This window comes from Macaca fascicularis, chromosome X, assembly GCF_037993035.2.
Source record: "Macaca fascicularis isolate 582-1 chromosome X, T2T-MFA8v1.1".
NCBI classification, from domain to species: domain Eukaryota; kingdom Metazoa; phylum Chordata; class Mammalia; order Primates; family Cercopithecidae; genus Macaca; species Macaca fascicularis.
In genome coordinates this window covers 151,197,371-151,269,459 of record NC_088395.1, presented here as the reverse complement: position 1 = coordinate 151,269,459, position 72,089 = coordinate 151,197,371, and the positions used below count along the sequence as shown (strand labels likewise).

The 72,089-nt window shown below is 39.9% G+C and overlaps 2 protein-coding genes across 3 annotated transcripts; both read right to left on the bottom strand.

The window, feature by feature from the left end:
- Window positions 1-36,413: 36,413 nt before the first annotated feature.
- LOC102127506 (sperm protein associated with the nucleus on the X chromosome N1) lies at window positions 36,414-37,361 on the bottom strand. Its single transcript, XM_005594747.4, has 2 exons — window positions 37,281-37,361; window positions 36,414-36,644 (listed from the first exon to the last, which is right to left on the bottom strand). The coding sequence occupies exons 1-2, from the start codon at window positions 37,359-37,361 to the stop codon at window positions 36,414-36,416; spliced, it is 312 nt and encodes a 103-aa protein (XP_005594804.2).
- Window positions 37,362-49,570: 12,209 nt separating this feature from the next.
- Window positions 49,571-59,746, bottom strand: LOC102127123 (sperm protein associated with the nucleus on the X chromosome N1). Of its 2 annotated transcripts, none has more exons than XM_045383917.2 (4): window positions 58,710-59,746; window positions 57,150-57,155; window positions 50,103-50,302; window positions 49,571-49,712 (listed from the first exon to the last, which is right to left on the bottom strand). In XM_045383917.2, exons 1-4 carry the CDS (start codon window positions 58,782-58,784, stop codon window positions 49,571-49,573), a joined length of 423 nt encoding a protein of 140 aa, XP_045239852.1. In that variant the 5' UTR covers window positions 58,785-59,746. The 2 variants fall into 2 exon arrangements, with proteins under 2 accessions (XP_045239852.1, XP_045239853.1); XM_045383918.2 differs by having other exon boundaries at window positions 49,571-49,734; window positions 50,125-50,302.
- Between the last annotated feature and the right edge of the window lie 12,343 nt (window positions 59,747-72,089).

The following is a 72,089-nucleotide window of genomic DNA, read 5'->3' as shown; positions in this document are numbered from 1 at the left end:
AAGTGGAGATGTAGAATAGGTAGATGGATATATTAATTAGTTCAGAATTGGAGAAAGTGATCTGAGCAAGATATATACATTTGAAAGTTGTCAACTTACAGATGGTATTTTAAAGTCATGCATTTGGATGAAGTAATCAAGAAAGAGAGAATAAAGAAGAGACCATAGCCTTAGGATATTCATAACTTAGAAGTTAGAAAGAAGAGGACCTAGCTAAAGAAACTTAGAAGAAATGTCCAGTGAGGTAGGAAAAAAAAAACAAGAGTATAGAATGAAATGCACAATAACTGAATCCGTGAATACTTGTATATTCAACTCTATGAGGAGCCCTAGTACTGCAAAAAATTCATTGTTTTCCCCAAATGTGTTACATTTTTAAGGCAAGAAAATTGGGAGACTAAAAATCCTATTGGTGCATATTCCCTAACTTTTTAGTTTGAAAAATTCCAAAATATTCCAATGCATACCTGACTTCACCTGGACCTACCACAAATTGTTTACATTTTGCCACATTTTGCTTTTCTTTTTTCTGAACCACTTGAAAGTAAATTACAGACACCTTAACACCTCACCCCTAAGTACTTTAGTCTGAATTTCATAACAATAAGAATAGTTATCATTAATTTACCATCATCTAATATATATTTTATATTCAAATTTTCTTGATTACTGCTCCAATCATTTTTATAGCTGTTTAAATTTTTAGTCCAGTGTCCAACCAAGGTTCATATTTTGCATTTAGTTATGATGACTCTTATTCTTTCAATCTGAAAATAATGCCAAGGACTTGTATGCCTGACATTATTTTTTCTATGTTTGTGATAATTTTTTAAAACTCAGGTCAGTTGTCCCTTAGAATGTTCTATATCTTGAATTTGTTTGTTTCCACATTATTAGCTTTAGGTTAAATATGTTAACAAGAACTTTACATCACTTAAAAGGCTCAGGTACTGTTTTATGAAGTTATGTAGATTGTCTAATTTGTATGTTCCCCCCAATATGTAATAGAAACCACTGTTATTATACTATAGAATTGTCACAAAGGTAAATGCACATATATATATATATATATATATATATATATATATACACATAATCTTGTAATATGTGTAGTATATGAAAATATTGAATCTATATTTATATTAGTGTAAACTGGTAATCAGAATATAAATTAAGGGCACGCAGTATCACAAAAATGGTTTATAGCAGAACATTACAATATTTCCTCATTTCCTGCTTCAGAGATTGTGGCTCCAAAAGAGACCCCTTCCTTCCACATGAGGAGAGAAGATAAAAGAGTGCGGAGGACTTTGTTTTCATTTTGGATACCAGCTCAGCCATAGCAGGATAGGGTACTGGTCAGAGTTGTAAGGCCCCCATTCCAGGCTCTAGCTCCCAGATGATATGTCTAGGTACACACTGGGCCAGAAGGGAACCCACTGCCTGGAAGGGAAGGTCTGAGGCCCGATAGCATTTAGTTCTTGGGCCCTGAATAGTCATCAGTGATACCCAGGTACTATTTTGAGGGCCTTGGGAGAGACCATGAGACTTACTGCATCCAGTTGTGACTCAGCACATTCCCAGATGTCGTGGCTTTAGGGTAAGACCACTTCTGCTTGAGAAAAGCAGAGGAAAACATAAAGGGGACTTTGTCTTGCACTTTAGGTACCAGCACAATTACAGGGGGTAGAGTACCAAGCGGGCTCTTGGGATACCTGATTCTAGGATGTGACTTGTGGGCAGCATTTCTGGACCTACCCTGGCCAGAGGGGAGCCCACTGTCCTGGTGGGCGAGTTCCAGGTCAGGTCGCATTCAACATAAGCTGATTTAATAGACCTTGGCCTTAAGGGAAGATCGGTGGTAGTGTGCCAGTACTTCTCCTGGCCTGGGTTGGCACTGGCTTCTCAGTGGAGGTCCTCTGCCTTAGGAAAGGGGAAGGAAGAATGAAAGGACTGTGTCTTGTGCTTTGAGTGCCAGGTCAGCTGCAATACGATACAATACAACGTACACTTCTAGGGTTTTTGGCTCTAGTCTCTGACTCCCAGGTGGCACTTCTAGACACACCTGGGGCCTTAGGGAACTTGCCATAATGAAGCGAAGTACGTAAGCATGGCTAGTATTGCCACCTGATGAAAGTAGAGTCCCAAAGCCTTGAGCAAACATTTTAAGATCTAGAAAAATGTCTCAGAGACTACGTTGAGATAGAAGGACAAGTAAGAGACCCACTAGTGAGCAAACAGAGAGAATAGTCTTGCATACAGACATATGTGAAGAAAAACAATTTGTCTTAGAGAATTAGAGAAGAAATAGGCAATCCTTATTTTCCCCTCTTGCCTTGCTCAGAGTTAAGAAGATTATAAATTTGCTTTCATCACTTTGAGACTTGAAATGAAATATCGTAATAGAGGATTACTGGTATGAGTGCATTAGCTTAAGGTCATTTATCTTCCTTCTCCTCTTGGAGTACACAAGGAGCACATGGCAACAGAAATGCACACATCTTTTTTTTTTTATTATTATACTTTAAACTCTGGGATACACAGGCAGAACGTGCAGGTTTGTTAAATAGGTATACACATGCCATGGTGGTTTGCTGCACCCGTCAACCCGTCATCTTCATTAGGTATTTCTCCTAATGCTATCCCACCCCTAGCCCCCCACCCCGCAACAGGCCCTGGTGTGTGATGTTCCCCTCCCCTTGTCCATGTGTTCTCATTGTTCAACTCACACTTATGAGTGAGAACATGCGGTGTTTGGTTTTCTGTTCTTGGGTTAGTTTGCTGAGAATGACGGTTTCCAGCTTCGTCCATGTCCCTGCAAAAGACATGAACTCAGCCTTTTTTATGGCTGCATAGCAGAAATGCACACTTCTTATAGGAAACTAGGAGCCGCTGAAACCTCCAATAATGAAAAGGGGTAAGGGTTGCCAAATGCAAGAGACATTGGACAGTAGTATGATCTGGAGTAAGTGAAGAGGTTATGTAACATATTCCAGAGGCAGCTAACAACATACAATCCTAAGTTGAAATGAGCAAATTCCTATGTGTAGTATTCGGAATAGTGTACAAAGGCTGGAGATGTGAGTCTAAGAAGCATAGAACAATCACACGAATAAGAAATATTTCACTATGTATATCGAAACGTCATGCTGTAAACTTAAATATACACAATTTTATTTAAAGAAAAACAACACATTTAAAATGAAATACCAGTTTATTAGTTTGGGGAAATGTTTCTTCTTTCAAGAAGAAATGAAAAAACATAAAAACAGCTAAGCTATATGAATCAATGTATTACTATCTGGACAACAAGAGCCCCAGAAAGAGAAGTGAAAATGAAGAGAATAAAGTATTTCAAAACCTGACGGAGATAAATTTCTCAGACTAAATGAAACATAAAGGTAACAAAATAAAAGAGATTCGAAGTATACTGGAAAAGGAGAACCAAATTGCCAAAGATATACACGCACACCAAGACACATCAGAGTGAATTTTTGTAGTATTAAAGTAAAGAAGCAAATTCTGGAAGCTTATAGAGACAGAGCAAACACAGGAGTCATCCTGATAACCAGACTTTTCGATAGCAAAATATGATTCAAGAAAATAAAGGATAAATTTTTCATATATATTTATCTAATCTGTCATTCCAAAAAAAAAAAAAAAAGAACCCGGCAAGATGAAATTATTCTTGGGCATACATACCCTAGAAGTTTTGTTCCACAGATATTTACAGTCAAAACAGTTATAAATGAAGTGCTTGAATAAGAGAATATGTATTCCAGAAGTTGCTTAGAGCATGGAGTAGAAAAGGTAATAAATTACCATGATAAAGTTTGTTGTGGTGAAATGAAATGTGTGTGTGTGTATGAGAGAGAGAGAGAGTGAGCGAGAGAGAGAGAGATGAGACAGAGTAGCTGTAATTACATTAAAATAAAAGTCTATCAACTATCAACATGAAGGAAATTGAAGAAAGGATTTCGACTGAGTGATTTGAAGTTGTGACATTGAAGTAATAAAATAAATCCCAGAATTGGGATTCATGTTATTTACAAGAAACATATATTAAATATAAGAACACATGGCAGTTGAAAGTAAAAGCATGAAAAAAGACATATGAAGCAAAAAGCAGCCAAAAGAAAGCTGGTGTAACCAAGTTAACAGGAGATGAAATAGTGTTTAGTTCACAAGGATAGGGATAGAAAGGGTCATTGTGTAACATTAACAAATACAATTCACCAAAAGAAAAATAGCAATTTTAAATATGCATGCAAAAAATAGTATGTCATCAAAATATTTGATCACACAGTGAAAGAACTGAAAGAAGCAATGGAAAATCCCCTAATGATATATAGCTATATATCTATCTTGAATATTAAGTGTCACTACATGTTAAAAATCAGCAAAGGTAAAGGAAATCTGAATAATAAATACTATTAATTTATTGTTTGACTTCTGGGCCATATATAGATTTCTGCATTCAATAATTAAAAAGCATGCAGTTTTAAAACTAAATAGTAAACAAAATACTGATTATGGCCTAGGCTATACAGAAGATCAATAAATTTTAAAGGTAAGCATCATGTTGAGCCTAATATCTAATGAAAATACAATGAGTTGTATAAATATCTTAGGAGTTAAACAGTGAATCATAATGGAAATTTTAAAAATAATTAGACATGAAATATAATGAAAATACTAAATACCAATACTTCCCATGGTGCTTTCAGAAAACTCTATAGTGTTTCATATTTATATTGGAAGAAAAATAGGCCAATAATTTTTATATGTATTCATTTTGAAGGAATAAACAAAAAGCCCCAAAAGTTGAAGACATAAAATAGTAGCATACATTTATATAATGCAAAATAAAAATAGAAACAGAGAATATAAAAACTTAAACTGTTGAATATTTCAAAAAACTAACAATACAGGCAAATGGCAAGATTTATTGAGATAAGTAGAAGCCACAAAAAAACAATGTTATGACTATTAAGGAGACATAAATACAATTAAGGTAGAAATTAGAAATACAGTACTAGTGAAAATGACATGCTAACGACTTTGAAAACATAACTTGCTGACCGGGTGCTGTGGCTCACGCCTGTAATCCCAGCACTTTGGGGGATCACGAGGTCAGGAGTTCAAGACCAGCCCAGCCAAGATAGTGAAACCCCATCTCTACTAAAAATACAAAAATTAGTCAGGCATGGTGGTGCATGCCTGTAATCCCAGCTACCAGGGAGGCTGAGGCAGGAGAATCACTTGAACCCCGAGGGCAGAGGTTGCAGTGAGCTAGCGTCGCACCACTACACTCCAACTGGGCAACAGAGTGAGACTCTGTCTCAAGTCTCAAAAAAAAAAAAAAAAAAAAAAAAAGATAACAGAACTTACTGAAGAAGAATTTAGAAGTTTCGATTCTTATATACTTGTTAAAGAAAACAACATATTTTTAAAGATATTTTCCAAAGAAAATATCAGGCCTGATAGTTTTATAAGGAGGTTTAGGTTACCCAAATTTTATAGAAATCCTTGTAGAATGCAAATTTTTCCCATATGCTTTCACATGTAAGATTACTAAAACAAGACAAAGGCATGAAAGGAAAGGAAAATCACATGGTTAAATCATCTGTGAATACAAATTCAAACTACAACCAAAATAATAGCAAAGTACATCTGATAGTATTCAAAGTGATACTAGTGAAAACATTTTGTTTATCCAAGTTATGTAAATATGGAATAATATTAGAAAATAAATGACTTACAAATAAATATTATGAATCATAATTATCTCAACTGGTACAGACAATGCATTTCATAGAACTTATTTTATATTTATGGTAAAAACTGTCACAAAATACAAAGTTGTATCCTGGACTGGGCCCTGGGGGGAAAACAAAGCACTGATAAAAAGCTGGTCTCAGTGGGGTGGCTCACACCTGTAATTCCAGCACTTTGTGAGGACAAGGCAGGCAGATCCCCTGAGGTCAGAAGTTCAAGACCAGCCTGGCCAACAAGGTGAAACCCTGTCTTTACTAAAAATACAAAAATTCTCTGGGCATGGTGGCATGTGCCTGTAGTCCCAGCTACATGGGAGGCTGAGGAACGAGAATTGCTTGAGCCCCAGAGGCAGATGTTGCAGTGAGCCAAGATCCTGCCACTGCACTCCAGCATGAACGATGGAGTGAGACTCTGTCAAAAAAAAAAAAATGCTGGTGATATACAAATAAAATTGGAGTTTAGTCGTTTAGTTAATAGTCATTCATAAGTGAGTACCAATGTTAATTTCTCAGTACTGACAAATGTACTGTGGCACTGAAAACTGTTCACATTAATAGAAACTAGGCAAAACTGAACTATATTTGCAACTTTTCTGTAAATATCAAATTATTCCAAAATAAAAAGTGTATTAAGACCTCAAAAATGACTCGAAATGGATCATAGATTTAAATGCAAAACATAAAACTATAAAACTTTTTAAAAAATAAAATAGGAGAAAAACATCAGGACCTGGAGTTGGTCAAAGTAAAATATGATCCATAATAGAAAAAAAATGACAAATTTGACTTGGTCAAAATTTAAAACTGTCATTGTGTGAAAAACCTTGTTAAGAGGATAAAATGACAAAGTTCAGACTTAGAGGAGATATTTGACAACCACACAGGTGAAAAAGGACACATTCTATAATACATAAAGAACTCTTAAAAGTCAACAGTAAAGAGAATAACAGTCCAGCTAGAAAATAGGAAAAGACATGAGACATTTCACTGAAGAGGGCATATTGGTGGCATAAAAGCTCATGAAAAGATGTTCTACATAACTAGCCATTAGGGAAATGTACATTAAGGCCACACTTAGATACATTACTACACATCTATTAGAAGAACTAAATTTAATTTTATATATATATATACACACACACACACACACACATACACACACACACACATACACACACACACACACACATATAGTGACAACACTAAATGCTGGCAAGCATACAGATAAATTAGATCTCTTATGTATTGCTGGTGGGAATATAAAATGGTCCAGCCACCCTAGACAGTAGTTTGGTAATTTCTTAAATATTAAATATATGCTTACCACACCTAGTAATTGCACTCCTGGGTGCATATCAAGGTGGAATGGAAATATACATTTACACAAAATCCTGCACATGTTTGTTCATAGCAGTTCCAATTGTAACAACCAAACCTGGGCACATCCAAAATTTTCCTCAATAGTTAAAAAGCTAAATAGACTATGGTGCATCCAAACTATGGAATTCAATTACACAACTTAGACCACTCCTAAGCGCATTATACTAAGAGAAAAAAAGCCAGTCTCCAAGGTCACATACTGAATGATTCCATTTATATACTATTCTCCAAAAGATAAAACCATAATGCTGGTTAAAACAGGATAAAACAGATTAGGGGTTTCCAGGGGTTAGATATGGTATGGGAGATGGGATGATTGCGACTAAAAAGCATGAGGGAGATATTTTTGCTTATGGGTTAATTCTCTGTCTTGATCGTAGTGGTGAGTGCATAAATCAACACATTGGATAAAATAACATAGAGGGATACACACACATCATGCCAGTATCAAATCCTGATTTCGATGTTTTACTATAACTGTATAAGATGTAACCATTGAAGGAAACTGAGTGGGTCTACATGCTACCTTTCTGTGATATCGTTGCTAACTCCTGTGAATCTATAACAATTTCAAAGTGAAAAGCAAAATTGTTAGAGGAAAATTATGATACACGTGGACACACAAAATTATTGAACTTCTTTTATGGGTCATGATATAGATTTGTTTGTCCAATAAAATAATTTGTATTTTATTGTAAGGGACTAAAGGGTTGAAAATGGCTAAGAAAGAAGTATGGAGCAAATAACTTTTTCATATACTTGTACAGGTTCCTAATTGTGGCAACGTCATAGTATATCATTTAAAACGAAGACAGTTCGTAAATCTTTCCACTGTCACCAATGTTCTTTGTAAATGGGTAATAGAATTGTTCAATTTTATTAATGAAGACAATGAGAATATTTATCATCATTAATATTTACTCAGTGTTTACTCAGCATCACTTGCTATGCTTAGTATACATTTAGAAGTCATTGTATGTAATCTCGACATTGCCAACAATATAAAATTCCGATTTCATATCAGAAGATCTCAGTGAGGTTTTAATGGAACAGCTTGTATAAAATATTTTTGTAACCTAAAATATACAATAGGCACATCACAGAATAATGTATCACAATGTTCATTTCTACAGTTATCAAGTTAAATAAATTAATGCCGCAGTGATGTGCAATTTAGATCTGCTCTTAAACACAGAAGTGTGTTTCTCTCTTAAAAGTAATGTTTGTCCATCATGATTAGATTGCCCATGTTTGTGTTCTCTCATGTTTATGTCTCCTAGTTATCGGGGTCCAAGGGGCTGCCACCGCCTAACTATATCAATGATGCAACACTGCTATTCCAGCCAATGCAAATACATTTTATGCTGACAATTTTGGATTAGGCCTCTCACTGCAGGGCTAACCCAGTCAGTATCTAGAAGAAGCACAAAGTAGGGAATTCATAAAGAGCAATGGTGATGGCACTCAACAAAATATATGCTCAGTCAGCGATACCATCACTTAGTGTGGTGTTTTAAACAGTGTGGTTTTGGTTAAAATTGTGGTAAATATTGGAATGCAACAGAATAACAACATAAGTATCTAAAGTTTAAAATCAAAACTTAGATGGAAAAATCAAGAAAGCCTATAAGTCACAATCAATGACACTCACCCCAGCACATTCTCTCTGATTTTAAGGTTAAATTGAATATAAATAAATACCTATTTTTTTTGCATGGATATCCAGTGTATATTCTAAAACATACATAAATGTGCAGTAATAAGTAGCATATGTTCCACATTTTATATGAAAAACCAAATAAGTCCTACACAATGGGCACTTCAACTTAGCGTGGATGTGTGTGTGTATGTTTTACATGATTAATATTGTTGAAAGATGCTGATTAGTTATATAGCACTGTTTAAAAACTGGAGAATCTATATAGTGAGAAAATTATTAAATTTGTCTTTATGAATAATTTCCCCATTTCCGTAGTTATATAAAAACTGAAAATTGTATTTAGCAATAAATACATCCTGTATCTATGGATTTACTATGAATATTTAATGTCAATGGAATCATACAGTATACATCCTATTTGTGATTGGCTTTTTTCATTTCAAATAAAAAGGCTAAATTAGTTGTAAAAAACTTCCCAGAAAATATAAGGCAGGCTTCACTGATAAATCCAACCAAACATTTGAAAAATTAACACCAATCTTTCTCAAAATCTTCCAAAAAGTAAAAGAGAAAGAAACTGATACTTGTTCTAAGAGTCCAGCATTACCCTGATACCAGAACCAGCCAAAGTGCTTAGAGGAATGTAGCGAGCAATATCCCTTATAAATATAGATGTAAAAATATTTTTAAAATGCTAGGAAATGATATCCAAGAAAACATTAAAAGGACAATACAGCATGGCAAAGTGGGATTTATTCCTGGAATGCATAAATGGTCCAACATACAAACTTTGATCAAGAAGGAGATAATCCACATGATCATTTCAATTGATGCAGAAAAGGCTTCTGACAAAATCTAACATCTTTTCATTGTAAAACACTCAGCAAACTAAAAATAGAAGAAAATGTCCTCCACACAATAAAGGGCATTTCTGAAAAACAGACAGCTAACATCACATTTTACTTTTTATGACCAAAGCCTCCACCAGCCTTATTGCTGGTAATTAGGCCCCATGAGACTTTCAGTTGCAGCCATTATGCAAGGTCCACTATATTCTTCTCTGTTTGATCTTCCTCGGGTTTCTGCCCTCCAAGCCAGTGGGTCATCATCAATGGCCCATCTTACAAGTATCAAAGTCCAAAGCAAGATCCAAGGATCAAAGGCACTATGTCTAGGTGTTTCCCTGTCTTCAGAGTGCTAGGGCATTGCTGGTAGAAGGACGCCAGTTGCTGGGCCTCAACTTGGCCGTGAAGCAACTCAACTCAAAGACAGAGTCTCAATGCACTTGAGGAGATTTGAAGACTTTGGGCTAAAATCTCAGTCCCAGCCCACAATCTCGCTGATTATCTCGTAAACAAACCGTTCTGGAGATTTCTGATGCCCAGACCTCCAAGCAGAGAAGCTCAAACCCAGTCCATGCAACCAGATGGCAGAGAGTCTTAGAGTGGGTTCCCTGGAACCAGACTCTGGGATGGAGAGTTGCTTGTAGGAAGTTGACTGGAAAAAGCTCTTGAGATTAACAGTGTGGAACTGTACCTGAATCATGAGTTCCAGAGAGCAGTGGCAGATAGGAACTATTAACACTGTGGCTGTAACAATAAAGAGCTGCTAACACTACAGAGCTGTAACACTAACCAAAGTCACTTTTAAGAGCCATCGTCTTTCCCTGGCAAGCATTGGAGCTGAACAGATGGGCAAGTGGCCGTTGTGTTGCTGCCTTGTGTAGGACCGACTGCTCCAACTGGCGGGCTAGTGGGTTACTGGTCCCTTTGTTGACATCCTCCTGCCCCACATGGCATCTGAGCCCATCCAAGATGAGGGAACCTATAGAAATCTACACCCAGGTCCCATGTGGAGGATGGGTTGGCACCATTTTGACACCAGTAGGTGGGTGAGTGTCCACTCTGTCCCCCCCAGTAGTATGAGGTAATCTAGGAATGGTGTCCTGAATCATGTCCTTGCCACCTCTTCCCTTTGTCCTTTCTCCTCTAACTCCAATTTATTGCTCCATCAATCTTTTTTTAAATTTTTCCAGTACTAGTATCTGTGTTTTGTTTGCAGTCTTTTGTTTGCTTTCAAATTTCTGTTAACTGTGTTTGGGCAATTATTTGTGGCAGGACACTTGGCTGTGATAGGTAGCCCATTGTCAGAGTCATGTTGTTCTGTGACCTGAACTTGGTATTGGGTTCGCTGTTGGCCACTTCCTAGGTTTTCCAGGATTTTCAGCATTTGGTGAGGCAATGTTTATTGGCTGGAACTTGGGTACTCTGAGTTTTAAGCATTGATATTATAAGCTGCTCCCCCAGATGCTCTGGGTTTTTGGCGTTGACATTCTCTCTATGATTGAGGGTTATATAGACCCTCCCCATAGGGGAATATTGGTCTTGAATTTTTCTGCCCTAAAATTAGAAGTATTATTTTCCTAATAGCCAGTTTCAAGCCTGTTTCTGTGCGCTGTCTTGTAACAGCCTTGCTCAAGAGCCTCCTGGTCGAAGGAATTGCGAGTTCCCTGGCTCCTGGACTAATGGACAGCCACCAACAGCAGTAGACAAGTGGCCACCTGAATATTTTTTTTGGTGTCTCTGCTACTGGGTAGGGTCTCCAGAAATTCAGAACAAGTCTCCCCTTGGGTAATGTTTACCCCTTTCTCTTCCTTCATTTGTTTAGTGCTTCGTTGCACCCAACTCTCACACTTTGTGGAATTTAGGCTTAACATCTAACTGCCCATTTGTAGCTCATAATCCACTTTTATAACACCTTGCTATCTATATTTACACCCTTATAGAAGGAGGGAATTTAAAAGGGAAAAGTAAGTAGGCTTTTGCTAAACTTACGTTAACTAAAACCCCCTGTGAAGATCCCTGCTAGACATGGAGACAACTGTGAGCATCCCAGAGGACTCACCACTAGAGGGCATCTTTTAGGCCATTGGAGCAAATTCAAATTTGGCATAAAGAAGAATAAACATTTTCTATTGCAACACAATTTGGATTCAATACAAATTATGAAAGCCAAGAGATTTGACCTAAACGTGGTTCTGTGCGTTATAATGGTATTTTATAATTAGGCTTACTTTGTAATAAAGAAGAAAAATGGGAAGAGGTCCCTCATGTACAGGATGTATGGCCTTTTACAAGCTCGCATTACTTCTAGGCACCAGAAAGCCATGCCTAAGTGATCCCCTCCTAGCTGTTCCCCCTTGAAGGCTTATGCCCTCCCCAGAGCGCCCTTCATCCCTCAGTTATGAGGGGATTGCCACCAGCCCTCTCATGAAGGATTCCGCTCTGAGGTCATCAGGAACCTCTTCCCCTTATCCAACCAGCCCCAGCCTATACACCCTGCTGCCCAAGAAAGTAAACCCAACCACTACCACCAGGAGTGGGGTCCCATATCAGCCTCTAAAGTCACACCTGTGCTCACTGCAAGAGTTAGTAAATGGAAATGAGGGAATACTTAGGGAGTATAGGTGCCATTTTCTATGTCTAATTTGGTTTTTTAAAAGAAAAATTATGGCCAGTTTTCAGAGAATCCAGAAAAGTTTATAGAGGAGCTTAAGTTGACCAGGCTATTTGATTTAACAAATATTTGTCATAACTTTCAAATATTGTCCTCCGCTTGCTGTGCTGTGGGAAAAATATGGAAGAAAAAGTGTGTGATTAAGCCAGTACATTATGACAGGGTTAGAAAAGTATCTCAGGGAAACAATCAAATCCTCGCTCTGTCTCTGGGACATTGAGTTGAGGCACTCAGGAAATATACTAATGTAGACGCAGACCCCCAGAAGCGCAAGCTTTCCTTGGTATACATTTTATTACTCAATTGCCCTGATATTAGGAGGAAGCAACAAAAAGCAGTAATGGGACCTCATACCCCTATATGCCAACCCTTAAACCTACCCTTTAAAGTTTACAACAATAAGAAGAGGGCAAAAGAGGGAAAAATAAAGTCAAAAAGCCAAAAAGTACAATTACCAACATTTACTTTAATCCCCATACCCCTGCAGGGTAGTCGTCCTGAGAAAATGTTGCCAAATAAGCATCTGGGATGCCTAGACAAGAACCCTCAACTCGCCAGCACCTAGGGCAGAATCAGTGTGCCTACTATAAGCAAAAGGGCCACTAGCAATGAGAATGTCCTAACTGTCCCTGGTGAGAGGAAAACAAAAGCTCCCTATCAATATTAGAGCTAACCTTATTCCACCAGCCTCAATAAGCTGCCTTGCTGAAGTAAGTTTGCTGGGAGTCTTGGACCCTGGACCCATCAGAAAGCTTCCTGCAGTGGCAGACAAGCAGCTGCCCAAACATTTTTCTTCAGTGTCTCCACTATTGTGTGAGTTCTCTGGCGGCTCAGGGACTCCAGGTTTTCCCCTGAGCAATGCAGTTTGCACCCTCCCTTCCGTATTTGATGCTATAGGATTCACTTTCCCGCATCTTCCTGTTTTCCACACCTATTGTGGCAAACAAAATTTGGCCAGGTAGATTGGTCACAGTTTTGTAAATGACTTGAATCCAGCTATCTTGTATAGGTTGTTTTCTTTACTGTGCTTGTTTAGGTATATATACAGGTATTGTGATGTGTGTTGTGTCTAGCATGTTATCAAATTGGTTTATAAATAAAAGAGCACTCATAAGTAAGACTAGTCAAAGCTTATTAGTTTCAAGAGAATGTTCTCTCTTCTAAAATTTAACTTGAAGATATTTGCATAGGTAAATTACTGATGTTTACAGGCTTTGAAATGATTAAGATGCTTCAAGTGATGACTAACTTTTTGTAGTATCTTGGATCTTGGAGGAAGTCTAGATAAAACTGTTAAAAGTGAAAGAGCTAAATCCATGTGAATTAAATAGGTGATTAAATTGTGAGCTTATTGATTGTGTGGTTAAAATCTTAAAATGGTAGAATGGTTCTCATCTATAGAATACCAATGTAAAATGAGTAGTTCAGGACTTCTTCCTTCCTAGGCTTACATAAAATGTGCCAAAAAAGTATATTCCTTTTTTTTTTTTTTTAACATGGTGTCTTGCTTTGTCGCGCAGGCTGGTGTATAATGGCGCTATCTCGGCTCACTGCAACCTCTGCCTCCTGGGTTCAAGGGATTCTCCTGCCTCAGCCTTCTGAGTAGCTGGGATTACAGGAGCATGCCACCACACCTGGCTAATTTTTGTATTTTTAGTAGAGATGGGGTTTTACCATGATGGTCAGGCGGATCTCAAACTCCTGAGCTCATGATCCACCCACCTCGGCCTTCCAAAGTGCTGGGATTACAGGTGTGAGCCACCGCAACCGGCCAGGAAAAAGAAAAAAAAGGTGTATTATTTATTGAGAAAAAAATAAAAATATTTTTTGTTTAACTTTGAAGTTATCAAAAGGGATAACTTTTGATGACTTCAAAAGTTCAAAATACAAGAGGTTCAAAATACAAGGGAATCTGAATAGAAAAGAGAGATACAAAGAAAGTTATGGATAGAAAATGTGTTTGTTTTTTTGCAAAGAAGGATATAAAAAAAGAGTAATTTTGTATGAGGAGAGATCTTTTATAGTGCATTCTTGCCCTAGAGTACAATGACTGGTTTTATTTAGCAAAGAGGTAGTATAGGACAACTCAGAAATTTCAAGCACATTATAGATCGTCTTTGTTAGTTGTTCAGAAAGGGGAATTTATAAAAGAAAATTTGTGGATGATTAAACTTGCTTTGATTAAAGAAAATTGTTTGTGATAGACTTTCTAGAAAATGGTCTATACAGCAGAGCCAAATCTAGTTTTGATATTAATTCACAAAATTACCAGAAATTTTGCTTTTCGACTTTGTAATCTATTTATTTGGAAATCTTCTGAGATTCTTGTAACTCTTTCCTTTGGCTTTTATGCCCGCTCCTGTGAGCTTTCTCCTTTGCTTATGACTACTATTGTGGCCCGATGCTAAAATGTTTTGTCTTAAAGGTTCTTGGCAGCAGCGTTTTCTCCCATTATAGCTTAATTCTATTCTCTTGTTTTTCTCAATGTGTAATCTTATTTTGACTTTTGCTTTTGATTAATATTGCTTAGGAGGGTTTTGGGGTCTGGTGGGTGCCTACCAAACTTCATTCCCTTTGGCCAGGAAGTGGGCATTGCTTCATTGTGTTGGGGGCTATGGATTTTAATTTTAAATTTCATTTTATTCCTTTGTGTCAGTGTGTGCTGGAGGCAGTGTCAGTGGCCACGCTTTTATTTTGTCCTGTGCCAAGGCTGGGGTGGCGTGCTGCCTGCCCTGGGTCTATCATATCCCTTAGTGGAACCCCTATGACTGGGGGGGACTTGGAGTCAGAGGACTTACAGACAGTTATATGTTGTGGGCTGGATGAGGGTGGATTTGGGCGGGAACCCATTGGTCCCTGAAACCCTTTTGAGCAGTATGGGAGCCAGGAACTGGGAGTCAGGGACTAGAAGCAGGAAAATATGGTTGTAAAATGGACTTGTCTATTGATTCTGTGTGTTCACCTGCTGCGGTCTTGGCTTGTAGTAATTATCTATACAAACCTTCCCCTCCCCATTAGAATTTAGGCTGAGTTCAAAAGGCACTCCGATATGAAAATATCACCCTTCCCCACAAAGGAAGAAAATAGCTTCCCTATTCAACCAGCCGATTTCATCTCACTAAAAAACTTTAAAAGAAGGATCCCCCAAGAATCAATTACAACCAAAATGAAAGGGCCCTTATCAGATATTAAGCACCCCAACTGCTGTTAAATTTCAAGAAATAACTACTTCTGTACACCTACACAGGAGTCACTGTGAGTCATAAACACAAAGAAAGGACATTGCAACAGACTTCTGTAAACCTTTGGAAGACCCCCTTTACCTAGGAAGTGGTAATATGATGGTGTAGATGGAAACAGGAATAATCTTCCTCTTCTTCCTGTCTGTAATACTTCTTTTCTATTACTTTAACCAGCTGCGTCCTCTGGGGAAACAGCTCTTTTATGCTTGTTGGGGAAACAGCTCTTTTATGCTTGTTGGGTGTACAGACCACTCTAAGGCCCACCTGGACACCATGCTGCCACTGTTAATCCTATTTGCTCTCCCAGTTAACGTAATCCAGTGTGTGTGGGGGCGGGGAACAAAGTTCTATAGTACATATTTCAAAAATTATAGCATCGAGAAATCATCTTTATGGTTGCTACATTTGTCATCAACATCCCCAGGAGAGAGTTCTATCTTCTGGCCTATCTTGAAAATCTCTCAATCATCCCTGAGACTCCCTTACTAATCATAGTGACCCCAAAATACCCAAACCTCTACTTGTTAAGTGGAACTTCCCACCACTTAGCAGATTCCACCTGAAACCCCCTGCCACTATTACCTAGACCTTGGAAGTTGGGTATCTATATCTTCAGTGCACCAGTGATTCTATTTTTTGCACCCACTGTTGTGTTAATGACACAGAAGCTCTGATTGAACTTTAGTTGCCAAGTTCCCAAGGCTGCAACAAGGTAAATGGGATTCCATTTGTAAGCAAGGAGAACATATATGGTGCCTTTTCCCAGATCAGAACATACAAGGGAAAAACAACTGCCTAGTCTGAGAAGTTGGGACTACTCCCCCGTTCTGGAAAACAAAGATGGTTCAAGCCACCCCATTCGAAAAGAGGAAAATATCTCTACAGACCCAACTTGGCAGCAAAGGATAAACATCACACCTCGTTGGGCCTCAGTCTGTGCCCCAACTAGGCTCATTTTTGTTTGTGGCCATGAAAGGAAAGAATTCACACCCCGTAACTGCTCTCATCTTACTAGGAAATCAGTTGTTCTTTTAGGAGTAGTTTCCCTGATGTATCAAAAACTCGGAACTGAGGTGAATGTAGGTTGGCTACCCTTGCCCCTCCAGGGATCACTGTCTATAACCCCATAAGACCCATGGATACCATAAGTAAGCAAGCAATAGGATTAATTCAGGCAGGAATCAGGGCAGCAATGGGACTGGCAGCAGCCTGGGGCTGCTTTGCCTAATGACTTAATCCTAAAGAACTTTACTGAAACCCTATAATCCTTAGCCACCGACAGAAGTCAAGCATTAAAGGGAATTCAAGAGTCCTTAGACTCTTTGGCAAATGTAGTTCTCGATAACAGAGTAGCATTAGATTATTTACTGGCTGAAAAAGGTGGAGTCTGTGCGAGTATTAATACAACCTGCTGCCCATATGGACAAGTTGAGATTAACGTTCAAAAGATCTATGAGCAAGCTACCTGGTTAAATAGATAAAACTGTTACCAGCAGAGGGTGTCTGAGTTCTTGGCATTCAGAGCAAAGAATTGGACAAAATGCACAAAGCAAGGAAAGAATGAAGCAACAAAAGTAGAGATTTATTAAAAGCAAAAGTACACTCCACAGGGTGGGAGCAGACCATAGCAAGTCGTTCAAGGGTCCTGTTACAGACTTTTCTGGGGTTTAAATACCCTCTAGAGGTTTCCCATTGGTTACTTGGTGTACACCGTATGTAAATGAAGTAGTGGCACACATCAGCCTGATTGATTGCAGTCAGAGACTGAAGCAAAGTTATGATGTTACCCCCTATGCAGACGTGTGATTGGTTGCAGAAAGTGACCAATCAGAGGCTGAAGTGAAGTTGCAAAGTTATACTCCTATGCCAGTGAAGACTTGGCCCATGGCCAGGCTGATGATTGGTTGTGGAAGGGGATCAATCAGAGGTACTCTCAATATTTCATCTGCCATACAGAAAAAGGTGGCGGTTTACAAAGGGAGTAGCCTCTGGTCCTTTTGTTACTTGGGCATGGAAAGTTGGGTTTTCCTTCTGATTCAGTTCTCCGAAGCAAGTATGAATTGGCCTTAGGTTCCCTGCCTAGAGACCCTATTCTCCTGCATCATAACCAGGTCAATGACCCCAACTATATCTGGTCAACTATCAAAAGTGCCTTGACTTGAAAGTCTCACCTTGTTTTTACCTACCTTTTCCACAAACTTTGGTAGTGTCTTGTCACTAATATTTGGCCCTTGCTTGTTTAACCTCTTAGTAAAGTTTGTGTCTTGTAGATTACAACAGTTCCAGGTAAAGACAGTGCTGCCACAAGGCTTCCAACCCATCTGTATACTGACCTGGAGAATGGAAGCATCCTGTTTCTGGGCCACTTAGATACAGTATCCAGAGATTTTTGCTCCTCTGCTGCTAGGCAGGGCCTATACCAACAACCTTAACAGGAAGCAAGTGGTTACAGAGGATGAACATTCACCCCTCTGAAGGCCCCTTAAGTTTAAGGAAGGGGCAATGGGGTAGGAGATGGGACTTGACTCTAGAGGCAGGACTCAGAAAATGAACCAAATTTGGGATTAGCTAATACAGATCTTGGGTGGAAGCAGCTTTTCATAAGACACACTCACCAGTGTGCCATGTCAGTTTATCATGCCATAGCAACACCCGGAAGTTTCAACAACTTTCCACAGCAACAAACTCATGACCTGAAAGTTACCACCCTCATCCAAGAAATTTCTGCATAAATTGCCCCTTACTTTGCATATAAATTAGTACTGGGCATAAACATGAGTGCAGAACTGCCTCTGAGCTGCTATTCTGGTGACACTGCCCACGGGGTAGCCCTGCTGCGCAAGGAGCAGTAGGTCTGTTGCCGCCGTACACTGCCACTTTAAAAAATATTGCTGTTTAACACCACCAGTTTGCCTTTGAATTCCTTCCTGAGTGAAGCCAAGAATCCTCCTGGGCTAATCTCCAATTCTGGGGGTTGTCTGTCCTGTATCACCATCACCACCCTTTTCTGTTCTGGAAATGGCTGGCCACAAAGGCCCACACTACCCTCACATGTTTACATATTGGATACTTCCACTTGCCCCTACAGGACTCTTGAATGATGCAGATGACTCTCTTGTATCTTACCTCCATAAAACACCAGTCCCCCTTTATTTCCTTTGAAAACCTTCTCATTAATGCACAGTCCCTTGTTACCTTGAACTAAGTTTCACCTAAAGCTGCTTCCTTATTTTAAGTTTGACCTAATGAGTTTGACCTAAAGGTTTCACCATACGGAGTGAAGTGCAACCTAACATGATGTGTAAACAGACTGTAACCTAAATTGAAAGTACAGTGGTACAACACGTAGCCAAGTCTCAGTCAATCATAGAAGCTGAATGGCCAGCCAATGAGGCCGAAAGCTGCCAAAATATTACCATATAAGGCAATCGCAGAGTGCAGCCAGTCAGGTTATTTTTGTCTGTCACTTAATTTACTCTGGGTATATATATGAACTGCATTTGTGTAGGGTGGAACATTTTGAGTCATTTTCAATAGGTTCTGATTCTAGACTCAGAGTTAAAGCCAAACTATATTTGTTGTAATATAGTTGTAGTATAGTCTGCAAAACTATATTGGTTATAATTTTGTCTTTTCACTCTCCTTATTTCGATAGCCTGAATAAAACCATCTTCTTAATTGCTGGTTGCATTATGTCATTGACCAAAAACAGACCTATGAGGGGTGAAGAAGGCAGAGATAGTAATGGGAGATACTAACCTGGAATCAGGTTGCAAATGGGGCCTCATCTGATTCACTGGGGGATCCAGGGCTGGGATGATCCTTTGAAGTTGTTCTAAGTTGAAGTAAAAATGCCAGCCTTTGTGTCATACTGCCTGGCCTTTGTCTTTCAGATGTAGTCAATCGTCCAGTCCCTGAAAGGGATGTATCCCAGGGCAAAGCATGTCTGGGAGGCTTATGGGAATTCCCAGCCAGGAGAGGCAGCTGGGAGCTCCAGCAGCCAAATTCCCAGGAGCTGGGGTGGCACCTGCACAGGGGATCAGAGCCCAGGTATCCTCTCCAGGAATAGATGGATGAATACTCACGAATGTCAGTGAGTAAAAAGCATGCAAGCAAATCTGGGAAAGGGGGCAAGAAAGAGAAGACAGAGAGGAATAATTGGGGAAAGAGGATGGCACATCCTCTACATAATTTTGGAGTGTGTTTTAAACTGTAGTTCACAAACTTTTCTGAGTTGGCCTCTTAATGCATTCAACTTAATAACAAGCCACTATTTATACTTCAATTTCTAAATGAATTAGCAGTTTACTCATGAATATTTAATGAATATAAAATTAAAAAGCCAACTGCCACAATTTGTTGCTATCTAACCAACATCAGCTTCAGTCTCCTCATTCTTTTCCCACTTACTGTAGTGCATTTAGTTTAGAAAACTTGTAAGTTCTTTCTCCAAATACACTGAAGATTGTAAATATATGTAAAAGCAAAATAAGCATTTTCCAGCTTTGCAACACAAGTATATATTTTTTTAAAGACCTGGAAAGTATCTCTTTGAAATGTAATCATCAGATAAATTAGCACCCTTGTCTCTTAATTTCTGAGGGGAGGGTAGGAAGGTAACTTTATCAGGAGCCTTGCTCATATTTGCAAAACTAATTCCTATCATAAAGGCATGAGGAGTTTATTTTTATCTGGATATAGACAATTATCTAAGCTAGACGCTCCCCTAAATTACCAAGCAAATTGAGGATAAACTGTGTGACAAAGGCTAGTGTCAACTTTCTGGAGGACTAGTTACTGTTTATGTTGAGGACAGGCGTGTGATGTATCCATTTGGCTATATAAAAGGGTATTATTTTTTTTCATTTTTTTCAATTTTTAATTGTTGTGGGTACACATTAGGTGTATATATTTATAAGGTGCATTAGATATTTTGATACAGGCATGCAATGTGAAATAAGTATTTCATAGACAATGGACTATCCATCTGCTCAAACATTTATCCTCTGAGTTACAAACAATCCAATTGCACTCTTTCAGTTATTTAAAAATGTACAGTGAAGTTATTATTGGTAATAGTCATCCTGTTGGTCTATCAAATAGTAGGTCTTATTTATTCTTTCTATTTTTTGTTCCAATTAACCATTCCCACCCATCCCCAAGACCACCGTTACAATTCTCAGACTCTGATAGCCATCCTTCTACTCTCTATGTATGTAAATTCAATTGGTTTGATTTTTAAATCCCACAAATAAGTGAGAACATTCGATGTTTGTCTTTCTGTGCCTGGATTATTTCATTTAACATAACGATCTCCAGCTACATCCATGTGGTTGCAAATGACAGGATCTCATTGTTTTTTGTGGCTGAGTAGTACTCCATTGGGTATATGTATCACATTTTCTTTATCCATTCATCTGTTGATGGACACTTAGGTTGCTTCCAAATCTTTGCCATTGTAAACAGTGCTGTGACAAACATAGGAGTGCAGAAATACCTTCGATATACCTTTTTCTTTCTATTGGGTGTGTATCCAGCAGTGGGACTGATGAATCATATGGTGGCTCAATATTTAGTTTTTGGAGGAAGTTCCAAATTATTCTCCATAGTGATTGTACTAATTTAGATTCCCACCAACAGTGCATGAGGGTTCCCTATTTTCCACATTCTCTATGGCATTTGTTATTGCCTGTCTTTTGGAGAGAAGCCATTTTAAGTGAGGTGAGAGGGTAGCACATTGTAGCTTTGATTTGCATTTGTCTCATGATCCATAATGTGAAGCACTTTTTCATATGCTTGTTTGCCATTTGTGTGTCTCCTTTAGAAAAATGTCAAATCAAATATTTTGCCCATTTTTTATCAGATTATACTTTACAGTATAGTATTATAGTATACAATTTATACCACTCCCTGGCTACAGCCTATGTTCACTCAAGGACCTCTGGCTCTCCTATTAGACAGTGGCAAAGTCAGCAATGCCTGTGTCCTTAAATTTAAGGTGGTGAGGTGCCCCAGGCCCCAGGTGGGTCCACAGGTACCATTTAGGAGTCAGGGACTAGAGTCCAAAACCCTAGAAGTCTACCTAGCGTTCTATTATATTGAGGATAAACTGGGACTCAAACCACAAGACACAGTCCTTCACACTCTTCCCTCCCCTTTCTAAGGGCAGAGGAGCCTCACCCTGTATCCACTGACAGCCCAAGCCAGAAGGAGTACTGCTAAACTTCCGCTGATGTTCCCTTAAGGGGCTCTTAAGTCAGCTTGTGCTGAATGCTGCCTGGCCTGGGACTAACCTTTCAGGGCACTAGCGCCCCCCGTGGCCCAGGGCAGATCCAGAAATGCTATCCAAGACTAAAGTCCTGGAATCAGGGATCCTCAGAGGCCACCTGGTGCTCTACTCCCCTTTGATCATGTTTGTACTTGAAGAGAGCCACTCTCAGAGGCTCATCCTGAATGTAGCACCTGGCTGGATATTGTTGCTGGTTCTTCAGGGCCCTAGGGTCCTTTAGTTAGCAGGTAATAAATGCTACTGAGACTGGATCCTTTCCATCATGGCAGCAGATTTCCTCCTGGCCCAAGGTGTATCTAGAAATGTTATCTGGAAGCTGGGACCTGGAACGGGGGCCTAATGATTCTGACTCGTCCCCTATCGTGCCGTCGCTGAACTGATATCCAAGGTGCAAGACACAGTCCTTCTCTTCTCTCTTCTCTCCTCAAGCAGAGTCCTACTCTTCTCTCTTCTCTCCCCAAGCACTCCCCAAGAGCCCCACTCTTCTCTCTTTTCTCCCACTCCCACTCCCCAGGAGTCCCACTCTTCTCCCTTCTCTCCCCAAGCAGAAGAAAGGGGTGTCTCCTGGACCCCAAGCTGTGTAGCCTGGGGCTGGGGGAGGGTGATGTCAGCACTTCCCTGATTGCTCTAGCTGGCATCTCAGTATGCTGCATGCTCTGCCAGTCCACTATCTCTGGGCCTAGTTCAGCAGTAGGACTCACCTAAGAGTGGCAGTCCTTATGGCCTAGATTGCCTTTTGAGTTTACTTGGAGGCACAGCACTCTGGTCCTCAGTGGTAAGGTTTGTGAGATTTCAAGTTTAGACCCCTGGGATTTGCGATTCTCCTCTGGCTAGGGCTGGTTTAAATGCTCCCTCCATGGGCAGGTGTCAGCTTAGTTTGGTCTGGTTTTCCTTTCTGCTCTAACAGGAAAGCACTGAGTTTAATGCCTCACACTTGCTGTATTCGCCCTTTCCCAGTGCTCAGTGATGCTCTCCATACTTTGCTACTGCTGCTGCTAGGAGTGTGAGAGGGGTGGTATCAGCAATTTATGACTATTTTTTCTCTCTTCAGTGCCTCTTTCCGGGATATGAAATTAAAACGAGGTACAAGGAGGGCTCACTTGATTTTTGGTTCTTATGAAATTAGTGGATTGCTTGTGATGTGCACCACATTTTGATTTAATGTTTATCCAGTAATAAAACTGTTTTCTTTCTCTTCTGTCTTCGTAGAAAGGCTTTCTGGGTTGAGAGGAGATTTGTTTAAAATTTGATTTGTTTCCCAACAGTACCTCTTCTTTCCTTCCTTCCTAAAGTTTTTACTGAGCCAGTCTGTATCAGGTATCATCCCTAACTTTTGCGAAACACAGAACTTTCTTCCATACCTTTCTAACCTCAATTACTGTCCCCACAAAACACAGATAGCCTTGCTAGGAACATGTCATTGATAAGGGAGAGGCAAAATGTTGACTACAGTTAACTGTGGAAGTAATGTTAATTGAGTATTAGAAGACAACATTGTATAAACTACTCTTCCTAGATTCTAGACATCTCCAACTAGAATCTACAAGTGCTGCTGTACGGAGAAGTAAATTAGTACCTAGTGGGAGACACCGGGTGGTGGGAAGGTGTTTCTGCTTTACTTGTTTTGCATTTTGTTCAATAGTGGGAGTGACTGAGCATTTTTAAATGTAAGAATGTAAATTACTTAAGCCACTGTGAAAAACTATTGGGAAATTTATCAAAGAACTTAAAACAGAACTACCATTCCACCCAGCAATCCCATTACTGGGTATATATCCAAGCGAAAGTCAATTGTTTTACCAAAAAGACCCACGTACGTGTATGATCATCACAGTACTATTCACAATAGCAAAGACATGGAATCAACCCAGGTGTCCATCCATGGTGGATTGGATTTTTTAAAATGTGGTACATATATAACGTGAAATACTATGTAGCCATAAAAATGAGTGAAATAATATCCTTTGCAGCAACACATATGCAACTGGAAGCCATTATCCTAAGCGAATTAACACAGGAACAGAAAACTACATTCTACATGTTCTCATTCATAAGTAGGAGCAAAACATTGGGTTTTCATGGACATAAATATTGGAACAATAGACACTGGAGACTACTGGAGTCGGGAGGGAAGAAGTGGAGCAAGTGCTGACAAACCATTAGGTACTATGCTCACTACTTGGGTGATGGGATCATTTGTACACCAAACCTCAGCATCACTCAATATACCAAGGTAACCCCCCTGAATCTAAAACAAAAGTTGAAGTGAAGTAGTAAGAAGCTGGTAGACAAGACTGAAGAAACAGGTGATAGAACATTTATGAATTAAATTCCCTGAAGAGGTGGTAAGAAATGGGATTTGTCTCAGACTGGAGGAAAAATACCTCTTCAACTGAGATTGGAGATGGGAAGAGAGTAGGTTGAACAAGAGTCCAGAAAATTGCAAATAACTGGCATTTAACCTCATTTGGGTTTTGGTGATCTAGACACTGACATCTGCTACCAATGCCACTATTACCACCCACCCACACACACACACACACACACACACAGAAGCAATACCATGCCATTTTCCTTCTTGCATTTGGATTAGGCAATTGTCTTTCACGCATAGTCTTGACCCGGTCTTTATTCTCAATATCTGGTTGTGGACCTGCAAGTTTGACCCCTAACCCTGCAGAACCCTTCTTGACTCCCTTCTCACACCACTTGCTTCCTTTTTCTTTTTCCACCATCAGATAACTTGCAGAGACACATGCACATATGGATGACACAGTTCAACTGAAAACTTAGGGGCTTTTCACAACTTGTTGATTTTATTTTAATCATCACTGTGGAAGATGTAATCTCTACAGTGTTAGTCATTTCTCAGCAGCCAGGCCTCTGGAGACAGAAGAACTTTCTGAGAGGTCTGTTCTTCACTCTGCAGTCACGGGATGCACACTTCACTCGAGGTGGTGGGTTTCCCTAGGTTTTCTTAGGTTTAGTCTCCCTGATTTTGATTCACTTTCTTATTGGGCCTGTAATAATGACCAAATAGTTTTGGCCTTTGGCTGATGTAGGATTGTTTCAAGAGATGGTAGTTCTCAGAGATTTTTCTCTTGAACACCCTTGAAAAACTACTGGCTACTTTTGCTTTTATGATTATCTCCTGCACCTGGTAGGGAAACAGGGTGCTGTCAGGTCCTCTTCCCATAAGGCAGTGCTTTAGGAGAAGAGAATGTGAAATGCGTAGGAAGGGGCGTTTACTGAACCTGGTTATGGGCTGAGGAGGGGATACGTATCACATAAGGATAAGGTAGGAGTCTTGAAAGTGGTAACGTAGTTAAGGGGACAGAGAAAGAACATGGGGAGCTTGATCTGACCTTCCCACTGTCTCTGGATTTGAGTTCACACGGGATATTCATCTTCTTTCCTTTGGTGTCTGTGGTTGGTTGTTGCATGTCTGGTGTTGGTTGATCCATAGCTGTGTTAGGCAACTCTGGTTTGCCAGTTTCCTCTTCCATGTTGATGTCAAGCAGTAGTATAGCCCAGGGCCCCTACCCTCTCTATGTATACTCCCTCCCCCTACATGTGGGTATTACAATTTGGATTGCAATTCAAGATTAGATTTGGGTAGGGATACAGAACCAGACCATATCAGTATGATATCATGGTATCTTTGAATTTATATGGCAGAAACATGTGCATTTACCATGAGCTTTCTGAGGAAAAGTCAAGATGTAGTATTTATAGTGAGTGGATATGAATTCAGTCTCTGTATTCAAGACTGTCTGGGTTTGAATCTCTATTTCACCACTTGCTATGTGGCCTCCATTTCTCATTCCCTAAGGATGCTGATAGCAAAACTACCAGAATCATAAGCTGCTTATGAGGGTTAAATTACCTTATGCATATGAAGTGCTTGATATTTAGGAAATGCTAAATAAATATTAGACATAATTATTTGAAAATGTTAGATATCATTAGTATTATTAGTAGCATTATTCACATTTAGTGAAGCGTTTCAAGGCAAAGATATTTTCTTCATTTAAATGTGCATTATTTAATTTAATTTATTTTTATTTATTTGTTTTTTTTTGAGACAGGATCTCACTCTGTAACCCAGGCTGGAGTGCAATGGCTCAATCTTGGCTCACTACAGCCTCCTCCCTTTGGGCTTAATTCTCCTGCCTCATCATCCTGAGTAGTGGAGACCACAGGCACACACCACCATGCCCGGCTATTATTTTTATATTTTGGGTAGATATGGGGTTTCACCATGTTGCCCAGGCTGGTCTCAAACTCCTGACCTCAAGTAATCTGCCCACCCCAGCCTCCCAAAGTGCTGGAATTACAGGTGTTAGCCACTGCGCCTGGCCAAGATGCACATTGATTTAAAGTTTACTAAAGTAAATGTATCTTTTGAGGTCTTTTAAAAATTAGGCTATTTCTCAAAGTACTTAAAATAGAGCTACCATTTGACCCTGTAATCCCCTTACTGAATATATACTCAAAGGAAAATAGATCATTATATCAAAAGACACATGCACTCGTGTGCTCACCACCACACTATTCATAATAGCAAATGCATGGGATCAACCTGGGTGTCCATCAATATGTAGATTGCATAAATAAAATGTGGTACATATGCACCATGGAATTCCATGCAACCATAAAAAACAATGGGATTATGTCCTTTGCAACAACATGGGTGGAGTTGGAGACCATAATCCTAAGTGAATTAATGTAGAAACAGAAAACCAAATACCAGACGTTCTCATTTACAAGCAGGGGTTAAATAGTAAGCACAAATGGACGTAAATGTAGAAACACTAGACACTGGAAACTACTAGATGGGGGAAGGAGGGAGGAGGGCATGGCTGAAAAACTACCTATTGGGTACTAGAATCACTACCTGAGTGCAATATATTCATGTAACAAACCTGCACGTGTACTCCTGTATCTAAAATAAAACTCGAGAAAAAAAGTAAGGTTGTGTAAAACGAAAATGATAATATAATTAAGATCATTATATCTACTATCTATGCCTAGAAATTTTTTTGAGTAGCTATCATCCTCAAGTTTTTTGAGTAGATATCAGCATCAGCATTGTATTAAAATTTCAACTAGAGAGACTTATACCATTATCTTGGATATTTTGGATGTTTTTGCACTTAGATTGATGTGCTACATAGACCCAAACATTTAGCAATTACATCTAAATTAATGGAATTAGGTACTTGGACATCACATTTAAGGGGTGTTTCTTTAACTAGCTCAAGATTATATTTTTGGTTATAACCACAGCTGGGGCTAGAATATTTTATGAGTCACTATCAGTCTTTTTTTTTTTTCGTGACCGTGCTACACTTTACTTTCCACGCTTGTGCCATCATTCAGCAAATATTTACTAATTGCCTATTGTGTGTCGGGCTCCATGCTATTTCCAGATGGTACCACAGCAAACAAGGTCAAGTCTGAACTTCCAGGAAATTAGCAGTCAAGCTACCACACATCCTTGCCACTGTTCAAGTTTTTACATAACATAACTCTTATTTTTCAAATGATATCAAGCCTAAAAAACACAAAAACTTTCTCGTTTACACCAGGGAAATATGGTAGCAAGTGTTAGACATTTTGATGTAGAGAGTAACAGGCATGGTGAGATATTCGCGCCCACAGGGAAGAGCTGTAGCGGGCAAGGCCCTCTGAGGGCTCACTAGATATCACCAACAAAAGCCAGCTTGATAGCAGAAGAGGTATACAGATTTGTTTAAGGGGTGTACATGGGAGCCTTCAGAATGAAGACCCAAAGAGACAGGGAAAATTGTGTATTTTATGCCTAGGTTTAAGGAAGTATGGACAGAGGTGCAGAAATAGGATTGGACAAAAAGGCTATAAACTAATACTGATGAACTGAGTGGGGAAACACAGAGAGGCCTGTATGTCTAGATTATTCTTGGCTTCTTTGAGCAGCATTCTTCCTTCTGGGTGTGGGGCAGGGACCCCTCTGAAATGGGGGTCTTCTGACCTACAGTCAAATAAGGTAGATCAGACCATTTCTTTATGGCCAGTTTTTACACAGAAAGGTGGAGTGAAAATGAGAGCAATATTTTCAGCTTTTTTTTTTGTTTCTTTTGGGATGGAGTGTTGCTCTGTCGCCCAGGCTGGAGTGCAGTGGCGTGATCTCAGTTTACTGCAAGCTCCGCCTCCCAGGTTCACGCCATTCTCCTGCCTCAGCCTCCCAAGTATCCTGAGTAACTGGGACTACAGGCGCCCGCCACCACACCCGGCTATTTTTTTTTTTTTTTTTTTTGTATTTTTAGTAGAGACGGGGTTTCACCGTTTTAGCCAGGATGATCTCGATCTCCTGACCTCGTGATCTGCCCGCCTTGGCCTCCCAAAGTGCTGGGATTACAGGTGTGAGCCCCTGTGCCCAGCCATATTTTTAGGGTTTATTGCTGGCTTTGGGGAAAATATGTTTTGGTTTCTGTGACACACCTTAGGGAAGAAGGATTCTAGTTTCTACGGCTAGCCTTGGGGGAGAATGAGACTGAGAGACAAGAGAGTAGGAGAAGATTAAAGAAAGACTTTTGCTCCTGAGGTCTTCATTTTGGGGTATTATTTTCCGAGCTCCAAAAGAGCAAAATTACAGTTGATCATTTTGTAAACAGCTTTTCCAGGACAAACTCATCCACATCAACTGCCTAAGGGAGTTTATGCCACTTTCCCCCAAGTTCCCTGCTGTGGCCCTACTAATCATAGGCATGACACTCAAAAAGTGTAAGTCTGACCTGATTCCACATGACGCCATATGAGAGTTGAAGAAAGACACTGATCTCTCCTGAGACTTTTGCTTCTCTGAGTTCAGTGTTCTTAATATACCGTCCATTTGCTTCACCAGATCCGTTCTCCACTCTTCCTCACTCTGCTTTGTGCTCCTAAAACTCTGACTCATATAAACCATGGACTGTATTAATAAGTGTCACGCACGTCCGGGTGAAGAGACCACCAAACAGGCTTTGTGTGAGGAATAAAACTTTTTAATCACCTGGGCGCAGGTGGGCTGAGTCCGAAAAGAGAGATGGGGTGGGGCCGTTTTACAGGATTGGGGTAGGTCATGGACAATTACAGTCAAAGGGGGTTGTTCTCTGGAGGCAGGGGCCGGGGTCACAAGGTGCTCAGTGGGGGAGCTGCTGAGCCAGGAAAGGAATTTCACAAGGTAATGTCATCAGTTAAGGTAGGAAAGGGCCATTTTCACTTCTTTTGTGATCCTTCACTTGCTTCAGGCCATCTGGATGGATGCAGGCCATCTGGATGGATACGTGCAGGTCACAGGGGATATGATGGCTTGGCTTGGGCTCAGAGGCCTGACAATGGGCTGTCTTGTTCTCTGGCCTCGGGTTAGTTTTAGTGAATGGTAGGTCCCTGCAGACGATTGGAGGAGGAGGAAAATGAAGTCAGAGTATTTCTTTATCTGGCTCCTTCCTTGCAGAATTTCTGTAATTTCTGAAATTTCTGTTTCATTTCTTGACCTAGATGATCACTTTTTGTCTGACAGTTCTCTACACACAGCTCCCTAATTCTCCAGGTTCCAGTAATAGTCTCCTCCTTCTCCCTGTCAAACTTAGGGTTAGTAGCAGTTGCCTTCCTGTTTCCAACTCCAAGTTATTTCTTCTGGTTTCCCTGTACTGTCCCATTCCTCTGTAATCACTAAGTGTTAGACATTTATTAAACCCTCCTCTAATTTTCCTATTCGAGTGTACGGTCTGTTTCCCATCAGAGCGATACCTGATACAGTTATTTTCATCATTTGCCCCACGACACCATTTCAGGTCTCAACATCACTCAGATTTCTTCCTTCCTCAGGTGACTATTTAAGTTGTCTCTCTTCCTCTTAAAGGTCCGCAACTGGAACTACTCCTTCAAGTGTAGTCTGATCAACACAGGACAGGAAGAGAAAGTCACCTCTTGTTTTAGTTACATTTCCATGGAGGTTACTCAAAGATACTAGTAGCTTCCGAAAAGCCTTTTCACATGCTTGGTTCACAATCTATTCACTGTCAATTGAAAACTTCTATGTTGCTTTTTTGATACTACTGTTAAACCAAATGTCTCTCGTTCTATTCACAAGATACTAGTTTTGGGATTCCAAGATCACAGCATGCCAATGTTCTCTAGTAAATTTCTCTTGTCTGATTACAATCATAGTTCAAGTGGTCCACAGTCTAGCCTGTTTAAACTCTTACTGCATTTAAATCTTGTTATTAGAAAAATCTTCTAATCTTTGTGTCATTTTCAGACTTAATACATATACTGTCAACATCTTTGTTCTAACCCAGTGTCATGAATCTGTCAGAGAGAGAGGGCTGAGAATACATGGATGACAAATAAGTACATAAAAAGATATTTAACATCATTAGCCATCAGGAAAATGCCAATTAAGACCACAATCAGATATCAGGACACACCTTCCAGAAAAGCCAAGCTTTTTAAAAGTGACAAAACCAAATGCTAATGTAGATGCAAAGAAACTGGATCATGCATGCATTGCTGGTGGGAATGTAGATGATACAGCCACATTAGAAAGGTTGGAATTTCCTGACACAACCAAATAGGGCAACTACCCTAGTACCCATAATCTGGGTAATTACTACAGAGAAATGAAATGTTACATTCATACAAAATCCTGCATGTGAATGATTGTAACAGCTTTATTTGTAATAGCCAAAAACTAGAAACAGCCCAGATGCCCTTCAACAGGTAGAAAGATTAGGCAAACTATGGTACATTTATTCAATGGAATATCACACTCAGGAATATAAAAGAATAAACTATTGATATATGCAACAACATGAATGAATCCTCAGAGACTTATGGTGAGTGACAAAATAAATGATATGGTTTGGATGTTTGTCCCCTCCAAATTTTATTTTGAAATGTAATTTCCAATGTTGGAGGTGGGTCTGGTGGTAGGTGATTAGATTATGGGGGTGAGTCTCTTATGAGTGGCTTCACACTATCCCCTTTGTGATGAGTGAGTTCTTGCTCTGAGTTCACACGTGATCTGGTTTTTAAAAGTGTGTGGCACCTCTTCCCTCTGTTTCTTGGTCTTCCTCTGTCACAGACATGCGACAATGTCTGCTCCCTCTTCACCTGCCATAATTGTAAGCTTCCTGAAACTATAACGAGAAGCACAAGCTGGCACCACACTTCCTGTACAGCCTTCAGAATTGTGAGTCAATTAAACCTCATTGCTTTATAAGTTACTCAGCTTCAGTTCTTTCTCTTTCTCTTTTTCTTTTCTTTTCTTTTTTCTTCCCTTCCCTTCCCTTCCCTTCCCTTCCCTTCCCTTCCCTTCCCTTCCCTTCCCTTCCCTTCCCTTCCCTTCCCTTCCCTTCCCTTCCCTTCCCTTCCCTTCCCCTCCCCTCCCCTCCCCTCCCCTCCCCTCCCCTTCTCTCTCTCTCTCTCTCTCTCTCTCTCTCTCTTTCTTTCTCTTTCTTTCTTTTCTTTCATCTTTCTTTTTTTTTTTTTTTTTGACATGGAGTCTCGCTCTGTCTCCCAGGCCAGAGTGCAGTGGTGCTATCTCGGCTCACTGCAAACTCCGCCTCCCGGGTTCAAGCGATTTTCCTGCCTCAGCTTACTGAGTAGCTGGGACTACAGGCGCCGGCCGCCACCATGCCTGACTAATATTTGTATTTTTAGTAGAGATGGGGCTTCACCATGTTGGCCAGGATGGTCTCGATTTCCTGACCTCGTGATCCACCCACCTTGGCCTCCCACAGTGCTGGGATTACAGGCGTGAGCCACCGCACCTGGCCTCAGCTTCAAGTATTTCTTTATAGCAATGAAAGAACAAACTAACACACCAATTCCAAAAGGTTACATACTGAATGATTCCATTTATATAACATTCTGAAAATGACAAAATTATATAGGTGGAGAATAGTGGTAACTAGGGATTATGAACTTGAGAGGGAGGTTGGGTGTGGCTATTAAAGGACAACATGAGAGATCCTTATGTTGATGAAACTCTTCTGTATCCTTATTAGGGTGGTTGTCCCTTGAATCTAGGCGTATTATAAAACTGAATATAGCTAAACACACACACAGATGAGCACATATAAACCTGGTGAAATTTGAATAGATGGAGTGTATTAATGTCAGTTTTCTTGTTGTGATGTTATACTATACTTTTGCAAGATCTTATCACTGGGGGAAACTGAGTAAAAGATACAGTGTGGTTTCTCTCCATAATATTTCTTACAATGGCATGCTAGCAGATATATTAAAAGGTGTTCAACATCATTAATCATAAGAGAAATGCCAATTAGAACCACTGTATCACTTCACACTTGTTAAGATGACTATTATAAAAAATAAATGTTGATGAAGGTGTGGAGAAAAAAGAGCCCTAGTACACTGTTGGTGGAAATGTAGATTGGTATAACTATTGTGTAAAACAGCATGGAGGTTACTAAAGAAATTTAAAAGTTGGTCGGGCATGGTGGCTCATGCCTGTAATCCCAGCACTTTGGGAGGCTGAGGCAGGCATGTCACTTGAGGTCAGGAGTTTGAGACCAGCCTAGCCAACACAGTGAAACCCTATCTTTACTAAAAATACAAAAAGTAGCCGGATGTGGTGGCACATGCCTGTAGTCCCAGCTACTTGAAAAGGCTGAGACAAGAGAATCACTTGAACCTGGGAGGCTGAGGTTGCAGTGAGCCAAGATCACGCCACTGCACTCCAGCCTGGGCAAAAGAGTGAGACTCCATCCCAAAAAAAAAAAAAAAGTAACATATGACACAGCAATCCTTCTTCTGGATAAATACCCAGAGGAGATGAAATCACAGCCTCATAAAGATATCTGCACTCTCATGTTTATTGTAGCATTATTCAAAATAACCAATATAGAAACAACTTAAATGCCCATCAATGGATGAACAGATTTAAAAATGTGGTATGTGTGTATAGCTATATATAGTTATACAGCACTAAATATTATTCAGCCTTAAAAAAGGAGATTTTGGCATTTGCCACAACATGGATGAATCTGGAGGACGTTGCGCTAAGTTAAATAATACCGACAGAAAGAAAAAGATTTGATGATTTCATATGTGAACTATATAGATAAGGGGCTCAAACAGACAGAGGTAGAGAATGAAACATTGGGGGTGGGAGGGGAAATGGGGAGATGTAGGCCAAAGGATACAAAATAGCAGACATGTAGGATGAGCAAGTATAGAAATCTGATGTACAGGGGGACTAAAGTTAAGGAAATTGTCTCATGAATTTTTGTTAAATAAATAGATTTTAACTGCTATTGTCACACACTTAAAAAACTGAGAAGACCTGTAATCCCAGCACTTTGGGAGGCCGAGGCAGGTGGATCACAAGGTCAGGAGATCAAGACCATCCTGGCAAACACGGTGAAACCCCGTCTCTACTGAACATACAAAAAAATAATTAGCTGGGCGTGGTGGCGGGCGCCTGTAGTCCCAGCTACTTGGGAGACTGAGACAGGAGAATGGCGTGAACCCGGGAGGCAGAGGTTGCAGTGAGCTGAGATCGTGCCACTGCACTCCAGCCTGGGCGACAGAGCGAGACTCCGTCTTTAAAAAAAAAAAAAAAGAGAGAGAACTGAGAAGAGAGATTTGCTAATCTGCTTCACCTTAGTAGCCATTTTACTTTCTCTATGTATTCCATTATATGTTGTAAACCTAAAATATACACAATAAAATTTCTTTAAAATAAAAGTTAAAAAATCCATCACACTTCTATATACTAACATTGAACATGTGGAAATCAAAATTAAAAACATGATACTATTTACAGTCACTTGAAAGAAAATGTAATGCTGGTGTATAAATTAAACAAAACACAGACCAGAAGGTGGGTACAAATATTAAAAATCAACATACTTTTCTAAAAATTACAAAACACAAAATATAGCTAATATATTCATTTACAAGGGAAGAACAGATTATACATATATAGAAGCATCTTAAAAACAGGGCTGAGTGAAACATTAAGTATTGACAATGGAAATGTAAATTGAAAACAAATGTCCACAAACAATAAGAAGCATGTAGTAATACTCATACAGAGAAAAGGATACACATCAAATTCAATACAATGATTGCCAATGTAGACAAGAGAAATAAAACTGGACCATGGAAATAAAGGAGAGTGAATGAGTCAATGATTAAAAATTCTTCCCTTGAAAAAAGTATTGTTTTTTTTGAAGGCAATATAATAGAGTTGTTTTGACATCCAGTGTAGAAGACTGAGTTATATTCTTTGAGTTAATTCCCTAAGACCCTCTCCCGTTTATTTACATTCACTCTCCTTTATTTCCATGACCCTGGAGGCATCACACTACCTGACTTCAAATTATACTACAAGGCTACAATAAACAAAACAGCATGGTACTGTTACCAAAATAGATATATAAACCAATGGAATAGAACAGAGGCCTCAGAAATAATGCTACATGTTTACAACCATCAGATCTTTGACAAATCTGACACAAACAAGCAATGGGGAAAGGATTCCCTATTTAATACATGGTGTTGGGAAAACTGGCTAGCCATATGCAGAAAAAATTGAAACTGGACCCCTTCCTTACACTTTATACAAAAATTAACTCAAGATGGATTAAAGGCTTAAGTGTAAGACCTGAAACCATAAAAATCCTAGAAGAAAACCTAGGCAATACCATTCAGGACATAGGTATGGACAAAGACTTCATGTCTAAAACACCAAAAGCAATGGCAACAAAGCCAAAGTTTACAAATTGGGTCTAATTAAACTAAAGAGCTTCTGCACAGCAAAATAAACTGTTCATCAGAGTGAACAGACAACCTACAGAATTGGAGAACATTTTTTCAATCTTTCCATCCGACAAAGGGCTAATGTCCAGAATCTACAAAGAACTTAAACAAATTTACAAGAAAAAAACAACCCCATCAAAAAGTGGGCAAAGGATATGAACAGACACTTCTTGAAAGAAGACATTTATGCAGCCAACAAACATATGAAAAAAATCTCATCATCACTGGTCATTAGAGAAATGCAAATCAAAACCACAATGAGATACCATCTCATGCCATTTAGAATGGTGATCATTAAAAAGCCAGGAAACAACAGATGCTGGAGAGGATGTGAAGAAATAGGAATGCTTTTACCCTGTTAGTGGGAGTGTAAATTAGTTCAACCATTGTGGAAGACAGTGTGGCGAGTCCTCAAGGATCTAGAAGTAGAAATACCATTTGACTGAGCAATCCCATTAATGGGTATATACCCAAAGGATTACAAATCATTCTACTATAAAGACACATGCACACATGTGTTTATTGTGGCACTATTCACAATAGCAAAGACTTGGAACCAACCCAAATGTCCATCAATGATAGACTGGATAAACATAATATGGCACATATGTACCATGGAATACCATGCAGCCATAAAAAAGGATGAGTTCTTGTCCTTTGCAGGGACATGAACGAAACTGAAAACCAGAATTCTCAGCAAACTAACACAAGAACAGAAAACCAAACACGACATGTTCTTACTCATAAATGAGACTTGAACAATGAGAACACATGGTCACCGGGAGATGAACATCACATGACAGGGCCTGTCAGCGGGTGAGGGGCTAGGGCAGGGATAGCATTAGGAGAAATACCTAATGTAGATGATGGGTTGATGGGTGCAGCAAACCACCATGGCACATGTATACCTATGTAACAAAATTGTAGGTTCTGCACATGTACCCCAGAACTTAAAATGTAATAAAAAGATAAATAAAAAAGAAAAAGAAAAAAGAAATGCTAGTGTATGAAAGTGATAAAGAAAATACCAACTTTTACTTGTATAATTGTATTCAATTTCTCTGTAGACTATGTTTTCATTTATTGCCTGCAGTAGACAATGGCCACTCCCAGTGTCCCACACTTGGTAGGCTTCTGCTCCATCTGGTGTTTCTTAACTAGGAAATGCCCTAGTATTGGGACCATGGCCTCCAAACACCATTATTTTTATGTGTGTGACATACTTTATGTAGGGTGGAGGTTTTTGGTCCTTTTGAGGGGCTTCAGTGGCTCACAGCCTTGGGTGAGTTACAACCCACACCACTATGAGGTATGTGGCCTGGAGGTGGTGATTTTGATGTCTTCATTCTGGAAAGAGTCTCACTGTCACCTACACACAATACATATCTTTTTATATGCCCTTCTACCTATTCACACGCTCCAAGAAACACCAAGTCCTTTTCTTTCTATCTTGTGAGATAAAATTTTAAGAAGAAAATTTGTTTCCAGGAATCAGTTCTCCCCCGGTCCTTATTTACAATGTGGGGCTAACTGTCAACATGTGGATCTGTCCACCAACCCTACAGGATCTCATATCCCTCCCTTCTGAAATGCCTACATCTTCCCTTCCTTTCTTCACCACCTTCAGAAAACAGGCAGAGATATACACAATCATCAGCTCCTCCAACTTGATTTTATTGTAATCATTGCCATTGGTGGTGAGGATTTGACCAATTTGGTTTCTCCATGTGAGACTAGTCCTCCCCACCCTCCTGTGAAGATCCTTCAAATGAATCTAGGTCTTCCTCCTCCTCCTCTTGAATTGGATAGATGGTGTTCCCTGGGGATTGGTAATTCTCCACTTGACTTGAACTTATTTTCTTAAACTTCTTGTAGGGAAACATTAATAATGTTGGATATTCTGATGTTTTTGTCTTTTTCAAACTCTGTTTGGGGGCTAAGTCCCTGTTTGGTGTCTCCTGCATCTGTTAAGAAAACAGGGAGAGGCCAGAAAGACATTATTTTGGGTGAGTAGGATAGAGACTGGATAGCAAGGGGTCTTTATGAGAAGGAATGCAGGTTGAAGAAGGGGTTTGTGCCAGAGAAGAACAAGGTGGAATCATAGGGTAGGGATCTATGAGGAAGAAGAAGAGCATGGGTAGGGTCGCCTGTTAGTCCAAACTGCACAATTGTGTAAGCTGTTTGCTATTTTGCAGACCTTGGTCAAAGTGAAACATTACATGGGGGTTCAGGCCATGAGAAACATCCTGCCTAACCACCTGACCACAGGGTTCATAAAGACTCAACTAAAGAAACATCCCTATCATATCTTGCTTAACAGAGTTCTAAGGAACACCACAATGATATTCCACCGGAAAAAGGGCCAAACCACCTGATCATAAGACATCTTATTAATATCCTGCCGGGCAGCAAGCCATACTGCCCAGCTCCCTCCCACCCATACCTGTAAGTAACCCGGCCTGTAAGTGGCAGTGGACTCTGGTAATAAGCTCGTCCACTTCCACAGGTGTCTGCCATATTCTTGTGTTACTGTTTGAGCCGCCCCTTCTCTGTGTGCCTTTCTTTCACCCATGCCTTCGCTTCAAAACTAACAATCTTACCTCATCATTTTTGTTGTTGTTGTTGGATTCACAGGGGCTCTTCCTCTTTTCCCCATTGGTGCTTGAAGTTGGCTGTTCCATGATTGTGGTTGGTTGTAGAATGTCTATAGCAGGCTCTTGTAGAGTGCAGACTTCCACAGCAACATTGAAGCTTCCCAGTGGTATGTCCCAGAGCTCTTACCCTCCCTATATATACCCTCCTGGTGACAAGGCAAAGCCACGCCCTTGAGCTTTGTTTGATCATACAGGCAGCGTCCCAGCCAATGGCAGTCCTAGGGTGGCTTTGGCATCACAAAGCACCACTGCTGCCCACTCCCTGGGCTTGCGGGGGAGGGGAAAGGGGTGTAGAGGAAACCAAATGCTGTTGTTGTTTCGGCATCCCCTGAAGATGATGCATCCCAAACAGATCTGCCGCCACTCCTCATTTCTCCATGTTTAATGTTCATGGTTCACATGGAAGCTGGAATACATTCATGTTCTGAGTGTTTACACGCAGGATACTACAGTCTAAGACGAACATGTGCAAGACTGTGGGCATAGTTAAGCTTTGTACTGGAGATTGTGTCCAGTGCCAAAAAAAAAAAAAAGAATTGCATTCCGATTGGAAGGGAGAAGTAAAAGGATCTTTTGTCAAAGACTACATGAGAGTGCATGTAGAAGTGTCAATCTAAAAAAATGCTTCTACTGTAATTGAGGTTAGCAAGATTGCAGAGTAAGAGATCAACATATACATCAATTGTATGTTTATATATATGAAGTTACATATTAGAAGTTTATATATTAGAAGAGACGGTGTTTCAGCCAATGGTAGTCCTAGGGTGGACTGGAAGTTAATTTCAACAACTGAAAGTTGAAACTAAGAACAGTGCAACTTAAAATATCACTAAAAATAGAAAGCCTTAGGAACAAATCTGAACAAAGATGTAAATGACTTGTACACTGAAAACTACAAAACATTGCAAAGATAAATTAATGACATAAGAAAAAATTAAAATGTATACTTTGATTTTTGGTTCGATGATTCAATATCGTAAGATGGCAGTTATTTCCAAATTCATCTGTAGATTCAACTCAATTCTAATCAAAATTCTAAAAAGGCTTTTTTATAGAAATTTACAAGATAATTACAACATTCATATGGAAATGTAAAGTGCCTAGAATAGCCAAAAGACAATTGTTGAATCTTAAAAAGCTCTGAATTTTATCATTGTCAATGTTCTACTTTTGATAGTGTAATGTGGAGGTGTACTGAAGAGTATACTATTGGGAGAGACTGGTTGAAGGGTACATAAGGCCTCCGTGTACATATCTTGGAAACTGCTTGTGAACTTATAATTGTTTCAAAATAAAAAGCTAAAAATGTTTTAAAAGACAGTAAGAGAGAGAGCCAAAGATAGAGAAGGCATGATCCTAGGTTCCTCCCACAGGTTAACACTTGTCTCATTCTGCATAGGAAGTCACAAAACTCAATAAGGGAAAAAAAATTTAATGAAACAAAAGAGAAGTAGACCCTGGAATTTTGATCCAGCATTCATCAAGGTCACATATCTTTATTTCATACACCATAAAATCATGAAAGGCCTAGCAAAATACCCTGCTGACATCCAGATACAACCAATGTATTGCATTCCCATGACTGTCATCTAAACACAGACAAACCAAAAGAAGATTGGTATCAAGGTATACAAATTTTTTTAGTGAACCCCAGATGTTGTCTAGAGTTCAACAATTCCATTTATTAAGTGCTCACAAGCTAACTTCTAATAATTTTTTGTACCCTTGCCTGCAATTAACAGTGAGAATAACACCCTGTCATGTCATGTTATGGAAAACAAAACAAACAAAACCAAAAGGCATATGCTGCATCAAATAGAGCAGGTCAGAAACTGATTACAATTGCTGAAAATAACAGCTTTCAATTACCTTATTACCTTTTAAAATTGTTTTCTGAATTTGTTTACCAAAAATGTTTTTATGGGTATATCACTATCCAAGGAAAATTAAGCCAAATGTTAGGAAAACATTTAGTGCATATTTCTATTGAAAGATTGCAACTGACTTTATAAAATAACTCCTATTGAAATCATTAGTGATGACGTTATATTTTCCACAAAATGAATAATAAAAAATTAAAGGTCATCAGTGTACAATGAGTTCATTGTATTGAACGTTTTTATTTCTGATGTGTTCAGTTTTCAAGAGTATTCTTCTTCATCATATCAGGTTGTGAAACATACTCAAAGGGACTCTCCCATGTCACACCGTAAGTCAGACATGGACCAGGACAAGAAGCAGGGAGTCCTGGGCACCCTTTTACTTCCTGTTTGGGACTTTGTACAACTGACATTATAAACTGACAGTAGTTTAGTTACAATAATAACCCTCCACAACTTTTTAAATAATTTTTTAAATACTTTTTACCTGTCTAAGGCAGGTTTAAACACCACACAGAGTACCAGATATAGGATAGGATCTGCTTGGGATTTGCACTACTCTGTGGCCACAAAGAGTAAGGAGTTAGAGGCCAACCATATATTTTCCTCTGGAGCGCAGACAGGTGAAGAGCAATTAATGAGAAAGAGCTGAGTATGGAAGAGGGCTACAACTTACCGCTGGCTTTGCATGTGACTGAATGAGTAGCTTTGAAAAATACCAGCACCATTACCTCCACTGCAACTACTACTACCTCTACACTGCTACTACTATTACTGCTAGCAATAGATTCCATACACAATAAACCTACTATATGCCAGTCTCTGCTGTAAGCATATGGTATCAAAGTCAAACAGGAAACAGATGGTACATGCAAAATTAAATAATTTGACAAATATTTATCTGCAAAGGAACCATTTACAAACAGGTAGATGCAGGGAGACCATCAGAGATAGTGCTTGTTGCAGCTGCCATCACTATAGACCTAGAGGAATGACAGCAGGGAGGAAGTGGTTACTAGAACCAGAAATGATCAATAGTCATGAGGAAATAGCTACCTTGAGAAGAACAGTGACCTCTAACGAGATTTATCCCGCCCGAGGTGACTCACAGGGATGGAGCCAGGAGAATAAGTCCACGGCCCTCACTCCCCTTCCTTCCTTCCACCTCTGACTGTCCTTGGAGCTCCCCATTAGCCAAACCCAGTGGACATCAGAGTCCAGGAGCCCATTGAGAGAATCCTTTCTAAATAGCCTCCTAGGACAGAGCAGGTGAAGAAGGGTGGTGAGTGAATCTGGAAAAGCAGAGGGAAGATGTTTAGCCAAGGTGCAATACTCACAACAGTCCCAGGAGGTAGATATCATCATGGAGGTCTGATTTACTGGAGAGGAAATTGAGGCCCAGGGAAGCTCAGTAACTCAATATTTGTGAAACAGTGTTCAAACCTAGTTCAATCTGCCCTATATCTCATATTCTTTCTGAGACTCTGGGTAAATTGCATACCTTCTGTAGGCTTCAGATCCCTCAGCTGTAGAATGAGTAAACTGGAATGCTCAATGTCATTTTTAAAAATATGCTGTGATTCTATACTTCTCACTTTTAAAGATACTACGATTCCTATAAACTTTAGGTAATATGATTCCAGCCAGACAGATTCACATCTCCACAGTGTAAAACTATGTGTGGTGGGCCTATACTACCTTGAACTACTGTGGTTCTTCCCTCTGATTCTATTACCACTGGGAAAATACTAGCACCTAAGAACAATGCGGGCGACTTAATATGGAGAATTAGCCCAGAAATAGGATTCTTGAGACAGAAGTAAGCTACCTCAGCAACTCTAAAGAGATAATAGAATCTATCTCAAGCACTGGACTAGTCATATAGATGTAAAGACCATGGTCCTCATTCTTCAGTTTTTGAAGAAAATGCCATCCCATGAGTATATTTCATATCTGGCATATTGAAAAGATATTCTGAAGTAATGTCCAGCCTGACAGAAAATAAAACTGATTCCTTAAAATCAAACAGTCTGAGTAGACAGAAATTTTCTACAGTGCTCAACATTTTAACGTTTTGTCTTTTAATTTTTTTGTTTAATTTTTGTGAGTACATAGTAGGTGCATATATTTATGGGGTACATTAGGTGTTTTGATACATGCATGCAATAAAGAATAATCCCGACATGAAGAATGGGGTATTCATCCCTTCAAGAATTTTATCCTTCATGTTACGAACAGATGAATAATATTCTTTTGGTTATTTTGAAATGTACAATTAAGTTACTATTGGCTACAGTCACTCTGTCGCATTATCAAACAGTATGTCTTACTCACTCTTTCTATTTTTTATACTCATAACTTTCCCCACCTTTCCCCCAACCCCTAAATACAGATTCCATCTTCTGGTCACCATCCTACTACTCTCTATGTCCATTAGTTCAATTGTTTTGTTTTTCAGATCCCTCAAATAAGTGCCAACATGTGATGCTTGTCTTTCTGTGCCTGGCTTGTTTCACTAAGCCTAATGATCTCCAGTCCCATCCATGTGGTTACAAATGACAGGATCTCATTCTTTTTACGGCTGAATAGTACTCCATTGTGTATATGTACCACTTTTTTTTTTTTTTTCATGTATCTATTGGCAGTCATTTAGGTTACTTCCAACTATTAGCTATTGTGAACAGTGCTGCACCAAACATGAGAGTACACATATGTTTTCAATATAATGAATTCCTTTCTTTTTGGTATATACCCAATAGTAGATGTGTTGGATCACATGGTGGCTCTATTTAGGTTTTTGAGGAACCTTCAGACTATGGTTGTATTAATTTATATTCCCACCAACAGTGTAGAAGAGTTGTAGTTTCTCAACATCCTCGCCATCATTTGTTATTGCCTGTCTTTTGAATAAAAGCCATTTTAACTGGGGTGAGTTGATATCTCATTGTGCTTATATTTGCATTTCCCTGATGATCAATGAGGTTGCATAACTTTTCATATGCCTGTTTGCCATTATTATGTCTTCCTTTGAGAAATGTCTAATCAAATCTTTTGCCTGGTTTTGATCGATTTATTAGATTGTTTTTTTCTCATAGAGTTGCTTGAGCTTGTTATGTATTCCGGTTAATAATCCCTTGTCATGTGGCTTGTTTGCAAATATTTTCTCCCATCCTGTGGGTTGTCACTTCACTTTATTAAGAGTTCACAGAAGCTTTCTAACTTGATGTAATCTCATTTCTCACTGTTTGCTTGGTTGCCTGTGCTTGTAAGATATTGCTCAAGAAATTTTTTGCAGACCAATGTACTGAAAATTTTCCACAATGTTTTTTTTTTTTTGTAGCAATATCACAGTTTGTGATCTCAGATTTAAATCTTTCATCTATTTAGATTTGTTTTTCTTATATGGCAAGAGATAGGGGTCTAGTTTCATTCTTCTGTATATGGAAATTCAGTTTTCCCAGCGCCACTTATTGAAAACACTATTACCCAGTTATGTTCTTGGTACTTTTGTTGATAATTAGTTCTCTGTAGGCATGCAGATTGTTCTCTATTCTGTTCCATTGATCTGTAAGTCTGTTTTTATGCTGGTATCATGTTGTTTTGGTTACTATAGCTCTGTAGAATAGTTTGAAGTCAGGTAATGTAGTTCCTCCAGTTTTGTTCTTTTTGCTCAGGATAGCATTAGCTATTCTGGATCTATTGTGATTCCATATAAATTTTAGGATTGGTTTTTCTATATCTATGAAGAATCTCATTGGTACTTTGAAAGAGATTGAATTGAATCTGTAGATTGCTTTGGGTAGTATGGACATGTTAAAATTGTTGATTCTTCCAATTCATTAGAATGGAATATATTTCTATTTTCTGATGTCATCTTCAATTTCTTTCATCAGTGTTTTTTACTTTTCATTATACAGATTTTTCAGTTCTTTGGTGAAGTTAATTCCTAGGTGTTACATTTTATGTGTGGCTATTGTAAGTGGAATGATTTTTTAAAATTTATTTTTCAGGTTGTTCCCTGTTGGCATCTAGAAATGCTACAGATTTTTGTATGTTGATTCTGTATCCTGCAGCTTTAAACCATTTGTTTATGAGTTCTGAGAGTTTTTTTGGTGGAGTCTTTAGGTTTTTCCAAATATAAGATTATATCATCTGCAAACACTGATCATTTGACTTCTTCCATTCCAATTTGAATGCTGTTTATTTCTTTCTCTTGTTCGATTACTCTAGCTAGAACTTCCAGCACTTTATAAGAGTGGTAAAAGTGGGCATCTTCGTCATGTTCCAGATCATAGAGAAGAGGTTTTCACATTTTTCCATTCAGTATGATACTAGATGTGGGTCTGACATATATGGATTTTATTATGTTGACGTATGTTCATTCTATACCCAGTTTTTTTCAGGAGTCTTACCATGAAGGTATTTTGAATTTTATCAAATGTCTTTTCAGCATCAAGTGAAATGATCATATGATTTTAGCCTTAATTCTGTTGGTATGATGAATCACATTGACTGATTTGTACCTGTCAAAACCTTTTTGCATCCCAGCAATAAATCTCACTTGGTCATAATGAATGACCTTTCTAATGTATTGTTTAATTTGATTTGCTGGTATTTTGTTAAGGATTTCTGCATCAATATCCATCAGACATATTGCCCTGTAGGTTTTTTTTTTTTTTTTTTTTTTTTTTTTTCTAATGTGTCTTTGTCCGATTTTGGTATCAGGGCAAAACAGGCCTTTTAGAGTGACTTTGAAAGTAGTTCCTTCTCCTCCATTTATTGGAATAGTTTGAGTAGGATTGATATTAGTTCTTCTTTAAATGTTTGGTAGGATTCAACATTGAAACCATCAAGTCCTAGGCTTTCCATTACTAGGAGACTGCTTATTACGGCTTTTATCTTGTTACATGTTATTGGTTTACTCAGGTTTTCGATATCTTCATGTAAACTTGGTAGGTTGTATGGGTAAGTACTTATGCATTTCAGGGAGATTTTCCAATTTATTGACATAAAGTTTCCCATAGTCACCACTAATAATCTTTTGAATTTTTCCAGTATTAGTCCTTTTAATTTCGGATTTTATTTATCTCGATCTTCTCTCCTTTTTCTTACTTAGTCTGGCTACAGGTTTATCAATTTTGTATACCTTTTCAAAAAACCAACTTTTTGTTTCATTGATAGTCTTTTGATTTTCTTTATTTTACTTTCATTTATTTCTGCTCTGGTCTTTTATTATTTCTTTTCTTCTACTAATTTTGGGTTCAGTTTGAGCTTATATTTCTATTTTTTTAAGATGCATCATAAGATTATTTGAAGGTGTTTCTCTTTTTTAATGTAGGCACTTATAGCTATAAACTTCCCTCTTAATACTGCTTTTGCTGTATCCAATAGGTTTTGGTGTGTTGTGTTTCCATTATCATTTATTTTGAGACATTTTTCAATTTACTTTTTAATTTCTTCATTGACCTGCAGGTCATTCAGGAGCATATATATTTTTTAATTCTATGTATTTGCATAATTTTCAAAGTTCCCCTTGTTATTTTCCAGTTTTATTTCTTGATGGTCAGAGAAGAAGCTTGATGTAATTTCAATTTATTTGAATGTTTTAAGACTTGTTTTATGACCTAACATATATTCTATCCTTGAGAATGATCCATGTGCTAGGTAAAATAAGGTGCATTCTCCAGTCCTTGGAAGAAGTGTTTTGTAAATGTCTGTTAGATCCATTTGGTCTATAACGTACACTAAGTGTGATGTTTCTTTGTTGATTTTATGTCTGGAAGAACTGTCCAATGCTGAAAGTAGGGTGTTGAAGCCTCCAGCCATTATGGTGTTGGGACCTATCTCTCTCATTAGTTCTAATAATATTTCGTTTATATACCTTGGTGCTCCAGGGTTGGGTGCACATATATGTAAAGTTGTTATATCCTCTTGCTGAACTGATCCCTTCATTATTACATAGTGACTTTTTTTCCTCTTACATTTTTTGTCTTGAAATCTATTTTGTTTGCTATGAATGTAGCTAATCCTGCTTCTTTTTGGTTCCATTGGCATGGAGTATCTTTTTCCATCCCTTTATTTTCAGTAGATGTGTGTCTTTAGAGGTGAAGTGTGTTTCTGACAGGCAAAGGTCAATGTGTCTTGTTTTTTCATACACTCAGCCAGTCTGTGTCTTTTAATTGAAGAGTTTAGCCCATTTACATTCAATGTTACTACTGATAAGTAAGAACTTACTCCTGTCATTTTGATTTTTATGTTCAGATGGTTTTGTGGTCTTCTTTCTTTCTTTCCTTCCTGTCTATTTTTAGTGAGGATGATTTTTCTGTGGGTATATGATTTAGTTCCTTGCCTTTTATTTTTTGTGTATACATTGCATGTTCTTTGGTTTGAGGTTACCATGAGGCTTGCAAATAATATGTTATAAACCATTATTTTTAATCTGATATTTACTTAAGACTATTTGCGTAAACAAACAGCAAAGAAAAATAAAACTAATAAAGCTGCACCTTAAGTTCATCCCACCGCTTTTTAATTTTTTGTTATTTCTCTTTGTATCTTATTATGTTGACTATGTCTTGAAAAGTTGTGCTTTTTATTTTTGATTGGTTTGTCCTTTAGGCTTTCTATTAGAATAAGAGTAGTTTACACACTACAATTACTTTGTTATAATATATTTTGTTTTTCTGTGTTCTTACAATGACCGCTGAGTTTTGTACTTTCAGTTGATTACTTATTGTTCAGTACCATCCTTTTCTTTCTGATTGAAATACTCCTCGTAACATTTCTTGTAGGACAGGGCTGGTGTTGATGAAATCCCTCAGCTTTCCTTACTCTGGGACCATTTTTTTTCCTCCTTCATGTTTGAAGGATTTTTTTTTTTTTTTTTTCAGATGTATTATTCTAAGGTAAAAGAGCTTTTTTTCTTTCAGCACTTTAAATATGTCATGCCACTGTCTCCTGGCCTGTAAGGTTTCCACTGAAAAGTCTGCTGCCAGACATATTGGAGCTCCATTGAATGTTATTTTTTTCTCTTATCTTGCAGCTTTAGGAGCCCTTCTTTATCCTTGGTTTTTGGGAGTTTTATTATTGAATGACTTGAAGTAGTCTTCTTTGAGTTAAGTCTGCTTGTTGTTCTATAACATTCTTGTACTTGGATATTTGTATCTTTCTCTAGGTTTGGGAAGTTCTCTATTATGATCTCTTTGAAGAAACTTTCTACTCCTATATGTTTCTGTACCTCTTCATTAAGGCCAATAACTCTTAGATTTGTCCTTTTGAAGCCATTTTCTAGATTCCTTCATTGCTTTCTACTCGGTTTTTCATTGCTTTATTGCTTTCTACTCGGTTTTTCTTTAGTCTTTTTTGACTGTATATTTTCAAATAGCCTGTCTTCAAGCTTATTTTTTCTATCTTCTGCTTGATTGATTCTGCTATTAACAGAGTTTGAGAGATTCTGTAGTCTATCACATGCATTTTTCAGCTCCAGAATTTCTGCTTGATTCATTTTAATTATTTGAAACTTGTTGCTAACTTATCTGATAGATTTCTGAATTCTTCTCTGTGTTACATTGAATTTCTTTGAGTTTTATCAACCCACCTTTTTTTTTTTTTTTTTTTTTGAGTCATAGTTTCACTTTTGTTGCCCATGCTGGACTGCAATAGCGTGATCTCGGCTCCCTGCAGTCTGAGCCTCCTGGGTTCAAGCAATTCTCTGGCCTCAGCTTCCCCAGTAGCTGGGATTATAGGCATGCACCACCACGCCTAGTTAATTTTCTATTTTTAGTGGAGATGGGGTTTCACCATGTTGGTCAGGCTGGTCTTGAACTCCTGACCTCAGGTGATCCAGCTGTCTTGGCCTCCCAAAGTGCTGGAATTACAGGCATGACCCAGTTATTCTGTATTTTCTGTCTGAAAGGTCACATATCTGTTTCTCCAGAATTGGTTCCTGTGGCTTATTTACTTCATTTGGTGAGGTTATGTTTTCCTAGATGTTGTTGATACTAGTAGATATTCTTCAGTGTCTGGTCATTGAAGAGTTAGGTATTTATTGTAGTCTTCACTGTCTGGGCTTGTTTGTGACCGTCCTTTTTGAGAATATTTTCCAGCTATTTGCAAATACTTGGGGGGTTTTGTTTTAAACTGTATCTGCTTTAGGGGTCCCCCATGCCTAGTAATGCTGCAGTTCTTGCATAGTTCTGGAGGTACCACCTTGACGGTTTCAGAAAAGATCCAGGAGAAGTCTCTGAGTTATGAGGCAGAGACTTCTGTTCTCTTCCCCTACTTTCTCCCACACAAAGTGTGTGTCTCTCTCTCCATGTTCTGAGCCACCTAAAGCTGGGGGTAGAGTGACACAGACACTCTTGTATCCACCAACACTATGACTGTGCTGGGTCAGACCTGAAGCCAGCACAGAGCTACGTCTTGCCAAAGCCCTGCTATAACCACTCCCTGGCTACTGTCTATATTTTCTCAAAGCCCTGAGGCTCTATATTCAGCAGGTGGCAAAGCTAGCCATGCCTGTGTCCTTCCTTTCAGGGCAGTGAGTTCCCTCAGGTGGGTTCAGAGGTGTCATCCAGGAGTCAGAGATTAGAATTAAAGACCTGGTGTACTATTGTATTGCAGCTGAGCTGGCAATCAAACCACAAGAAGCAGTTCTTCCCACACTTTCCTCTCTTTTTCAAAGGCAGGGCAGCCTCACCGTGTAGCCACCCCTACAACAGGCCATGGAGAGTACTGCAACACTACCACTGATGCTCCCATAAGTCCCCAGGGTTCTTGAGTCAGCTGGTGGTTCTTGAGAATGCTGCCAGGCCTGGGACTCACTTCAGGGCAGTGGGTACCTGTCTGGTCACAGGCAGGTCCAGAATTGCTGTCAAATGGTCAAGTCCTGGAACTCAGGACCCCAATAGCCCACTTGTTACTCTGTTGCCCTCTTACCATGCTGGTACCTGAAACCAGTATGTCTCAGAGGTTCACCCAAGGTCCTTGATGCAGTACCTGGGTATCGCTGCTGTTTATTCAAGAACCAAGGGCTATTCAGTTGGCCGGTGATGAATGCTGCCAGGGCTTGGTCATTTCTTTCAAGGCAGCAGGTTTCTTTCTGGCCCAGGGTGTGTCTAGAAATGTTGTTTAGGAGCTAGTGCCTGGAGCAGGGGCTTCACAACCCTGACCAGTGCCCTGTGCTGCTGTGGTTGAGCTGGTATTCAAGATGCAAGAAAACAAAAAAAAAATGATCCTCACTATTCCATCTCCTCTCCTCAAGCGGAAGGAAGGATTCTTTTATGGAGCTGCTAGCTGTGCGGTCTGGGGCTAGAGAGGGGTGATGCCAGCACTCCCTTGGCTGCCCCAGCTGGTATCTCGGTAGGTCATGTGCACCCCTCCACAGCCCCGCTGATTACTGGGATGGGAAATTTCCTTCTGGCTAGAGGTGGTTTAAATGTCCCCTTCCCAGGTGGGAGTCAGCTGAGTTTGGACTGGTTTTCCTTTCTCCTGTAAGAGACAGCGCTGAGTTCAGTGTTGAATGATGAATTTCAGGAAATTATAATGCAAAATGGAAGTGTTATAAAGCTGATAATAGACACACTCTCCTAAAAATGATCTCACCACATCACACCTAACCCCTTCTCACCACCTTGCAGTTCTCATTCCATGGAAAAAAGCTCCTCAAACTTAGTGTTTTACTTTCCTTTTTCCCAAGTCATGGCAATTTTGAATATTCACAATTGGCAGGTATCAACACATTTCTAAAGCATACTTATCTTGATTAAAGACTGTTGAGGTCATTGAAACAGTAACATAAATATTTAAGATGCATTGAAAATTTTGTTTTAAAATTGGCTTTTCAATCACTTCATTATAAGCAATGCTTTCCTGCTGTTTATTTACTTCTACATCTCCTATCTTCTTTTGTATTGTGCTTTGTATTTTAAAGAACATTTACTCTTTATAAAGCATATATTTCTAACCTTGGAAAATATAAAATGGAAAGGGGATGTGAATACCTTTGATATGTACATTCAGCAGAACAATGTGCTGCCGGGTACAGTTGCATGAACATATACACATCTCCGCTTTCTGTTAGATAAAATTTTAAGCAGAAAATTTTCTTTAGGAATCAGTTATCCCCCAGGACTTATGTACAATGTCTGGCTAACTAACTGTCAACCTGTGGGTCTGTCCACCAACCCTACAGGACCTCATATCCCTCCCTTCTCAAATGCCTACTTCTTCCCTTCCCTTCCTCCCCACCATCAGAAAACAGACAGATACACAGTCATCAGCTTCTCAAACTTGATTTTACTGTAATCATCACCATTGGTGGTGAGGATTTGTCCAATGTGGTTTCTCCATGTTTGACTAGTTCTCCTCACCCTCCTGTGAAGATCCTTCAGATAAGCCTGGGTCTTCGTCCTCCATTGAATATCCTTCAGCTGAGTCTAGGTCTTTATCCTCCTGTGCAGATCCTTCAGATGGGTCTAGGTCTTCATCCTCCTGTGAATATCCTTCATATAAGCCTAGGTCTTCATACTCTTGTGAAAATCCTTCAGGTAAGTCTAGGTCTTCATCCTCCTGTGAATATCCTTCAGCTGAGTCTAGGTCTTCATCCTCATGTGAAGATCTTTCAGATAAGTCTAGGTCTTCGTCCTCTTGTGCAGATCCTTCAGATAAACCTAGGTCTTCATCCTCCTGTGAAGATCCTTCGGGTAAGTCTAGGTCTTCATCCTCCTCTGAAGATCCTTCAAGTAAGTCTAGTTCCTCATCCTGCTTTGAAGATCCTTCAGGTAAGTCTAGGTCTTCATCCTCCTGTGAAGATCCTTCAAGTAATTCTAGTTCCTCATCCTGCTTTGAAAATTCTTCAGATGAATCTAGGTCTTCATCCTCCTGTGAAGATCCTTCAGCTGAGTCTAGGCCTTCGTCCTCCTCCTCTTGGACTGGATTGATGGAGTTCTCTCGGGACTGGTCATTCTCCAGTTGATTTGAATTTATTTTCTTAACCTTCCTGTAGCAAAACACTAATACTGTTGGATATTCTGATGTTTTCATCTTTTTCAAACTCGGTTCAGGGGCTAAGTCCCTGTTTGGTGTCTCCTGCATGTGTTAAGAAAACAGGGAGAGGCCAGAAAGACATTATTTTGGGTGAATAGGATAGAGACTGGATAGCAAGGGGGGCTTTATGAGAAGGAATGCAGGTTGAAGAAGGGGTTTGTGCCAGAGAAGAACAAGGTGGAATCATAGGGCAGGGATCTATGGGGAAGAAGAAAAGGAGCATGGGTAGGGTCACCTGTTAGTCCAAACTGCACCATTTTGTAAGCTCCCTGATATTTTGCAGACCTTGGTCAAAGTGAAACATTCCATGGGGGTTCAGGCCAGGAGAAACATCCTGCTTAACCACCTGACCACAAGGAGGACAAAGGCTCAACTAAAGAAACATCCCTATCATATCTTGCTTGGCAAAGTTCTAAGGAACTCCACAATGATATTCCACCAGAAAAAGGGCCACACCACCTGATCATAAGAACATCTTATCAATATCCTGCCGGGCAGCAAGCCATACTGCCCAGATCCCTCCCACCCATACCTGTAAGGACCCCAGGCTGTAAGCAGTGGTGGGATCTGGCATGAAGCTGGTCCCCCACTTCCACAGTTGTCTGCAATATTCCTGTCCTGTTGTTTGGGCTGCCCCCTCTCTGTGTGCCTCTCTGTGTGTCTTTCTTTCATCCCCACCTTCTCTTCAAAACCTAACATTTTGGTGTCAAAACCTGGAATGGTGATTGGGTTCTAATGGGTAAGTTTTCTTTTGCAACCGGGAAAGCAGCAAGCAGCACAAACAAGACTGGGGCCTGCTTCCAGATCCTGAGTGATCTCCCTGTTCCTAGTCCGGTTCCCCTTATTCTCTAGTCTTCTCGAGCCCTGGGCTAACCTCCAGATATTGATCAAACTCTCCAGCTTTTTTTTCCCCCTTCCTTCCCCTTTCTGGGCAGCTGCAACAAGGATCACCCCCATTGCTGGACATCACATCCAACACTGAGCTTCAATTAGTGGGTGAGTGTCCCTCTTCCTCCTTTCTGGATTCCTCGCTATTTCTGCCTGTTCTCCAAAAAAAATCAAGTGCTGGGTGAGAGTTCTCCCCAGTCACCAGGTGACTGCAGCCTCCCTTTTCAGGGGACAGCCTCAGAACGCTTGCCACTCTGGCCGCTCCGGCCTCTGGGGAGCATAAATAGTACGGGGCTGCCCCGACTCTCCAGGTCCCTTCTCCCAGGAGGAATCAAGTACTCACTTTCCTCTGGGGTATTCACTTCTCTCTGGAGTGCTCGCTCCCCGCTGGGGTATTCACTGCCTTCCAGGGTACTCACTTTCCTCAGGGGTATTCACTCCTATCCAGAGTATACACTCCCCTCTTCCATAAAACAGAACATTCAACTTCCAAATTCAACATAATCTTAAAAACTTTCTCCAACACAATGGTAAATGATCTGAAGTGCTTTGCTTATCTTCTTTCATGCCTCACTCTCTCTCTCTGCCAATCTTATTCACCTTTTCAAATATTCCTCCTCAAGGAGAAACCCCCCAAAATGCCTCCTCCTACAGACAAGGCTTCCTCCTCTGAATTTCAACCTGGCCAACACACCCTTTCCTCTGCCTCCTGCCCACCACCAATCCCTCCACCTTCTCCTTCGGATCCGGCTCCTCCACCCCCTTATTGTCGCCCTCCATCCCCCTTCCTTCTCCACCTCAAACCAGGTCTCACGCCCAGCCCTCTTTTGCCGAAAACCAGGCACGTGTCCAAAGGTCTTCCAAAGTCCTTCCCTTGCAGGAGGTCGCGAGGGCTGAAGGCATAATCTGAATTCAAGTTCCCTTCTCTCTAGCTGACTTCTCCCATAGTGAAAAGAGACTTGGCTCCTTTTCAATGGATCCTACCTCCTTCCACAAGGAATTTCTCTACTTCTCTAAGTCTTATGGCCTTACCTGCCATGACATATATGTCATCCTCTCCTCTACCCTCACCTTGGAGGACAGGGAACACATCTTTATTGGCACCCAGGCCCATGAGAACACCCTCCACCAACAAGATGCTTCTCATAACCCAATAGGAACCCTAGCTGTCCCCAGAACTGACCCCAATTGGAATTTTCAGGCGACTTCCGTAGACAGACAGAAACCGGGCCATATGATATCATGCCTTCTAGCTGGCATAAATAAAGCTGCCCCTGCTCCTTTCATCTCCCGCCTTTCAAAGGTCGCAACTAAATAGACCACCTTAAGCCCTAATACCAATAAGGGCAAAATCGACCTCCATTTACACTTTATCTCCCGGTCAGCCCCAGACATTTGAAAAAAACTTTAAAAACTGGAGGATGGCTCTCAAACCTCCCAAAGAGACTTAATCAAAGTGGCCTTTAAGGTCTTTAAGAATAGAGAGGAAGAACTAAAAACCCCAAACCTAAAAAGGGACCAGGCTAAATACCACATGCTGATAGCTGCCACTCAACAGGGTTCCCAAGGCATACAGAATTCCTCAACTTGGCAACGGTCAACTCCAGGAGCCTGTTGTAAGTGCGTCCAACATGGACACTGGGAAAAAGTCTACCCAATCCCAGGACACTCTGGAAACCTTGCCCCATCTGTGGTATCAAGCAACACTGGAAGTCAGACTGTGCTCAGTAAAACTCTTCATCCTGCTTCACCACCTGTACCTGAAGTCTGATGGGGCCTGGAGTCCACCGCCCCCACCGCCATCACCACCACAGAACCCAGGGTAATGCTATCAGTCTCTGGTAAGCCCATGTCTTTCCTATTGGATACTCAATAGGACAACTAGTTACTCAGTTTTACCAGAATATTCTGGACCCTTTTTCAGTTCTTCGATCTCTATTGTGAGAATCAATGGAATCGCCTCTAGGCACAAACAGACTGGTCCTTTAATTAATTAATTGATTAATTTATTTATTTTGAGACAGAGTTTTGCTCTGTCACCCAGGCTGGAGTGCAGTGGCGCGATCTCTGCTCACTGCTAGCTCTGCCTCCCAGGTTCACACCATTCTCCTGCCTCAGCCTCCCAAGTAGCTGGGACTACAGGCGCCCGCCACCATGCCTGGCTAATTTTTTTTTTTTTTGTATTTTTAGTAGAGATGGGGTTTCACCATGTTAGCCAGAATGGTCTCAATCTCCTGACGTCATGATCTGCCCACCTCAGCCTCCCAAAGTGCTGGGTTTACAGGTGTGAGCCACCGCGCCCAGCCCCCAGACTGGTCCTTTATTATACAACCTATTCAACACCCCTCTTCACCCACTGTTTCCTGGTTATTCCTCAATCCCCTACATGTATCTTGGGGTGGGACATATTAAGTCAATCCCAGGTCTCCATGCAATGTGGCTCCTACAATTCTACAACTTTTATTTTACTCTGACACCTAAATGCTTCCCTCTTCTCCCACTCATCCTCATTATCTACCCTGTTACCTTCTGTTAATTCTGAAGTTTGGAATGTTTCTAAACCCACAATAGCCACACATCACATCCCAGTTAAAATAACTCTTCAAAACCCCTCCATTTTCCTTCATCAGTCTTAACATATCCTTAATCCAGCCTTGCTTAGGGGCCTAAAACCTATTATCTGTAAATTTTGCAAGCTCAAATTCTCAAGCCTGTCAACTCTCACCACAACACCCCTTTTCTGGCTTTCCAAAAGACAGACAAGACTTACTCCTTTGTCCAGGATCTCCAAGTTGTTAACCAGGCAGTGGTACCAATCCATCTGGTGGTCTGCAACCCATATACTCTACTCTCCCATATTCCTACATCTACCACACACTCCTCTGTGTTGGAGCTAAAAGATGCCTATTTCACTATTCCCTTAAACCCAGCTTACCAAAGTCTCTTTGTTTTAACTTAGTCAAATCCTAGTACTCACATGTCCACCCAACTAACATGGATTATACTCCCACAGGGGTTCCGGGATAGCCCCCACCTATTCAGACAGGCCCTCATCAAGGACCTAGCTGAACTTCCTGTTTTTCCTAGTGCCCTCCTCCGATACGTCAATGACCTCCTTCTCTGTAGCCCCTTCCTTAACCTGTCCATTCAACACACCACTCAGGTTTTAAACTTCCTCCATAATCGAGGATATTGGGCCTAACCCGCAAAATCTCAGGTAGCACAAACATGGGTTTGTCCTAACCCCTAATTCTCGAACCATCCCAACCCAATGAAAGGAGCTAATTTGGGACATGCCCCTTCCCCACACACAAAAAAGGACCTCCCCTCCTTCTTGGGCCTTGTGGGATACTTCTGGCTGTGAATTCCCAACTTTGACTTGCTGGCCAAGGCGCTCTACATAGCCTCTCATGGGCTTATCCTAAAACCCCCAAACCCAGCTTATCCCATAAATTCCCACAAAAACAAAACTAAACTAAACTACACTAAAAAATGCCCTTTTAATTGCACTGGCACTGGGACTGCCCAATCCCAAGCCCTGTACTTTGTATGTATATTCCGACCAAGGCCTTGCTCTTGGACTACTCTGCCAAACATACGGCGACGCCGCACGAGCCATTGCACATCTCTCAAAACAACTGGACTCTGTCATCCAAGGCTGGTCACTCAGACTAAAAATCTTGGGTGTGGCCACATCGCTGGCCTTAGAGGCACGGAAACTCCCTCTCTACCAACACATTACTATTGCATCTTCCCATTACCCACAGGACCTCATAAACCATCAATTTCTTCTATCCCTCCCACCATCCCACTTTCAGCAGGTACATGCCTTATTCATAGGTAACCCTCTGATCACCTTCCAGAGATATAAAACTCTCAACTCAGCCACCCTCCTTTCTGTAAACACTTCCGACTCTAAGCTCTCTCTCTCCTGTCTGGACCTCTTAGACTCCCTCTCCTCCCACTTCGAACACATTTCAGGTGCCCTTTTGCAGGGAACACATACCTGGTTAATGGAAGCTCTTTTAGGGACCCATGTCCAGCAGCTGGCTATGCCATCATTGCTGAAAATAAACTCCTAGAATCCAGTGCTCTCCCACCCCATGCTACCTCTCAACAGGCAAAGCTAGTTGCCCTAACCAGGACCCTCACTCTAGCAAAAGCAAAGAGGGTCAACATTTACACCAATTCCAAATATGCATACCATGTCCTACACTCTCATGTCTTAATCTGGCAGGAACAGGGTTTCCTAACTACAAAAGGAACCCCCATAAGAAATGGCAAACTTATACATAAGCTGCTGGGGGTGGATAAACTACCTCTGATGGCCACCATTATCCATTGCAAGGGACACCGGAAGGCTACAGATGCCATAACTGAGAATTCAGCAGCCTGGCAGGCAGCCCTTAAAACCCCATCGTTATTGCTCATTTTTCCCAGCATACACCCCGTATATACCCAGGAGGAACAAATCCCAATTGCCAGGGCTGGTGTCATTCAGGAAAAAATGGTTCTACCTCAATGATAAAGTGTCTTGCCCAAGTTGAAAAAACCTTCTGTACTTTTATATGTGCACAACCATTTCCATGCTGGTTACTGCCCCTACTCCAGCTTTTAAAAACTTATATACATTCTTCCACCATAGCTGCCCATCTCAAACATATTACTAAGGCATGCTCCCTTTGCACTCAAACTTCCCCTCAGGAAGCTATCAAACCACCTCCTTTCCAACCACAAGGCCTGAGGACACTTACCAGGGCAGGACTAGCAAATCAACATCACTCACATGCCCCCCATAAAATGATTCCTCTACATTCTGACAATAGTAGATACATTTTTCTGGATGGATAAAAGCTTTTCCTACCACCACCAAAAAGGCACACACCATCGCTTCTATTCTCTCCACTCATATTATCCACCGGTTTAAACTCCCGTTTTGCATCCAGTCAGACAATGGGCCAATTTGTTTCACAGTTTAACCAACAGCTGATAAAGGCTCTAAACATTAAATAGGCTTTGCATATTCCTTACCACTCCCAATCTTCAGGAAAAATTGTATAAAAAACAACAACTAACCAAACTCTCCCTAAAGGTTAAAATGGCCTGGACTTCACTTCTCCCACTGTTCCTCATGCGTTTATGAGTCATTTCCCAAAAGCCCCTCAGCCTAAGCCCATTTAAGCTCATGTACAAATGCCCCTTTATCCTCCAGGATCTCCCTGTATTCTCTCCCCCTTCTATATGGAATACTTGGCCGGCGTTACACCTCACCCAACACCTAATGAGACAGTATGCAAATGCTTACTGACCCAGCCTAAACGTCCATCCTGAAAACACTCCTCCCTGTCCCTACAGCCAGGGGACTGGGTCTGAATCACAGACTCCTCCTCCTCCCCTCTCCAACCTAAGTGGATGAGTCCTCACCAGGTTATCCTAACTACTCTGACTGGGGCAAAGCTAACATCCTTTCCACACTGAATGCACCATTCCAAACTAAAAAGAGCACCAGATCCACATGTAGAAATTTGCTCACCCCCAAATTATTCTCCTTCCCTTACAGGACCAACCTCACTGTACTTAACAAGAATTCCAGAAGTTGCCAGTACAAATGCCCTAGTCCATAACACTCTTCGTCGCCAATTTCCAATATTTTACCTCCTACTTTATTTCAGATCTTTCCTGGTTTCCCTTCCCCATGTCCCTGAATAGTCCTGCCAGTTTCTCACACTAATGCAGGAGGTATGACTGCAGGGCACCTTCCAAAATTTCACTCCTACTCAAATCTCCTTTTTCTCCTTTGTCCTCTTTGTCTGTGGGATATTCTAAGTGCCCACCCTGAATGTCTAACAATTGAGCCCCCTTCATCAGCCTCACACATTGCCTGTTAAATCAGTCACACTCCCCTTTTACTTCCAACTGTTAAACTTGTTTGTCCACACAAATCCATTAGTTCACAGCCCTTCCTGTCAACCTGGCCACATAAACCTGGTCCAAAATAAACCTGCATCTCACCCAATTGACCAATTCATTCCCCAACCTGTTTATAATCTTGCTCGGCTAAACACCTTTTCCCCCCAATCCATCAAATCCACCCACACCGTCACACACAGGGCTGTCACCCTCCTTCGCCTCATAGCCTCTTAACTGAAGATGTTACCAGTCAGATTTCATAAAACACCCCCTACCAACCCCTCCCACACCTCCTACCAACCCCTCCCCTCTCTGACAGCGCCGCTCTCCATGTATCCAACTCAAAGGTGCTCCCTGGAAAAAATCCACAAACAATTCCTTCAACTGCAACCTGTATCCTTCTGCCCTGTCAGGACCACAGTGGCTAATAGTTACAAAAACCCATTTCCCCCTCTCTCTCCAAAACCACACAGCCTTCACCTCCTCCCCCACCACCATTTCCTATCCGGCCCTCAGAGGGGCTACCCTTGCTGGCAGCTATTCAACTTGGAAAAATATAAAAGTTAAAACAAAGGGTTTGTGCAGAATTCAACCCCCACCTTCTCATGGCTTGCCACCATAACCTACAACTTTTGTCTGTCCACCCCCAGTGTCTTCTTCCTTTATGGCACAAACTCTTATCTCTGCCTACTGGCCAATTGGTCAGGAACATGCACCCTGGTGTTTCAGTCTAGACATTGACATTTTGCCTAACAAGCAGACCATCCAGGTTCCTTTAGTAGCTTCTGTCTCATCTTCCTCCACACACACTAAGCAGGCTCTACATCTCATTCTAGTGTTAGCAGAACTGAACATCTCTGCTTCACTCAGCACTGGGGTAGCAGGTGGCCCCTTTCTTAGGGCCCTTAATCTTCCTCCTCCTGATACTACAGTTGGCCCAGGTATACTCACCTTCATATCCTGCTTTATCTCCCGAAGGCCAAACTCCCTCGTCCACGCAGCCACCCAGCAACACATGGATACCATCCTTCTCCTCTGCCAAGTCCAGTACCAGTGCCCCCAGGAATACCACTCTGAAGTCCAACACCCACTGCTTCAAAACCCAAACCCTGATTACAGCTCCCCTATTCAGCAGGAGGCAGCCAGATACTCAACAACGCCTCTCTTCCTTTTATACTAAAGTAGAAGGCAAAGAATGCAAGTCCAAACCACCATTTAGTAAGCCCCCTGCTATTTTGCAGACCTTGGTCAAAGTGAAACATTCCATGGGGGTTTGGGCTGGGAGAAAAATCTTACCTAATCATCGTAACACAAGGCGGACAAAGGCCCAACTAAAGAAATTTTCCTATCATATCTTGCTGGGCGAAGTTCCCAGAAACACCATAATGGCATCCCACTGGAAAAAGGGCCAAACAGCCTGATCATAAAACCATCTTATCAATATCCTGCCAGGCAGGAAGCCATACTGCCCAGGCCCCTCCCACCTATACCTACAAGCACCCCAGCCTGTAAGCAGCGGTGGGCTCTCGCATTAAGCGGGTCCCCCACTTCCACAGGTGTCTGCAGTATTCCTGTGTTGCTGTTTGAGCCACCCCCTCTCAGTGTGTCTTTCTTTCACCCTCACCTTCCCTTCAAAACCTAACAATCTTACCTCATCATTTTTGTTGTTGGATTCACAGGGGCTCTTTCTCTTCTCCCCATTGGTGCTTGAAGTTGGCTGTTCCATGATTGTGGTTGGTTGTAGAATGTCTATAGTAGGCTCTTGTAGAGTCCAGACTTCCACAGCTATATTGAAGCTTCCCAGGGGAATGTCCCAGAGCTCTTGCCCTCCCTATATATACCCTCCTGGTGACAAGGCAAAGCCACGCCCTTGAGCTTTGTTTGATCATACAGGCAGCGTCCCAGCCAATGGCAGTCCTAGGGTGGCTTTGGCATCACAAAGCACCACTGCTGCCCACTCCCTGGGCTTGCGGGGGAGGGGAAAGTGGTGTAGAGGAAACCAAATGCTGTTGTTGTTTCGGCATCCCCTGAAGACGATGCATCCCAAACGGATCTGCCGCCGCTCCTCATTTCTCCATGTTTAATGTTCATGGTTCACATGGAAGCGAGAGGATGGTTCCTTCAAGCCCTTCCCCACAGCCATTCCTAGTAAGTGATTCATTCTTTTGTCTTCCAGCACCCACCATGCCCTAGTATTTTACATGTCTCACCTCAAATCCCTCCAAGCTAGTGTGGCTACATTTAGTTATTAATTACTAGTTACATTTAATTATTATTAATTAATAATAATAATAAATTATCCCATTTCCCTCCTATAGTTCCTTCATATGCACCTTGAAGACGATTTACTTTTAGGCTACTGCCAGGCAAATTTCAACCCATGTTCTTTTGCGCAATGTCCATGTAGAATCTGAAACAATGGCCTTCAGTCTGTCAGAACTTTAGTGAATAAACATTCTTTACCGTGTATCCTAGTCTTGTTTCAAATGAGGGGTATATGTTCATAGTAAATGTAGTCTCTCAACATGAATTCTGCCAGTATGTGGGTGGGGGAAGGAGTGGATATTCAAGTGCTGGAAGTTGTTCTCAGTGTTTACATTCAGGATACTACAATCTAAGACCAACATGTGCACCAGTGTGGGCGTAGTTAAGCTTTGTACTGGAGGTCGTGTCCAGTGCCAAAAAAAAAAAAAAGCATTCAGATTGGAAGGGAGAAGTAAAAGGATCTTTTGTCAAAGACCTGAGAGTATATGTAGAAAAGTCAATCTAAAAAAATGCTTCTACAATAATTGAGGTTAGCAACATTGCAGAGTGAGAGATCAACATATACATCAATTGTATGTTTATATATTAAAAGTTATATATTAGAAGAGACAGTGTTTCAGCCAGTGGTAGTCCTAGGGTGGACTGGAAGTTAATTTCAACAACTGAAAGTTGAAACTAAGAACAATTGCAATTTAAAATATCACTAAAAGTAGTAAGGCTCAGGGACAAATCTGAACAAAGATGTAAATGACTTGTACGCTGAAAACTACAAAAAAATTGCAAAGATAAATTAATGGCATAGAAAAATTAAAATATATTCTTTGATTTTTGTTTAGATGATTAATATTGTAAGATGGCAGTTATTTCCAAATTCATCTATAGTTTCAACTTAATTCTAACCAAAATTCTAAAATAGCTTTTTAATAGAAATTGACAAGATAATTACAACATTCATATGGAAATGTAATGTGCCTAGAATAGCCAAAAGACAAGTGTTGAATCTTAAAAAGCTCTGGATTGTATCAATGTCAGTGTTCTAGTTTTGATAGTGTAATGTGGTAGTGTACTGAAGAGTGTACTATTGGGAGAGACTGGTTGAAAGGTACATAAGGACTCCATGTATATATCTTTGAAACTTCTAATGAACTTATAATTGTTTCAAAATAAAAAGCTAAAGATATTTTAAAAGACAATCAGAGAGAGGACCAAATATAGAGAAGGCGTGGCCCTAGGTTCCTCCCACAGGTTGACACTTGTCTCATCCTCTATAGGAAATAACAAAACTTGATAATGGAAAATAAATTTAAAAAACAAAACACAAGAGAAACAGACCCTGGAATTTTGTTTCAGTGTTCATCAAGGTCACATATCTTTACTTCATACACCATAAAATCAAGAGAGGCCTAGCAAAATACGCTGCTGACCTCCAGACACAACCAATTTATTGCATTCCCATAACGGTCATCTAAACACAAATGAACCAAAAGAAGATTGGTATTAACGTACATAATTTTTTTAGCAAACCTCAGATGTTGTCAAGAGTTCAACAGTTCCATGTATTAAATGCTCACAAGCTAACTTCGAATAATTTTTTGTACTCTTGTCTGCAATTAACAGTGAGAATAACACCCTGTCATGTCATGTTATAGAAAAAACAAAACAAAACAAAACACCAAAAGGCCACATCAAATAGAGTAGGTCAGAAACTGATTACAATTGCTGAAAATAACAGCTTTCAATTACTTTATTACCTTTTAAAATTGTTTTCTGAATTTGTTTACCAAAAAATGTTTTGATGGGTATATCACTATCCAAGGAAAATTAAGCCAAATGTTAGGAAAACATTTAGTGCATATTTCTATTGTAAGATTACAACTGACTTTATAAAATAATTCCTATTTATCCTATTGAAAACCTTAGTGATTATGTTTTCAAGCAAAATGAATAATAAAAATGTAAAGGTCATCAGTGTACAATGAGTTCATTGTATTGAACTTTTTATTTCTGATGTGTTCAGTTTTCAAGAGTATTCTTCTTTATCATATCAGGTTGTGGAACATACTCAAAGTGACTCTCCCATGTCACACTGTAAATCAGAGATGCAACTAGGACAAGAAGCAGGGGAGTCCTGGGCACCCTTTTACTTCTTGTTTTTGGGCCTTTGTACAAGTGATATTATAAACTGACACTACTTTAGTTATAATAATAACCCTCAGCTACATTTTTTAATAATTTTTTTTCACAATTTTTAGCTGTTTAAGGCAGGTTTAAACACCACATAAAGTACCAGATATAGGATAGGATCTGCTTGGGATTTGCCCCAATCTGTGGCCACAAAGAGCAAGCAATTAGAGGCCAACCATATGTTTTCCTCTGGAGCACAGATGGGTGAGGAGCAATCAACGAGAAAGAGCTGAGTATGGAAGAGGGATACAACCTGCTACTGGCTTCGCATGTGACTGAATGAGTGGCTTTGAAAAATACCAGCACCATTACCTCCACTGCAACTACTACTACCTCTACGCTACTACTAATATTACTACAAGCAATAGATTCCATACACCAAAAACTTACTATATGCCAGTCTCTGTTCTAAGCATATGGTTTCAAAGTCAAATAGGAAACAGATGGTGCATCCAAAATGGAGTAATTTGACCAATATTTATGTACAAAGAAACCATTTACAAACAAGTGGATGCAGGGAGACCATCAGAGATAGTGCTTGTTGCAGCTGCCATCACTACAGACCCAGAGGAATGACAGCAGGGAGGAAGTGGTTACTAGAACCAGAAATAATCAATAGTCATGAGGAAATAGATATCTTGAGAAGAACAGTGACCTCTAATGAGATTTATCCAGCCCGAGATGACTCACAGGGATGGAGCCAGGAGAATAAGTCTACAGCCCTCACTCCCCTTCCTTCCTTGCACCTCTGACTGTCCTTGGAGCTCCCCATTAGCCAAACCCAGTGGACATCAGAGTCCAGGAGCCCATTGAGAGAATCCTTTCTAAATAGCCTCCTAGGACAGAGCAGGTGAAGAAGGGTGGTGAGTGAATCTGGAAAAGCAGAGGGAAGATGTTTAGCCGAGGTGCAATACTCACAACAGTCCCAGGAGGTAGATATCATCATGGGGGTCTGATTTACTGGAGAGGAAATTGAGGCCCAGGGAAGCTCAGTAACTCAGTAATTGTAAAACAGTGTTCAAACCTAGTTCAATCTGCCCTAAATCTCATATTCTTTCTGGGACTCTGGGTAAATTGCATACCTTCTGTAGGCTTCAGATCCCTCAGCTGTAGAATGAGTAAATTGGAACAACCAATGTCATTAAAAAAAAATATGCTATGATTCTGTAATCCTCACCTTTAAAGATACTATCATTCCTTTAAACTTTAGACAATATTATGATTCAAGCCAATCAGACCTACAACTCCACAGTGTAAAACTATGTGTGGTGGGCCTGTACTACCTTGAACTACCGTGGTTCCTCCTTCTGATTCCATTACCACTGGGAGAATACGAGTGTGGTGGGGCTATCCTGCCTTGAACTACCATGGTTCTTCCTTCTGATTCTATTACCACTGGGAAAATACTAGCACCTGAGAACAAAGCTGTTGGTTTAAGATGGGGTATTAGCCCAGAAATAGGATTCTTTAGACAGAAATAAGCTACGAAACAAAGACCAGCAAGTCTCTCAGCAACTCTAAAGAGGGACCACATTCTATCTCAAGCACTGAGATAGTCGTAGGGATATAAAGACCATGGTCTTCATTCTGTGCTCTTTGAAGAAAATTGTTCTACATGCCAACCCAAAACTATATTCCATATCTGGCATATTGAAAAAGTATTCTGAAGTAATCTCCAGCCTGACAGAAAATAAAACTGACTCCTGAAAATCAAACATTTTGAGTAGACAGAAATTGTCTACAGTGCTCAACATTTTAACTTTTTGTCTTTTTAATTTTTATTTTTAATTTTTGTGAGTACATAGTAGGTGCATATATTTATGGGGTACATGAGGTGTTTTGATACATGCATGCAATAAAGAATAATCCCGACATGAATTTATCCTTTATGTTACAAACAAACGAATAATATTCTTTTGGTTATTTTGAAATGTACAATTAAGTTACTATTGGCTGCAGTCACTCTGTCGTATTATCAAATAGTATGTCTTACTCACTCTTTCTATTTTTATACTCATAACTTTCTCCACCTTTCCCCCAACCCCTAAATACAGATTGCATCTTCTGGTCACCATCCTACTACTCTCTATGTACATTAGGTCAAATTGTTTTGTTATTTAGATCCTCCAAATAAATGCCAACATGTGATGCTTGTCTTTCTGTGCCTGGCTTGTTTCACTAAGCCTGATGATCTCCAGTCCCATCTATGTGGTTGCAAATGACAGGATCTCATTCTTTTTATGGCTGTATAGTACTCCACTGTGTATATGTACCCCATTTTTTCTTCATTTATCTATTGGTGGACATTTAGGTTGCTTCCAACTCTTAGCTATTGTGAACAGTGCTGCAACAAACATGAGAGTACAGATATGTTTTCAACATAATGAATTCCTTTCTTTTTGGCATATACCCAACAGTAGGTGTGTTGGATCACATGGTAGCTCTATTTAGGTTTTTGAGGAACCTTCAAACTATGGTTGTATTAATTTATATTCCCACCAACAGTGTAGAAGAGTTGTATTTTCTCAACATCCTCGCCAGCATTTGTTATTGCCTGTCTTTTGAATAAAAGCCATTTTAAATGGGATGAGATGATATCTCATTGTACTTTATATTTGCATTTCCCTGATGATCAATGATGTTGCGCACCTTTTCATACTCCTGTTTGCTCTTTTTATGTCTTCCTTTGAGAAATGTTCATTCAAATTTTTTGCCCATTTTTTGATAAGATTATTAGAGTTTTTTTTTTCCTCATAGAGTTGCTTGAACTCTTTCTATATTTTGGTTAATAATCCCTTGTCATATGGTTTGTTTGCATATACTTTCTCCCATCCTGTGGGTTGATTCTTCACTTTATTAATAGTTCACAGAAGCTTTTTAACTTGATGTAATTTCATTTCTCCATGTTTGATTTGGTTGTCTGTGCTTGTAAGATATTGCTGAAGAAATTTTTGTGCAGACCAATGTCCTGGAGATTTTCCGCAATGTTTTCTTGTAATAATTTCACAGGTTGTGATCTTAGTTTTAAGTCTTTAATCTATTTAGATTTGATTTTCTTATACAGCAGTAGATAGGGGTCTAGTTTCATTCTTCTGAATATAGATATCCAGTTTTCCTAGCACCATTTATTGAAGACACTGTCTATTAACCAGTTATGTTCTTGGTACTTTTGTTGAAAAATTAGTTCTCTGTAGGCATGCAGATTTGTTCACTATTGTGTTCTTTTGGTCTATAAGCCTGTTTTTACACCAGTATCATTCTGTTCTGGTTAAGATAGCTCTGTAGTATAGTTTGAAGTCAGGTAATGTGGTTCCTCCAGTTTTGTTCTTTTTGCTTAGGGTAGCTTTAGCTATTCTGGATCTATTGTTATTCCATAAAAATTTTAGGATTGGTTTTTCTATTTCTATGAAGAATCTCATTGGTACCTTGATAGAGATTGAATTGAATCTGTAGATTGCTTTGGGTAGTATGGACATGATAAATTATTGATTCTCCCAGTGCATTAACATGGAATATATTTCCATTTTTTTGGTGTCATCTTCAACTTCTTTCATCAGTGTTTTATACTTTTCATTATACAGTTTGTCCACTTCTTTGGTGAAGTTAATTCCTAGGTATTTAATTTTATGTGTGGCTATTGTGGGTGGAATGATTTTTTAAATTTATTTTTCAGGTTGTTCCCTGTTGGCATATAGAAACGCTACAGATTTTTGTATGTTGATTTTCTGTCCTGCAACTTTATATAATTTGTTTATGAGTTCTGAGAGTTTTTTGGTGGAGTCCTTAGGTTTTTCCAAATATAAGATCATATCATCTGCAAACACTGATCATTTGACTTCTTCCATTCCAATTTGAATACTGCTTATTTCTTTCTCTTGTTTGATTACTCTAGTTAGAACTTCTACCACTGTATACAAGTGGTGAAAGTAAGCATCTTTGTCTTGTTGCAGATCATAGAGAAAAGGCTTTCACATTTTTCCGTTCAGTATGATACTAGATGTGGGTCTGACATATATTGCTTTTATTATGTTGAGGTATGTTCATTCTATACCCAGTTTTTTTCAGGATTCTTACTATGAAGTTATTTTGAATTTTATCAAATGTCTTTTCAGCATCAAGTGAAGTGATCATATGATTTTTAGCCTTAATTCTGTTGATATGATGAATCACATTGGCTGATTTGTACTTGTTGAAACCTTTTTTGCATCCCAGCAATAAATCCCACTTGATCATGATGAATGATCTTTCTAATGTATTGTTTAATTTTATTTGCTGGTATTTTGTTGATGATTTCTCCATCAATATCCATCAGACATATTGGCCTGCAGGTTTTTTTTTTTTTTTTTTTTTTTTTTTTCTAATGTGTCTTTGTCTGATTTTGGTATCAGGGCAAAACAGGCCTTTTAGAGTGACTTTGAAAGTATTTCCTTCTCCTCCAGTTTTTGGAATAGTTTGAGTAGGATAGGTAATAGTTCTTTAAATTTATGGTAAAATTTAACAGTGAAGCCATCAAGTCCTAGTCTTTCCTTTACTGGGAGACTGCTTATTACAGCTTTTATCTCGTTATATGATATTCGTTTATTCAGATTTTGGATATCTTCATGCAAACTTGCTTGGTTGTGTGGGTAAGAATTTATGCATCTCAGGGAGATTTTCCAATTTATTGACATATAGTTACCCGTAGTCACCACTAATGATCCTTTGAATTTCTGCAGTATCAGCTCTAATGTCTCCTTTTAATTTTGGATTTTATTTATCTCATCTTCTCTCCTTTTCCTTACTTAGTCTGGCTACAGGTTTATCAATTTTGTTTACCTTTTCAAAAAACCAACTTTTTGTTTCATTGATAGTCTTTTGATTTTCTTCATTTCACTTTCATTTATTTCTGCTCTGATCTTTGTTATTTCTTTTCTTCTACTAATTTTGGGTTCAGTTGGATTTTATTTTTCCAGTTTTTTAAGATGCATCATAAGATTATTTATTTGCAGTTGTTCCTCTTTATTAATGTAGACACTTATAGCTATAAACTTCCCTCTTATTACTGCTTTTGCTGTATCCCATAGGTTTTGGTGTGTTGTATTTCCATTATCATTTATTTTGAGAAATTTTTCAATTTACTTTTTAATTTCTTCATTGACCTATGGGTCATTCAGGAGCATTTAAAAAAAATTTCTATGTATTTGTATAATTTCCAAAATTCTGCTTGTTATTAATTTCCCGTTTTATTTTTTGGTGGTCAGAGAAGATGCTTGATATTATTTCAATTTGTTTGAATGTTTTAAAAGTTGTTTTATGACCTAACATATTCTATCCTTGAGAAGGATCCATGTGCTGAGTAAAAGAAAGTGTATTCTGCAGTCCTTGGAAGAAGTGTTTTGTAAATGTCTGTTAGATCCATTTGGTCTATAACTAAGTATGATGTTTCTTTGTTGATTTTATGTCTGGAAGAACTGTCCAATGCTGAAAGTAGGGTGTTGAAGCTTCCAGCCATTATGGTGTTGGGACCTATCTCTCTCATTAGTTCTAATAATATTTCGTTTATACATTTGTGTATACATTGCATGTTCTTTGGTTTGAGGTTACCATGAGGCTTACAAATAATATCTTATAAACCATTATTTTTAATCTTATATTTGTTTAGGACTATCTGCATAAACAAACAGCAAACAAAAAGAAAACTAATAAAACTGCACCTTAAGTTCGTCCCACCGCTTTTTAATTTTTTGTTGTTTCTATTCGTATCTTATTGTGTTGACTATGTCTTGAAAAGTTGTGCTTTTTATTTTGGATTGGTTCATCCTTTAGTCTTTCTACTTAAAATAAGAGTAGTTTACACACTACAGTTACTTTGTTATAATACTCTGTTTTTCTGTGTACTTACAATGACCACTGAGTTTTGTACCTTCAGTTGATTACTTAGTGTTCAGTACTGTCCATTTCTTTCTGATTGAAATACTCCTTGTAACATTTCTTGTAGGACAGGGCTGGTGTTGATGAAATCCCTCAGCTTTCCTTACTCTGGGACCATTTTTATTTCTCCTTCATGTTTGAAGGATTTTTTTTTTCCAGATATATTATTCTAAGGTAAAAGAGCTTTTTTTCTTTCAGCACTTTAAATATGTCATGCCACTGTCTCCTGGCCTGTAAGGTTTCCACTGAAAAGTCTGCTGCCAGACATATTGGAGCTCCATTGGATGTTATTTGTTTCTCTTATCTTGCTGCTTTAGGAACCCTTCTTTATCCTTGGTTTTTGGGAGTTTGATTATTAAATGACTTGAAGTAGCCTTCTTTGAGTTAAGTCTGCTTGGTGTTCTATAACATTATTGTACTTGGATATTTGTATCTTTCTCTAGGTTTGGGAAGTTCTCTATTATGATCCCTTTGAAGAAACTTTCTACTCCTATATGTTTCTGTACCTCCTCCTTAAGGCCAATAACTCTTAGATTTGTCCTTTTGAAGCTATTTTCTAATTCTGTAGTCATGCTTCATTGCTTTCTTCTCCGTTTTTCTTTAGTCTTTTCTGACTGTATATTTTCAAATAGCCTGTCTTCAAGCTTACTAATTCTATCTTCTGCTTGATTGATTCTGCTATTAACAGAGTTTGAGAGATTCTGCGGGCTATCGCTTGCATTTTTCAGCTCCAGAATTTCTGCTTGATTCATTTTAATTATTTGAAACTTGTTAACTTATCTGATAGAATTCTGAATTCTTCTCTGTGTTACACTGAATTTCTTTGAGTTTTATCAACCCAGCTGTTATTGTTTTGTTTTTGTTTTTTGTTTTGTTTTGTTTTTTTGTTTTTGAGTCAGAGTTTCACTCTTGTTGCCCATGCTGGACTGCAATGGTGTGATCTCGGCTCCCTGCAACCTCCATCTCCTGGGTTCAAGCAATTCTCTGGCCTCAGCCTCCCCAGTAGCTGGGATTACAGGCATGTGTCACTATGCCGGGATAATTTTGTATTTTTAGTGGAAATGGGGTTTCACCACGTTGGTCAGGCTGGTCTTGAACTCCTGACTTCAGGTGATCCACCTGTCTTGGCCTCCCAAAATGTTGGGATTACAGGCATGAACCACCACACCCAACCCATTTTTTGGGTTCTCAGCCTCCCAGTGTTTTGGGATTACAGGCGTGAACCACCACACTCAACCCATTTCTCCTCTGAATTTTCTGTTTGAAAGATCACATATCTGTTTCTCCAGAATTGGTCCCTGTGGCTTATTTACTTCATTTGATGACGTTATGTTTTCCTGGATGGTGTTGATGCTAGTAGATATTCTTCAGTGTCTGGTCCTTAAAAACTTAGGTATTTACTGTAGTCTTCACTGTCTGGGCTTGTTTGTAACCATCCTTTTTGGGAATATTTTCCAGGTATTTGCAAAGACTTGGGGGTTTTGTTTTAAGCTGTATCTGCTTTAGTGGGTACCCCAAGCCGAGTAATGCTTCAGTTCTTGCATACTTCTGGAGGTACCACCTTGATAGTCTTGGAAAAGGTCCAGGAGAAATCTCTGGGTTATCAGGCAGAGACTCTTGTTCTCTTGCCTTACTTTCTCCCTGACAAACTGTGTGTCTCTCTCTCCATTTTCTGAGCCACCTAAAGCTTGGGGTGAAGTGACACAGACACTCTTGTCGCCACCAACACTATGACTGTGCTGGGTCAGACCTGAAGTCAGCACAGAGCTGGGCCTTGCCCAAGGTCTGCTGTATTCACTCCCTATCTACTGCCTATATTTTCTCAAAGCCCTGAGGCTCTATAATCAGCAGGTGGCAAAGCTAGCCATGCCTGTGTCCTTGCTTTCAGGGCAGTGAGTTCGCCCAGGTGGGTTCACAGATGCCATCCCAGAGTCAGGAATTAGAGTTAAAGACCTTAGAAGTCTACCTAGTGTTCTATTGTACTACAGCTGAGCTGGCACTCAAACCACAACTCAAAACACAAGAAGCAGTTTTTCCCAACCGTTCCTTCCGTTTTTCAAAGGCAGGGGAGCCTCACCCTGTAGCCACCCCTACTACAGGCCGTGGAGAGTACGGCAACACTACCACTGATGCTCCCATAAGTCCCCAGGGTTTTTAAGTCAGCTCATGGTGAATGCTGCCAGGCCTGGGACTCACCCTTCAGGGCAGTGGGCACCTGTCTGGTCACGGGCAGGTCCAGAATTGCTGTCAAATGGTCAAGTCCTGAAATTGGAGGCCCCAGTAGCCCACTTGTTACCCTATTCCCCTCTTACCATACTGATACCTGAAACCGGTAAGTCTCAGAGGTTCACCCGAGGTCCTTGATGTAGTACCTGGGGATTGCTGCTGTTTATTCAGGAACCAAGGGCTATTCAGTTAGCTGGTGATGAATGCTGCCAGGGCTTGGTCATTTCATCCGTGGTAGCAACTTTCTTTCTGGCCCAGGGTGTGTCTAGAAATGTTGTTTAGGAGCTAGTGCCTGGAGCAGGGGCTTCACAACCCTGACCAGTGCCCTGTGCTGCTGTGGTTGAGCTGGTATTCAAGATGCAAGAAAAAAAGGGCTCCTCACTATTCCATCTCCTGTCCTCAAGTGGAAGGAAGGATTCTTTTATGGAGCTGCTAGCTGTGCGGTCTGGGGCTGGAGCGGGGCGATGCCAGCACTCCCTTGGCTGCCCCAGCTGGTATCTCGGTAGGTCATGTGCACCCCTCCACAGCCCCACTGATTACTGGGATGGGAAATTTCCCTCTGGCTAGAAGTGGTTTAAATACTCCCTTCCGAGGTGGGAGTCAGCTGAGTTTGGACTGGTTTTCCTTTCTCCTGTAAGAGACAGCGCTGAGTTCAGTGTCTCACAGCTGCTGTGCTCTTGCTCTTCCGGCTTCCGGAGACGCTCTTTACAGCACACTGCCACTGCCTAGACTAGGGAAGGGGTGGGGTCCACGATTTCAGACTGTTTTTTCTGACTCTTCAGCGCTTCTTTCAGTGATACAACCAGGTACTATGACAGTTCCCCCGATTTGGGTTCTTATGGAGGTGTTTCATTCTGTGTGGATAGTTGTTAAATTTGTGTGCTTGCGAGGGGGCTGATCTGTGCAGCCTTCTGTTCTGCTTTTCTTGCTCCGCCTCTCCCACCTTAGTTTTTTTTTTTTTTTTCCTCTGCAATGCCTAAGGCTAAAGAGTCTGATCATTTCTTACCATCCTAATATGAAAAATGCTTTAATGTCACATGCTGCATGGAAATATTAGTTTTCAATGAGAAATACTTTCAATTGTACATATCAAAGAGTAAGAAAAAAAGCATTGGGATTTTTTGTTTTTACCTTGTGGTCCGACAACTTGAAAGAATATTCATTTATTCCAGTGATGGTATTTGGGGGATTTTGTTCTGGACATCAGTGCTAGGTATTTAAGTATTTGGATGGAGAAAAGAAAACTGGTTTTTGTCTATTGATATTTAGTATATTTTATTTTTTCATTTTATCAATGACAATGTTAAGACTTAGCAAACAACAATTACGAATAACTAAAATTGTAATTGCTCCTGTATTTTTATTTAACTCCCTCATGTATCCTGAGAAGATCTTGCTGTTTTACCTAATTATCTCTCCAACATCCTCTGAACTCTCAACAGATAGGCACTACCTGAAGGTCATCTCAAAGACAGAAACTAAAACACCTTTGACAGGTGACTCCATGCTGAATCCCTAAAATGCCTCGTCCCGCAAACCAATGTGTATCCACCAAGCAGTTTTCTTTTTCACTATAAACATTATGCTGTTTGACATTTTTAAAAAAAAATGCTGTCATCAAAATCTATAGCCTTAATTAAATGATGAATTTCAGGAAATTATAATGCCCAATGGGAGTGTTATAAAGCTGATAATAGACACACTGGTCTAAAAATGATCTCACAACATCACACCTAACCCCTTCCCACCACCTTCCAGTTCACATTCCATGAAAAAAGCTCCTCAAACTTAGCATGTTTTACTTTCCTTTTCCCAACTCATGACAATTTTGTATATTCACACTTTGCAGATACCAACATGTTTCTAAAGCATATTTACCTTGATTAAAGACTGTTGAGGTCATTACCACAGTAACATAAATATTTAGGAACTATTGACAATTTTGTTTTAGAATGGGCTTTTCAATCATTTCATTATAAGCAACACTTTCTTGCTGTTTACTTACTCCTACATCTGCTATCTTCTTTTGTATTGTGCTTTATATTTTACAGAACATTTACCCTTTAAAAAGCATATATTTCTAGCCTGGGAAAATATAGGATGGAAAGGGGATGGAAATACCTTTGACATGTACATTCACCAGAACAATGTGCTGCTGGGTACAATTGCGTGAACGTATACACATCTCCACTTCCAACAGCCATTCTGTTTCTACCATGGAGGACACAATCCATCTCTCACCTGTGAGTCATCACATTGCCTCTGAAGCCCCTTCTGTTCAATGGAAACCAAAAGCTAATATCTGCAAAAGCTTGAAGGACGTCTTAGAGGTGAACGTGGTTACCACTTTCCTTGCTGGGGGGACTCTAGGAGGAGGAGAAAAACAGAGGCAGAGAGGTTTCCAGGTTTCCAAAAAATGGCCTAGAATTAGCAAAGTTTCCACCTT

Excerpts from the sequence above, each read along its gene's own strand:
- LOC102127506 (XM_005594747.4), bottom strand. The coding sequence starts at position 37,361 with ATGGAACAGCCAACTTCAAGCACCAATGGGGAAAAGAGGAAGAGCCCC. Across the intron at positions 36,645-37,280 it reads ACAACAACAAAAATGATGAG|ATGCAGGAGACACCAAACAG; the intron begins GTAAGATTGTTA and ends TTTTCTTAACAG.
- LOC102127123 (XM_045383917.2), bottom strand. The coding sequence starts at position 58,784 with ATGGAACAGCCAACTTCAAGCACCAATGGGGAGAAGAGAAAGAGCCCC. Across the intron at positions 49,713-50,102 it reads CTAGACTCAGCTGAAGGATC|TTCACAGGAGGATGAAGACC; the intron begins TTCACAGGAGGA and ends ATATGAAGGATA.